Here is a 66,326-nt window from a genome sequence, read left to right on the forward strand (position 1 = left end):
TGGCAGAATTTCAAGGGTCTGAATCTGAGGTAAACAACTCAAGCTCTCTCGCACCAAAAAGACTTGGGGAAGGGGGATGCCATTGAAGCCTCAAACTTTGGGAGGGCAATTTTTTTTTTTTTTTTTTTTTTAATAACACGTCAATGACAGTGCCAGGCCTCTCCCAGTAGTGGGTGGGGGGAGGAAGTTAACCCCTCCTTCTCGGCCCCAGCTGCCCCAAAAACAGGAAACCGGCCGGCAGGCACCTCAGCCTGTGGGACTTTGCTAACTTCAGCCGGCCCTTTCCCTCACCCCCCACCCCCACCCCAGGGGGCTGCTCTCCCTCCCTCCCTATCAGGGGTTTCCCACTCGCCCACCTCTCCACCGCGGCCAAACGTGGGGAGAGAGGCGACAGGTGGAACTCTGGACCTCAGCCCCAGCGGAGGTGTGAACCCTAACTGTCCTTTCCCCCTTTCCTGGGGGGCGGTCGGAGGAGAGTTGTCGGAGGAAGGGTGGGGAGTCACAGTGGGGCGCCGGGGTCGCGGGCAGGAGGCTGCTGGGAGCTCAGCCCGAGTGGGGCTCCTCCGGACTGGCGCCATCAGCGGACCCCGACGGGTCCCCAGGGGTGGCAGAGGTGGCGTCCGGGCCCCCGCCCTCTATGGAGCTCTCGCTGCCAGTGCTCTCGCCCGACAGCAGGCGCGTCACACGCAAGTCGGCCTGCAGGCTGCGCACGTCGTTGCCGAAGCTGAGCTCTCCCAGGTCGCTAATGAGCTGCGACAGCTCGGCCTTCATGTCGGCAGCGCTGCCCAGCAGCAGAGGCGACGACCCGTCCCCCCGGCCCAGCGAGACCCCGTCGCTCCGCAGCGCCTCCTCGCGGCCGCTCTCCAGCGTGTCCAGCAAGTCCCCGCATTCGAAATGCATAGCCATAACCAGTGTCCGCTGCGCCTCGGTCTCCTCCTCCGCGTGGCCCCCCTCCACTGCACGGTCCTCCTCCTCCTCCGGGAAGCCCTCAGGGTGCTCCTCTTCCTCTTCCTCCTGTAGCTCCTGCTCCTGTTGCTCGCCGAGCAGGTCCTCGGTGATGGAGCCGAGCTTGGGCGCGCTGCGGCTGCGCTCCACCGGCGGCTTGTAGCAGCAAGGTCCGTGCAGGAGGAGCTTGCGCAGCGGCACTATAGGGATGGTGTGCTCGCCCAACAACTCCTGCTGCTGGTGACGCGCGTCGTCCCGCCGCTTGAGGCGTTTAAATTCTGCCAGCGCGTTGGCCGACGTCTGGTAGAGCAGCAGGGCCATGGCCTGCGCCTTCTCGGGCTTAGACACGAGCACCGCGTGGCAGCGCAGCATTACCGCCTTGTGTTTCAGCTCGTGACGGTAAACCCAGGCGAAGACTTTGGGCAGCCGCGCGTCCGCCACGCAGTAGGTGACGCGGTGCAGCAGGTAGAGGTGGCCCGGGCGGCGCAGCGCGCGCTCCTCGGCGTGCACCATGCGGATACCCTGCGCACTCACCGTCAGCTTCATCTTGGTGCCCTGACGGCCCGCCTCGCTCTTGCTCCAGATTTTGCCCACCGCTAAGTCCGTGCAGCCATCGCCGCGCGCCTGGATGGTGGTGGCATTGCCCAGGTAGAGCACGGTGTAGGTGGGGTCCTCGCTGGTGATGTGCAGTTTCTTACGCTTGGAGCGGAACATGCTGCCCACCCGGCTGAGCGCGCCTTCGGGACAAGCCCGCGCCAGCGAGCTGAGCGCCGAGTAGTGCAGGCTCACCGCGTAGCCCTTGGGCTTGGACGCCTGCCGCGGTGGCGCCTCGGCCAGCAGTTCGAACTTGTGCTTCTTCCACGGCAGCATCTCCGGAGGGCACCCCGACACAGCTAGGCTGCGGCGGCGGAGCGCCGGGTGCGAGCCGGGCTGAGCCACCCGCCCCGGTAGGGCTTGGCCCGGGCAAGACCAAGGGGGAAAAAAAAAAAAAACTCTGCTGGGAGCGGCCGAGTGGTGGAAGGATAAGGGGGGCGGGGGGAGGGGTAGTTCTGGAACCCCGCAGGGGGTGGAGATAGAATTATTAAAAGAAAATATTCAGACGCAAGTGCTCAAAAAAAATAAAATAATAGCACGCGTGCTCACAAAGAATTACTCTAGCCTGGGCAAGGGCGAAGGCAAAGACTCAAGCAAGCAAAACGAGAGAAAGACGGAATGAGAGTGGAGCAGAAAATGTCTCAGGAAAAGCTAGATGCGTGCTGCAAACAGAGGGAGCCCCAGCAAAAGCACCCGGGATGGTGCGAGAATACGCAGAAACTCCTCGGCAAACGTGTAAAGGGACCCCCTCACGCTCACCCACAACCCCGGGGCTCGGGCCAGAAACTGCGGGAACTCAGCAGCGAGTGCGCCAAAGAGCCGAGACTCCCCACCCCCAAGGGGTGCTGGAGACAGAGAGCCCCTCCGCTGGGCCGGTCCCAGAATCACTGCTGGCCCAAAGTGCGGTCAGGTGGCGGGTCCGGCTGGCCACGGGGGGCCCCGCGCACAGCCCCGCGGTGGCTCACTGCATCTTCGCTCCGGCCGGACGCCGGGGACGCGCTCGACCGGCTCACTGTCCCCGCTGGTTCCGCCAGGGCAGCACGGGGCTCCGAGGGCCGGGCGCGCCCATGATCGGCTCCGGGACGGCTGCTATCTCATTACTTCCCTCCCGGGGTCGTTCAGCTCTGCTCCCGGGATCCCGTCCGTCAGCGGCCCGCCTTTGCAGCGCGCCCTCTCAGTGCTGCGCGCGGTGGCCGGCTCGGCAGCCTCACATCCTTACGGCCCGGGAGGAAGATCTCGGGTAAATATAGGCCGGCGCGAACCATTCGCCGCGCGGGGCAGGGGAGGAGCAGAAAAGAAGATCCGCTTCGGCCACCGACGCCCGGCGGGCTCCTGGTCTCTTAAAGGGACCCGGTGGCAGCCATTGGTCGAGGGAGGGGCGAGACGGGTCCAATCTGGCGTTACATCGCAAATTTACCAACGTCTCTTTTATCTACAGAAATCATCGAGACTTGGGTTTGCCCCACAGCAAAGGGAACCTGAACTCAGACACCACCTCCAGGCTGAATTGCTACTCACTGAATAGATGTACGTCTAGATCGAAACTCTGGGGGAGGTGATGGAAGGTGGGATCGTAGACTGTAATTTCCTGTGCAAAAAGGTTGGGAAAATAGCGGTTCCCTCCTGTGTGGCAGCTCTCTGAGAAGAACTGGGTGTTGTGTAATATTATTTACAGAATTTGACTCTATTAAAGAAAACAAAGAGGGGCAAGGAAAATACCAAGACTTATCTTTGCTATTTTGAAGCCCTTTCTTCACACGTGAACAAGCATCAGATAGTGAGATGGGTGGTAATAAGGTCCAGGGAGTGAACAATTTAGTGTGTTTAAAAAAAAAAAAAACCAAACCCGTTGCCATCGACTGGATTCCGACTCATAGCGACTCTATAGGACAGAGTAGGATTGTCCCAAAAGGTTTCCAAGGAGTGCCTGGTGGATTCGAACTGCTAAGCACTGTGCCACCAGGGCTGCAGTATAGTATCACCAAAAAAACCAAACCCACTGCCATCGAGTCGATTCTACTCATAGCGACCCTACAGGACAGAGTATACAGAGTATACTGTACAGAGTATAGTATACAGTAGATAAAGTGGTTCTGGCTGCTACCCCCCAGCATGACCCCCTCCCACTGTCAGGCCTCAGAAGAGAACCGTTTTCTGAGATAGATAACCCTTTGTAAATAATGCTCGTGTAGGGTTAAAACTCGGTTTACTTTGACAAGCCAGCTATTCAGTTTTATTATACCATTAACACATTTTGGATGAGAATTCCTGGTAAAAATTCAAATGACATTTTTTGTTTGGTTGTCAAATTATTTCTCATGTGCCTCCTGGCAATGTAGTTTTAATCATCTGACTACCTTGACCCCTGGCTAGTAACTCATATATCTAGGCCCTTTAAATGACCTGCTTGGCTCTGTGATCTGCTCAAAGAAAAAAAAAAAAAAAAAAATCATGTGTGATAAATGTCCTGCAGAGCTTCATCAATTCCCAGGCCTACCCTGGAGAAGGACAGTGTACCACACCTCCACCCCACAGGCTCAGCCCCCTGGAGACCTTGGATGTCCCTGGTTTCTGTGCTGGTTCCTGATTTCAAAAACACTGTAGCCACTTCTGGAGCCCAGGTGGCACAGTGGTTAAGTGCTGGGCTGCTGACCAAAAGGTCGGCAGTTGGAATCCAACAGCCACTCCGTGGAAACCCTATGCAACAGTTCTACTCTGTCCTATAGGGTCACTATGAGTTTGAATTGACTCAATGGCAATGGGTTTTTGTGGCCCCTTCTAGAAATTTCCTGGCCCTCTACCTTTGCTAACTTTTAACCTTTCTTTTGAGTTCTAATCCAATTTTCTTAGTGTCGTCAGGGTAAATTTCAATTTAAGTAACTTTTCTGAGTACCTATTGGTGCCAGGCCCTGAACTAGGAGCAGCCAGGGGGACAGAGATGACAGAGACCCAATTCCCATCTCCAAGGAGCTCCCAGTCCCACGAAGGAAGTAAACCACCTAATTCTGGGCTTCCACCGAAACACAGGTTCTATGAAAACACCTTGTTTCCCCAGTGCCTGGTACAAACAAACAGGCACCCAATAAATGCTTTACTGAGTGAGACACACGTGTGAACCGAAAGGCAGAGTAGGCTAAAGGCCATGAGGAGGAGCCAAAGCGTTGTCAGAGGCTGGAAAAAGAAAACGTGCACAGTGACTAGGAAAACCAGGACAGGCTTAATGGAAGTGGTGATGTTTGGAGGATGAGCTGGACTTCTCCAGGCAGGAAAGGATGGAAGGACTTTCAGGGCATAAAGAACAGCAAATGTACAGACATGAAAATGCAGGCACGTGTGCAGATTAGGGTGGAGTTTAAAGACTAACAGTGAAGCAAGAAAGTCTCCTGATCATGCTTTTGGAGCCTGTCTAGTCTCTGAGGGGCAGGATGGTCTGTTCACAGCTGACTGGTCCCAGGATATCATCTGACCAGTGCCCTATTAAATATGTTATCCTGTGCCTTCGAGTCAATTCCAGCTCACAGCGACCCTATAGGACAGAGTAGAACCGTCCCCATAGGGTTTCCGAGGCTGTAATCTTTATGAAAGCAGACTGCCACATCTTTCTCCTGTGGAGCAGCTCGTGGGCTCCAACAACTGACCTTTCAGTTAGCAGCCGAGCGCTTTAACCGCTGCACCACCAGTCTCCTTTCCTGAAATGTACTGACGGGTTAATGGACAAAGACCAGGTATGGTGTTGGCATGAGCTAGTTAGGATTGTAATGAGTCACGTAAACCAGGACTAAATCCTCTTTTGCTCACATTTTTGGAATATCCTGTAGTAGCAACGGAGTAGATGGTGCATCTTCCCTTTGGGGTCAAGTGGCTTAGAGGAGGAGGCAGAAGGAGGGTGATGGGCGCTACTGAGGGAGCTAAGGCTGGTCTCAGCCTCTCCCAGGGGCACCGCCTTGCACATCACGTGTGGCAGGGAAACGAGTGGACCATAGTGGCAGGGAGAAGGATTCCACTGCTGAGCCAGGCTTTTCAATGGCAACCAGGGTGCCCAGCCCAGACACACAGGCCCACAGAGCCACTCTTGTTGCTTAGTCTGTCCCGCCTTGACTCTCTTCTTAATAAGCTTGTTTTCAGCTTCAGGAGAACACAGAGAGATTCTAGGAAAATGCAAACACCCTGGTGCGTGAGTCATGCTCTGTGCCTGGGCTCAAAGACCCAGGAGAAGGACCGGGCTGTCTCCTCATGGCTTGGGCCAGGGCCAGCCTCTGGGGCCCTCCTCACCTCAGGGAGATACTGGCCATTTCCTCGGAAAGCACACTGAGGTGGTGTTTCTTCAGCTGGGGAGGCTGGGGCATGGTTTGTGCGCCCACAACACAGACCTGAGACCCAGGGCAGTTCCAGAACGGAACATCCCAGAAGCTGGAGTAGAAACTCTGGCTGGACACTGCAGGCTGGACTTTTTTTAATGGCACCGCCCCATCTACTGGCGCCAGACAGAAGTGCTGCTATGTGGGATGGTTTCTTATAAAAAACCGGAAAAGCCAGTGGTGGAGTCAACACACAGCCAAGTCACAGCTGGAGAAAAAACACAGTGTGATCACGGAGTCCTACACCCACCCCTTCGTTTGACATCGGAGAGTCAGTCACCGACTCACAGAAGGCTTTACTGAGCCTTTCCCCCACTTTACTTCTTTAATGGAGCCCTGGTGGCACAGTGGTTAAGAGCTCAGGCTGCTAATGAAAAGGTCGGCAGTTCGAATCCACCAGCCGCTCCTTGGAAACAGTATGGGGAAGATCTATTCTGTCCCATTTGGTCGCTATGAGTCAGAATTGACTCCATGGCCACAGATCTGGTTTCTTTTTGGTTTACTTCTTTAATAATGCTTTTTCCTTCCCTACTTTCCCCTCCCCAACACCCCACTGAATTCCCCCAGCACCACTGAATGGACGTTGCTTCGGAGATGGCCGATGACAAACCTGGAATCTTTAAAGTCATTCAACAAACATTTATTGAAAGCCTGGTAGGGATGTGACATAGTTATCAGGACCATAGTGCTAAAGAAGACAGACAGGTCCTTGCCCTCATGGAATTGATATCCTATGGGGAGACAGATAATAAACAAATAACTAATAAAATATCAGGTAGGGATAAGTTTCAGAAGACAAAAAAGCAGTTAGAAGGTGGCCGGTTTAGACAGCATGGTCAGGGAAGAGGTCTGTCTGAGCAGAGACCCAAATGAGACAGAGGCAGCCTTGCAAAGATGGAGGAAGAACATTCTAGCCTGTTCTATCCAATAGCCACACATAGCTATTCAGCACTTGAAATATGCTTCATCCAAACTGAAAAATGTTGGGAGTATAAAATACATACTAGATTTTGAAGACTTAGTAAGGAAAAAAATGAACATAAACTATCTTAATATTTATTATATATTGAATGATAATACTGTGACTATGTTGGGGATCTCATAGCACCAAGAAAGTAGTGCCAGGAGCAGAACACATCCTTTGGACCCAGAGTCCCTGTGCTGAAAAGCTCCTAGACCAGGGGAAAATTGATGACAAGACTTTCCCTCACACATGTATCAGTTTGTCATACTGTGAGGGCTTTCGTGTTACTCTGATGATGGAAGCTATGCCACCAGTATTCAAATACCAGGGCCACGCATGGTGGACAGGTTTCAGCTGAGCTTCCAGACTAAGACACACTAGGAAGAAAGACCTGGTGGTCTAGTTCTGAAAAGGATTAGTCAGTGAAAGCCTTCTGAATGGCAGTGGAACATTGTCTCATGGAGTGCCAGAAGATGAGCCCCTCAGGTTGGAAGATGCTCAAAATACAACTGGAGAACAGCTGCCACCTCCAATTAGAGTCGACCTTAAAGACGTGGATGGAGTCAAGCTTTCAGGACCTTCATTTTCTGATGTGGTACAACTCAAAATGAGATCAGCTGCAAACATCTATTAATGATTGGAATGTGGGATGTACAAAGTATTAATCTAGGAAAATTGGAGATCATCAAAAATGAAATGGAACACATACACATTGATATTCTAGGCATTAGTGAGCTGAAGTGGATTGGCACTGGCCATTTGAATCAGACAATCATATGGTCTACTATGCTGGGAATAACAAATTGAAGATAAATAATGTTGCATTCATCATCAAAAAGAACATTTCAGATCTATCCTGAAGTACAGTGCTGTCAGTGATAGGATAATATCCATACGCCTACAAGGAAAACCAGTTAATATGACTATTACTCAAATTTATACACCAACCACTAAGGTCAAAGATGAAGAAATTGCAGATTTTTACCAACTTTTGCAGTCTGAAATTGATCAAACATGCAGTTATGATGCATTGATAATTACCGGTGATTGGAATGCTAAAGCTGGAAACAAGATCAGTAGTTGGAAAATAGGACCTTAGAGATAGAAACAATGCCAGAGATCACATGATAGAATTTTTTTTGGAAGGCCAATGAATTCTTCAGTGCAAATACCTTTTTTCAACAATGTAAACAGTGACTGTACATGTGGACCTTGCTGAACAGAATACACAGGAATCAAATTGAATCTATCTATGGAAAAAAGATGACGGAGAAGCTCAATATCATCAGTCAGAACAAGGCCAGGGGCCGACTGTGGAACAGACTATCAACTGCTCATGCGCAAGTTCAAATTGAAGCTGAAGAAAATTAGAACAAGTCCATGAGAGCCAACGTATGAACTTGCATATATCCCACCTGAATTTAGAGACCATCTCAAGAATAGATTTGACACGTTGAACAGTAACTAGTGACCAAAGACCAGACAGCTTGTGGAATGACATCAAGGACATCATACATGAACAAAGTAGGAGGTCATTAAAGAGACAGGAAAGAAAGAAAAGACCAAAATGGGTGTCAGAAGAGACTCTGAAACTTGTTCTTGGACGCCAAGTAGCTAAAGCAAAAAGAAGAAATGATGAAGAAAAAAGCTGACCAGAAGATTTCAAAGGGCAGCTCGAGAAGACAAAGTAAAGTATTATAGTGAAATGTGCAAAAACCTGAGTTAGAAAACCAAAAGGGAAGAACATGCTCAGCATTTCTCAAGCTGAAAGAACTGAAGAAAAAATTCAAGCCTCGAGTTGCAATAGTGAAGGATTCTATGGGCAAAATACTGAAAGATGTAGGAAGCATCAAAAGAAGATGGAAGGAATACACAGAGTCACTGTACCAAAAAGAATTGGTCAATATTCAGTCATTTCAGGAGGTAGCATATGATCAAGAACCAATGGTACCAAGGGAAGTCCAAGCTGCACTGAAGGCACTGGTGAACAAAAAGTCTCCAGGAATTGACAGAATATTGATTGAGATGTTTCGACAAACAGAGGCAGCATTAGAAGTGGTCACTCATCTATGCCACAAAGTTTGGGAGACAGCTACCTGGCCTATCAACTGGAGAGATCCATATTTATGCCTATTCCAAAGAAAAGTGATTGGAAATTATTGAACAATATCATTAATATCACACACAGGTAAAATTTTCCTAAGGATCATTCAAAAGCAATTGCAGTACTACGTCAACAGGGAGCTGCCAGAAATTTAAGCTGCCTTCAGAAGAGGACATAGAACCAGGGATATCATTGCTGATGTCAGATGGATCCTGGCTGAAAGCAGAGAATACCTGAAATATACTTACTTTTGTTTTATTGACTATGCAAAGGCATTCGACTCTATGGATCGTAACCAATTATGGATAACACTGGGAAGAATGGGAATTCCAGAATACTTAATTGTGCTCATGAGGAACCTGTACATAGATCAAGAGGCAGCCATTCAAACAGAACAAGGAGATACTGCCTGGATTAAAGTCAGGAAAGGTGTGTGTCAGGGGTGTATCCTTTTACCATACTTTTTCATTCTGTATGTTGAACAAATAATCCAAGAAGCTGGACTATATGAAGAAGAACGGGGCATTAGGATTGGAGAAAGACTTATCAACAACCTGCAAAATGCAGATGATACAACCTTGCTTGCTGAAAGTGAAGAGGAATTGAAGGACTGATGAAGATCAAAGACTACAGCCTTCAGTATGGATTACACCTCAACATAAAGAAAACAAAATCCTCGTAACTGGACCAATAAACAACATCATGATAAATGGAGAAAAGATTGAAGTTGTCAAGAATTTCTTTTTACTTGAATTCACAATCAACACCCATGAAAGCAGCAGTCAAGAAATCAAATGACATATTACATTGGGCAAACTTGCTGCAAAAGACCTCTTTAAAGTGTTAAAAAGCAAAGATGCTACCTTAAAGACTAAGGTGCACCTGACCCAAGCCATGGTGTTTTCAATCACCTCGTATGCATGTGAAAGCTGGACAATGAATAAGGAAGATCAAAGAAGAATTGATGCCTCTGAATTATGGTGTTGGTGAAGAATATTGAATATACCATGGACTGCCAAAAGAACGAACAAATCTGTCTTGGAAGAATGCTCCTTGGAGGCGAGGATGGAGAGACTTCATCTCACATACTTTGGACATGTTATCAGGAGGAACCAGTCTCTGGAGAAGGACATTAAAAAAAAAATAGAAGGTCAGCGAAAAAGATGAAGACCGTCAATGAGATTGATTGGCACAGTGGCTGCAACAATGGGCTCAAGCATAACAAGGATTGTTAGGATGGTGCATAACCAGGCAGTGTTTTGTCTGTGGTATTTAGGGTCACTATGGAAAACCAAAAGGGAAGAACACGGTCGGCGTTCCTCAAGCTGAAAAAACTGAAGAAAAAATTCAAGCCTCGAGTTGCAATAGTGAAGGATTCCATGGGGAAAATATTAAACGACGCAGGAAGCATCAAAAGAAGATGGAAGGAATACACAGAGTCATTATACCAAAAAGAATTAGTCGATATTCAACCATTTCAAGAGGTGGCATATGATCAGGAACCGATGGTACTGAAGGAAGAAGTCCAAGCGGCTCTGAAGGCATTGGCGAAAAACAAGGCTCCTGGAATTGATGGAATATCAATTGAGATGTTTCAACAAACAGGTACAGTGCTGGAGGTGCTCACTCGTCTATGCCAAGAAATATGGAAGACAGCTTCCTGGCCAACTGCCTGGAAGAGATCCACATTTATGCCTATTTCCAAGAAATGTGATCCAACCGAATGTGGAAATTATAGAACAATATCATCAATATCACATGCAAGAAAACTTTTGCTGAAGATCATTCAAAAAACGGCTGCAGCAGTATATCGACAGGGAACTGCCATAAATTCAGGCTGGTTTCAGAAGAGGACGTGGAACCAGGGATATCATTGCTGACGTCAGATGGATCCTGGCTGAAAGCAGAGAATACCAGAAGGATGTTTACCTGTGTTTTATTGACTGTGCAAAGGCATTCAACTGTATGGATCATGACAAACTATGGATAACACTGCGAAGAATGGGAATTCCAGAACACTTAATTGTGCTCATGGGGAAACTTTACATAGATCAAGAGGCAGTTGTTCGGACAGAACAAGGGGATACTGATTGGTTTAAAGTCTGGAAAGGTGTGCGTTAGGGTTGTATTCTTTCACCATACCTATTTAATCTGTATGCTGAACAAATAATACGAAAAACTGGACTATATGAAGAAGAACAGGGCATCAGGATTGGAGGAAGACTCATTAACAACCTGCGTTATGTAGATGACACAACCTTGCTTGCTGAAAGTGAAGAGGACTTGAAGCACTTACTAATGAAGATCAAAGACCACGGCCTTCAGTGTGGATTACACCTCAACATCAAGAAAACAAAAATCCTCACAACTGGACCAATGAGCAACATCATGATAAACAGAGAAAAGATTAAAGTTGTCAAGGATTTCATTTTACTTAGATCCACAATCAACAGCCATGGAAGCAGCAGAGAAGAAATCAAAAGACGCATTGCATTGGGCAAATCTGCTGCAAAGGACCTCTTCAAAGTGTTGAAGAGCAAAGATGTCACCCTGAAGACTAAGGTGCGCCTGACCCAGGCCATGGTATTTTCAATCACATCATACATATGTGAAAGCTGGACAATGAATAAGGAAGACCGAAGAAGAGTTGACGCCTTTGAATTGTGGTGTTGGCAAAGAATATCGAATATATCATGGACTGCCAAAAGAACGAACAAATCTGTCTTGGAAGAAGCGCGGCCAGAATGCTCCTTAGAGGCAAGGATGGCAAGACTGTGTCTTACATACTTTGGACATGTTGTCAGGAGGGATGAGTCCCTGGAGAAGGACATCATGCTTGGCAGAGTACAGGGTCAGCGGAAAAGAGGAAGACCCTCAACAAGGTGGATTGACACAGTGGCTGCAACAATGAGCTCAAGCATAACAGCAATTGTAAGGATGGCGCAGGACCAGGCAGTGTTTTGTTCTGTTGTGCATAGGGTTGCTATGAGTCGGAACCCACTCGACGACACCTAACAACAACAACAATGAGCTGGGACTGATTCAGTGGCATCTAACAACAACAGGTTGGGTTAGGTCCCTGGGTGGGACAAATGATTTGCACTCGACTACTAACTTAAAGGTTGGCAACTCAAACCTACCCAGCAGTGCTGTGAAGGAAAGGCCTAGAAATCTGCTTTTGTAAAGATTACAGCCAAGCAAATCCTATGGAACAGTTCTACTCTGTCACATATGGGTCTACATGAGTTGGAATCAACTCAATGGCAATGGGTTTACTCTGGTTTTTCTACGTTGATTTAAATAAAATTTGTTGTTAAAATTAATTGTGCCTCCAACCTGTACAAGGCAAGGTCATGGAAGCTCCATAGGCACATCCAAACTCCCTGAGGGACTGAATTGCTGGGCTGAGGGCTGTGGGGACCATGGTCTTAGGGAACATCTAGCTCAATTGGCATAACAATAAAGAAAATGTTCTACATTTTACTTTGGTGAGTAGCATCTGGGGTCCTAAAAGCCTGTGAGCAGCCATCTAGGATACTCCACTGGTCTCACCCCTTTGGAAGCAAGGAAAAATGAAGAAAACTAAAGATACAAGGGAAAGGTTAGTCCAAAGGACTAATGGACCACATCTTCCATGGCCTCCACCAGCCTGAGTCCAGTACAACTAGATGGTGCCTGGCTACCACCACTGACTGCTCTGACAGGGATCACAATAGAGGGTTCCGGACAGAGCTGGAGAAAAATGTAGAACAAAATTCTTGCTCAAAAAGAAAGACCAGGCTTGTTGGCCTGACAGAGACTGGAGAAACCCTGAGAATATGGCCCCGAGACGCCCCATCAGCTCAGTAATAAGGTCACTTCTGAGGTTCGCCCTTCAGCCAAAGATTGAACAGGCCCATAGAACAAAACAAGACTGAAGGGGTGCACCAACCCTGGGGCAGGGACTGGAAGGCAAGAGGGAACAGGAAAGTTGGTAATAGGGAACCCAGGTTTGAGAAGCGGGAGTGTTGACATGTCATGGGGTTGTTAACCAATGTCGTACAACAATGTGTGTACTGTTTGATGAGAAACTAGTTCGTTCTGTAAACTTTCATCTGAAGAACAATAAAAAAAAAAAAAAGAGAAAAAATTAATTGTGCCAATTTACTTTTTTAATGTGGTGACTAGTAAATTTTAAGTTACATATATGGACAGTGTTGTCCTAGACAAAGGGCACAGCTAACATACTGGCCCTAGGATGGTAATGAGATCAGCATGTGCAAGGACTCTCAAGCTTCAAACTCCCACTGTGTGATCACGGCCTCTTACCCTTCTATCCTGTTGCTATTGAGTCAATTCTGACTCACAGCAACCCTACAGGACAGAGTAGAACTGCCCCATAGGGCTTCCAAGGCTGTAATCTTTATGGAAGCAGACTGCCACATCTTTCTCCTGTGGAACAGCTGTTAGGTTCAAACCACCCACCTTCTGGTTAGCAGCCGAGCTCTTAACCACCACACCACCAGGACTCCAAGTATTAACTACACACATATAATTTCATTTGTAGTTTTTCATACCGTTTTCTGAGATAACAGGAACTTTTACAACTCCCATTGTTTTTGAAGTGAAAATCCCAGGTCCCAGAGAGGTCAAGCGTTACCTTGCAGAGCACAGGAACTCAGGTGGGCCACCAGGCTCTCGTGGACCTGAGAATGATCTTGTCTTAGGGAGACCAAAGTCTCACCGTGTGTACTCCTGTGACAGTCATCCTTGACGGCAGCCTCTTTGGTGGCAGTGACAGCCATTAACACATGGAATTTTCTTTAGTGAGCATAATGAGGGGCAGCTGAGTCAGTCCACGGGGAGATGTATTCTTGGCTGAGGAAGCTGCTCCTACCCAGTTCACTCAATCAACCCATGAGCCTCCAAGACATAGCCCTTCTCAGAGGGGGAGCAAAGGTAGCAATTTGAAGACGTCATCTTCCCAACTGAAAACATGGGCTCTACAAATATATGTGTTCAGAATCCTCTGGCTTTATGTTTAGCAGAAGGAAAGTACCCCAGATCGAAATTCAGGCCACATGAGTCTTGGTCCTGGCTTGGCCATTATATCATTGTATGGCCACACATAAGCCCGTCCTCTCTCAGGGTCTCCGTTTCCTTATCTGGAAAACCAGGGAAGGGAATGTTTGGCTAGATTACCTTGAAGGGCCCTTCTAGTTCTCACACTCTGGGCTTCTAAGATTGCTGTGAAAATAAACACCTGGTTAACACTCATTCCACAGGCATTTATTGTCCAATGACTTTGTGGCTGGGGGCCCAAAGATGAACTAAATACAATAGCCACTCTCAAGAAGCTCACAGTCTAGTGGGGGAGGCAGAGAGTTAAAGATGATAATATTATAACAAGGCAAGTATATATAGAGAGATAGACCCAAGAGAGTGTGGAGAAGAAGTTAGGAAGGCCCAGGATGATTTCTTGAACATGGTACCTGAGCTGACTCTTTAAAAATGATCAGGCATCAGCCAGGGGAGGTGGCAGGATGAGGTCATTCCAGCCAGATGGAACCACGTAAGCATGATAGGAAGACAAGGAACAGTTTCATGAATATAGGGAGAACTATTTTTTTTATAGGCTATTCTCTATGGCTGGAGCGTAAATTATGAGGCCAGAGAAGGTAAAGAATGAGGCTGGAGAGGTAGGTAGGTGCCAGACCTGAAGACTGTTGGATGTTATACTGAGGAGCTGGGACTATACCCTGTGGTTGGTGGAAAGCCACTGAAGGGTTATGATGAGAAGAGGAACAGGGTCATGTTTGTGGTTTGGTAACAGTGTGGACCACCCACCACCCGTCGGTCAATTTGTCACATTGTGTGGCTTGCCTGTTGCTATGATGCTGGAAGCTACCCCACTGGTATTTCAAATACCAGCAGGGTCACCCATGGTGGACAGGTTTCAGCAGAGCATCCAGACTAAGACAGACTAGAAAGAAAAGCCTGCAAACTGCTTCTGAAAATCAGCCAGTGAAAACCCTGTGGGTCACAACAGAATATCTTCCAATATAGTGCTGGAAGAAGAGCCTCCTAGGTTGGAAGACACTCAAAATACACAGTGACCACAATAATAGGCTTTTGAAGACGGCACAGGACCGAGCAACGTTTTGTTTTGTTGTGCCCGGAATCATGAGTCAGAGCTGCTCCTATGGCAGCTATCGACAACAGTGTGGAAAATGGATTTGAGAGGGACAGGTTAAAAAAGAAAAAAAAAGAGCCTTTTGAACCTGGAGGAAAGAGGAGGTTGGGTGTGGCTGTGGCTAAATTTGTAGGTTGGTTGCCAGGTAACAACTTAATGTTGATTTAACTGCTTCAGTTTTCTTGAGGGAGCTCCAGGCCATTTTCTTGGCTCTGGGAAGAGGATCTAGAGTACTCACTGAGGAGAGTGGGAGAGAGAACTGAGTCAGGATAAGGGAAAAGATGGCCCCATGGAAGATGTATTAGTTTCCTGTGGTGGCTGTAACAAATGACCACAAATTTAGTGGTTAAGTCAACACAGATTTATAATCCTGTAGGCCAGAAGGTCAACATGAGTCTCACTGGGCTAAAATCAAGATGTCTTCAGGGCTGAGTTCCTTTCTGGAAGCTTTAGGAGAAAAGCTGTTTCCTTGCCTTTTTCAGATTCAGGGGCTGCCCACATTCTTGGACATGTGGCCCCCTTCCTCCATCTTCAAAGCCAGCAATGGTCGAGTGAGTCCCTCTCACATTACATCACTCTGACTCTCTCTTCTGCCTCCTTCTTCCACTTTTAAGAACCTTTATGATTACACTGGGCCCACCTGGACAGTTCAGGAGGCTCTCCCTGGTTTAAGGTCACGTGGTTAGCAACCTAAATTCCACCTGCAACCTGGTGGGGCAGGTGGAAACCCTATGGGGCAGTTTTCCTCTGTCCTATAGATTTTCAAATTGAAGGTAGAGAAGGTATTCTCTAAGCCTGTGTCTTAGTTTGGCTCTTGGTTTTGAACTCCTCTCTGGATGTGTGGACTTGGCACACCTTGAGTTAAGCTATGCACTTGAACTGGCAGAGCCGTGGTTATTTAATCACAAGTATTAATTGAACTGGCTTCTCCAAATGAGGGGCTGGTGGAGGTACACATGTCCCCACCCTTGAGGAGTTTGCAATCTAGTATTCATTGTTTCAGAGAGGACTTCAAGAGGTAGATTTTGCTGTGCTATAGGGGATGAGGAGCCCTGGTGGCACAGTGGTTAAGAGCTCGGCTGCTCCTTGGAAACCTTACCCTGTCCTCTAGGGCCACTATGACTTGGAATTGACTCCATGGCAATGGGTTTGGGTTTTATAGGGGATGAAACACAGGCAAAAGTAAGTTTGAACTGAAATAGTGAAAGCTGAGCATGAGGTAAAGCACTGGGTGGGGGGTGGGGGAACTCACAGGGAAGAAGAACTTCCAGCCTAAGCTGGAACAGACCAGGGCTCGCTTTATGGGCGGAGGGGTTGGGGAATGGGCTTTATGCTAAGCTTTGAAGGATGGGCAGATTATTGTTGGCAGAGACAGGGAGGGCAGTTGAGAGGGAAAAAATGGCCTGGCAGAAGGTGGCTAGAGAAGGACGCTAAGGTGCTGGGCAAAGGCAGGGAACTCAGGTGTACTGAGCATCTACTAGGTGTCAGGTACTGTGCTGAGGGCTTCAGACCCACCCTGACATTTCATTCTCATGAGAGTGCTGTGAGGTCCATGGTATTCTCTTCATGTCACAGAGGGAAAGGCCTAAGGCTTGGAGGAGTTAAAAAACTTGGCCAAGAAGCCCAACGCCTACACTCTTTGTGTTGGAGTCAGGCTGGAGCCTGACTGCTGAGGGCCTTGAATGGCAGGTGGAGGTATCTCCTAAGCTATGTTGAGTCACCGGAGGTGTTGGTGCAAGGAAGAGCCATGATCCAAGTCATGATCCCAGAGACAGCAGGCAAGAGTCCAGACACCCATGTCCCAGCCCCAACTCACAGAGGGACCCAAGCCAAGATGCTGTCCCTCTCACTGGGCCTTTGCCTCCCTGTTTGTGAGCTGAGCAAATTTCATTCCAGCTCCAAGATCCTAGGAGGCCATGCATGGCAGGAAGCGGCAGGGTGAGGGAGGGACAATAGACAATGGCAGAGGTTTGCAGACTCTGGAGGTCACCCTGTGGCCCAAGCCCTGCAAAAGTGTTCTCTCCATGCGTCTTGCCACGGAGCCCCCTCTTTCACAGCCTGCTTGCTGGGAATGTTTGCTACCTCTACAAAGTAAAAGAAGGAAGTCGAGAGAAGTCAAACCATGAACCTTCCAACTGAGCCGTTCTCATCTGTGCCACCAAATGGAGACAGGCACCAGTAAAGAAGGACCAGCTGGTTTGTCTTCTCTGAAGGTGGAGGAAGGAGAAATCACTCATTACCCGTGCCTGCATGGTCAACTTTAAAGCAGAAACCCTGGCTCTAAAACAAACAAACAAAAAAAGTGGTCATTTTTAACATTTCCACTTATGATAATAGTATTCATAACTAATGATGACTGAATTTTCCAAATGGTGGTCCACTGCCTTCACACGAGGAAGGGAACAGGATGCGGGCATCTCCTGAGTCACACGGTGGTGTCAGCCTAGGTACCCTTTCTGAGACCACCATTGTTCCCCTGGTAGCTACTATATCCAATCCTGGGGTAAAACGAAAGGTAATTGAAGAGGAAGAGGACATATGGGGGTAAGGAGTCTGTAAAGTACCTAGGCAGTGGTCTAGTCCAACACCCATGCATCTGCTTTGGAAAAACCCGACAATTGGTTATACAGCCTCTGCTTCAACACCTCTGGTGGCAGGGAGCTCACTATCTTTCAAATCTGTCCATTGCATTTTGAACCACTCTGACTATAAGAAGTTTCAAACAAATTGAACCTAAAATCATGACTCTGCGATTTCTACCCATTTTTTCCAGGTCTTCTTGCCTTGTGTCTACTCAGAGCGATCTTTGTTCTCTTCCCCATGACAGTCCTTCGCATATATGGAGATAGCCCTGGCATATTCTTGGAATCTTCTTTCCTCAAACTAAAAAGTCACACCTCCATCACTTTTTCTCATGCAACATAATTTTGCATTCCCTGACCATCAGGTTGTCATGCTAGAAGGTATTAGTGTCTTTATTAGAGTGATTTAAAAGGAAGGGGTCACATTGAAAGGCAGAAAATAAAATCCCAGTGGTCATAAGGCCCACTTGTTGGAGTAGGATCTCCTTCGTGGTATAGTTCATGGCTCCATTGCTGACCTAAGCTATTGAACCTGGTTGAGTCCAAGCTTACAATGTAAACTTGCGAAAGCAGGAAATTTGTTCACTGCTGAATCTCTAGAGCCTAGTGTTGGATGGATGGATGGATGGATGGATGGATGGATGGATGGATGGATGGATGGATGGATGGATGGATGGATGAGAGAAACCTGGTGATTTCTATCTGTGGATTGTAGACCCGATGATTATTAATTCTATTTCTCGCCTCCTTGACTTTGCTTAACTTATTGGGTCTCAATTTCTATATCTATATAAAAATAACAGTACCCTTTCTCCCTTGACTGTGGTGAGAATAAAGTAATGGCAAAGTCATCTGTGAATAAAGGAATCAAAAAACCCATTGTGGTCAAGTCAGTTCCAACTCATAGCAAACCTATAGGACAGAGTAGAACTACCCCACAGGGTTTCCAATGAGATTCGAACTGCCAACGTTTTCGTTAGCAGCCGAACACTTAACCACTGTGCCACCAGGGCTCCTCTGTGAATAAGACTCTAGCTAGCCCACATATAACTACAAGATTTGGGGAGAAATACATGGGTTCAAACACAGTGTACATGGGGTCCTATAGCCTGTGTCACCGTAGCAAGAGGCCTTTTACACTTCTCCTTGCACATATAATGGCTGGAACAAACAGGCAGTCAGTGTTTGGTTGCAGTGACTCCAATTAAACCAATCATTTACAATAACTTTTTTTCACAAGTAAATGCCTGCTGACTTTTTGAAACTCACTCACGTGTGAGAGTCCACCCATTTTTCAGCAGGGATAAGCTAAGAATGGCAGATAATTGAAGGGAGTTTCCTAACTGATTTGGTGACACTGTAGAGACTGCTAGACTTACTTTCTCAACTCCCAGCTGTAGGCAAACTGCTTTGATGTCCTTGTGGAAGAGGGTAGTGTGGAGAGCGGGGAGAGAGAGGGAGGGACAGGCTGTGAGCTTGCCTTGGAACCATTTTTCTATTCCTGACACATTTTTGGCCAAGGCGAGAAAGGAAAAACAAAACAGGAACCCACCCACTCTCCACTCTCCCTCCCCAAACAGATGTGGGGCTACCCGGAGGTACAGCAGCACGAAGTTGGACAGGGAAAGATACCCCAAGGAGTTTGTTCCTGGGTGTGGGTTTCAGGGCTTGTCAATACATTTGTTTAGCCACAGTAAATCACAGATTGTGCCTGAATGAGGGACACTCCCTGTGTCGCTATTTGGAGGCTGGATGCGAGGTTTCCAATCCCAGAATCCACACAGCCTTCTTCCGGGGCCAGCTGTTTAGAGAATCCTGGCTTCCACGGAAGGGTTCAGCTATTTGGGGAATTGGGAGGATCTGATCTCTCTTCCAGACACAAGCCTGGTGGATAAGCATTTCCACTGGCATGACAAAGCCAACCGGGGAGTTTGGCTGGATAGTGCTGTTCCCTGATGCCCATGGGTGAAATGGCTTCTGCAGTTAGAGGGCAAGGAGTAGGGCTTATTCATCTTTGCAACCCCCTCACTTGGGCAGCAGCCAGCACCTGGCTCCACCTGTCACCTTCACCATCCTCATTCCCCTCCCTGTCTTACTTCTTCTCCCTGGATCTGGACCCCACTATCTTGCCTCCTTCACACCCTCAATTCCCTTCCCTTTTGCTCTTCTTAAGAAGCCCTGGTGGTGCAATGGTTAAGAGCTCTCAGCTGCTAACCAAAAGGTACAAGGTTTGAACATACCCAGCAGCTCCATGGGAGAAAGGCCTGGCAATCTGCTCCCATAAAGATTACATTATATAGAGGATCCTGGACAGAGCTGGAGAAAAATGTAGAACAAAATTCTAACTCAAAAAGAAAGACCAGACTTGCTGGCCTGACAGGCTGGAGAAACCCTGAGAGTATGGCCCCCAGACACCGTTTCAGCTGAGTAATGAGGTCACTCCTGTGGTTCACCCTTCAGCCAAATATTGAAGAGGCCCATGGAACAAAACAAGACTAAAGGGGTGCACCAGCCCTGGGGCAGGGACTGGAAGGCAGGAGGGAACAGGAAAGCTGGTAATAGGGAATCCAGGGTTGAGAAGGGAGAGTGTTGACGCGTCGTGGGGCTGTTAACTAATGTCATACAACAACGTGTGTACTAACTGTTTGAAGAGAAACTAGTTTGGTCTGTAAACCTTCATCTAAAGTTCAATAAAGAAAATTAAAAAAAAAAAAAAGATTACAGCCCAGAAAACCGTATGGGACAGTTCTACTCTATCATACAGAGTCGCTATGAGTCGGAATCGACTCAAGGGCACCTAATGACAACAACACGTCCTTCTCACTGAACTAGCTTCATAATCACCCAACGTGGATCACTTCTGCAGCTGGGTTCTTACCAGTTGTTAACCAATTAACCAGTTGTTGGGAAAAAAAAATTGTTCTGCTGGGCAAATTGGTCTCCCATAAACTACTAGGCGATTATCTTGCAGCATTATCTCATTTGCTATCTCTGCAGGACAGGGATTATTTTTATCCCCGTTCATCAGATAAGAAAACAGGCTCAGTTAATTCTTTGTCACTGGTAGATTTGAGTAACATCTTGGCGGGGGGGCGTGGGGGAGTTAAAGTTATCTGTGCTGTGCTTATGTCTCAGCTAGAAATGGCTGCTGCTATTTTAATCTTATACTGCTAATCTCTATCTCCCCACCAGCCCTGATTATCACTTTGATGTATTTGGTCTAGATTTTTTGGAGCCCTTAGAAGACAATAGCAACCCAAATAGTTTGCTTTCCCTAAATCCCTGGAGGTGAAATAGTCTGGAAAAGGAAACCAGTGTAAAGTCCCAAGGTTCTGCTGAGTTCTAGGAATGAGATCGGGGGTTTCTCCTATATCATCCATGATGGTGATGATGATCAATCTTTGAAATCTTACTTCATGAGTTCATTTTTTTCTTTAACCACTCAGCTCTGGAGAGAATACTAGGAGCTCTCAGCTAATTTTATTCCAGAGATCTGCTCCATATTTCACTTCCCGGAATTATGTTCAGTGTTTTTTGTTTGTTTGTTTTAAAATATACTGTTTCTAAATTGGAAAAACCATTTGATGCATTCCCAAACACCTCACCAACTAAAGCCTCTTCCCAAAGGGCACAGGAAATACAGGGTAGAAAGGAGTGTGCTGTCACATTATAGCGAGAGCAAGAAGTGTCACATAACAATGTGTGTATAAATTTTTGTATGAGAAACTAACTTGAACTGTAAACGTTCACTTAAAGCACAATAAGAAAAAAGAAAAGAAATACAGAGTCCCAGGCCCCATCTTGGAACTTCTGATTCAGAATCTACATTTTAATGAGATCCCCTGAGGATTCATATGCACATTAAAGTTTGAGAAGCACTGAGCTAGACAGCTTTTTGAGTCTATGATTTCTAAAATATATGCCAACAACTGGGACCTCCCTTTCCCTGCTTCCCTCCCTCCCCCAGGGATATATAGGATAGTAGGGAGACTTAGGTTTGAACCCTGGCACCCAACGTATTATTAGCTCTATGACTTGGACAAGCTGCTTCGTCTATGTGAGCATCAAAACAGTGAGGTGGTTCCCCAGATTAATGAAAATGTAGGTAAAATGCCCAGCACGCACACAACTCTAAATCGACTTTTCAAAGTCCCGTTACAAGGGAAATCTAAAGTGAGAAGCAAAAGCCCAGATGGCTAAGAGTGGAATCAGGTGTTTCACTTCAGCTTAATTATAGGAAAACACTAATACACTTTTTTTTAAAACAATATTTTATTGTGTTTTCACTGAAGGTTTACACAGCAGTTTAGGTATCCATTCAACAATTTCTACACAAGTTGTTCAGTGACATTGGTTATATTCTTCATAATACACAAACATTCTCATTATTTCCGTTCTGGTTATTCTATTTCCATTGATCTAGTTTCCCTGTCCCCTTACATTCTCATCTTTGTTTTAAAGTAATTGTTGACCCTTTGGCTCATATAGGTGATTTTTTAAGGGAGCACAGTACTTATGGGTGATATTCTTTTTTTTTTTTAGCAATTTGTTACTTAGCTACAAGGTGACCTCAGGGGTTAGTTTTGGTTCAAGGTTTGAAGAGAGAATCTCAGGGTAATAGTTCTGGAGATTTTTCGTTTTTGTTTTTTTTTGGCGGGGGGGGAATTTGATTCTATCCCGGTCCATCCATTGAGGCCCTGATTAGTAAGGGTCAGTGGTAGTAGTCAAGCATCATTTTAACACTTTAAAAAAAAAAAAAATTGTGCATTAGGAAAGATTTACAGAGCAAATTAGTTTCCAGGCGATAGTTTGTACATAAAGTGTTTCATGGCCTTGGTTTCATTCCCCACAATGTGTCCAATCTCTCCCCATTTCTGCCCTGGGTTCCCTGTTTCTTTTCATCCTGATTTTCTACACTTTACTGCCTTCTCATCTTTGATTTTGAGCAAATGTTGCCCTTCCAATCTCGAATAGATTGTTCTAAGGAACATGGTCCTCTGCGGTGTTGTTTATTTTATGGGCCTGTCTACGGTTTGGCTGAAAGGTGGTCCCTGGGAATGGCTTCAGTTCCCGCTGAGAAGGGTGTCTTAGGGCCATTGTGTCAGGGGTTTCTCCAGTCTCTGTCAACTCAGTTAAGTCTGGTCTTTTTTGTGAATCTGACTTTTGGTTCTGCAATTTTTCTCCGCACTATCCAGGACTCTCTGCTGTGATCCCAGTCAGAGCGGTTGGTTTAATACACTTTTAACCTGAATTCCTAAAGCATTTTTTTATTTGAAACAAAGCAGAAGTCAGATCTTGTTGGCGTTCCTTACAACCTTTCCAAGCTCTGGAAATATTCATCCTCCCAATTCCAAACTTTCCTCCCCAGTTCGCAGCTGGGAAAATAGGTAAACAAAAGCTGTTTAGCTGCTGGGCTTCAGCGCACACCACCACGCGTCCGGGGTCCGACTGACAGCAAAGCCAGGAAGCTCTCCCCACCTCGCGTCACACAAACGCCCTTGGCAGGAGTCTCCACCTGCTTCTGGCAAAAACAAGCGGGAGGCGTGGTTCAAACCAAAAAAAACAAACCCATTACTGTCCAGTCCATTCCGACTCATAGCGACCCTACGAGACAGAGTACAACTGCCGCATAGCGTTTCCAAAGAGCGGCTGGTGGATTCAAACTGCCGACCTTCTGGTTAGCAGCCCAGCTCTTAACCACTGTGCCACCAGAGCTCCGGGAGGCGTGGTTAAAAGTGGTTAGTACAATGAAAATGAGCGGCCATTTTATTCTAGGTGTCTCCGTTCCTCGCCGGAAACTGAAGATCAGTGCACAAATCTGGACGGTACCATTCTTTTGACTCGCTCACACTATCCAAATTTGAGACATTCGTAGGGACACTTATAGTCAATTAAGCCCCCAGAACCATTTTTATATTTATACTATATAGTACTGGCAAAACTTGAGATACATAAAGTGGAATTCGAAGCAAGTTATTTCGTTTTTCCGACCCCACTTCGGGCTTTCACTACTCAGGCTCGTTTACGTCACTTCCGGGAGCCGAGCGCCGGGTACCGGAAGGCGCACGCGCTCGTCCCCGAAGGCTTGTGCGACGGCTGTGTTGCTATGGGCCGGAGGAAGGTGACGGGCGCTGGGTCTCTGGGTCGGGCCATTATCCGCCATCAGGCTCAGCGGAGCCGTAACCACCGTCACACCGACTCCTGGGTAAGACAGGCGCTGTCTTGTTTCTCATCCATCCTTTTGGTCTAGTTATGAGCCTCGGGGCTGCAAAGTTTGGGATCAGAGGTCACTGGGAACTTTTCCAAAGAAAGTGATACCAAGCTGGGTATCGAAGATGAGTAGGGGTTTCTGCCATACAGATCCATACGGAACTTGCAGTTGTATTACATGGAATAAGTTAAGTTTTGTTTCAGGATTCCTTTTTTTTTTAACTATATAATTGGTACACTAGCATTTATATCGTGTATCACACACACTTGGGTCACTGTGTAAACCATATTGCTTACTGTTTACACAAACAGTAAAAAAAAGCAACTAATGCTGGCTCTTGGGAGTCAGGCAGTCCGGATTCAAATTCTACCTCTGCCTCTATCACTTATTATTTTGTGACAATAGGCAAGTTATTTTTTTTTTATCTATTTAAGCTTCAATTTCCTCGTTAGTATAAAAAACAGAGATATAATAACCAAAGATTTTGAAAGTGCAATCAGATGATGAATTAATGAGGTAATGAACCTGCTTACCTCACATGAGGTAAACAGGTGCTCGTTTAAATGTTAACTATGTTAGCATAGACTCTAAAAGGCTATCATCACCCTTATCATTTAATAGTTATGTGGAATTTTGTAGCTTGTTGGATGTCAAGAGTGTAAGAGAGCAGCTGTGTTTATTACCTGTGTTCTGTTCACAGTTGCACACAACTGAACTCAATGATGGCTATGATTGGGGTCGTCTTAATCTTCAGTCAGTGACTGAACAAAGCTCCCTGGATGACTTCCTTGCAGTTGCAGAACTTGCAGGAACAGAGTTTGTGGCTGGTAAGTTGTTTGCTACTGAGTGCATATACATTGCCATCTTTGCTGACTAGATACAAACAACTCTGCTTGGAAGTGTTTTGAGGCCCCTACTAAACTCATCAATGGATTGTCATTAACACAAAGACATGTCCTAAAAGCAGTATAGAAAGGTCCAGTTGCACCATAGTTTTAAAATTCAGCCCCAGAAGCACTTCACATTATTACTGCATCATATCAAGTTCAAGAAACTGACTCTATCATAGAAAAAAGATTGGTCAGCATTATGATGGACATGACCAGCGTTTTCCAGAAAATATTTCCTGATAACCATTGTTAAAGACAGACTCTTGAGCTACCTACTGTTTCTTAGGCAACTGGAATTGTATTTTGAAGCACTAATCAACATATCGGAGCCCTGGTGGCACAGTGGTTAAGAGCTCGGCAGCTAATCAAAAGGTCGGCCATTCAAATCCACCAGCCGCTCTTTGGAAACCCAATGGGGCAGTTCTACTCTGTCCTATAGGGTCACTATTAGTTGAAATTGACTTGACGGCAGTGGGTTTTAATCAGCATATTTTGGGGAATTTTCCATGCATATGATTTTTTTTAATCACTGGTGTCCCTGTTTTTTTTTATATTTGTCTTCTAAGCACTTTAAACAGTACCTGGCACAGAGATAGCATTGCTGACTGTATTGCTATCGTAGACTTATTACTATTCTACTGTTCTTACCATTTTTATAAACGTCATTATTACATTCTTTAGCAAAACATTCATTTATTCGTTCAAAATGTTTTTATTGAACACCAACTAATCTCAGGCCAAAAAGAAAAAAAAAAAAAAAAACAAAAAACCCAGTTGCTGTTAAGCTGATTCTGATTCATGGTGACCCCATGTGTGTCAGAGTAGAACTGTGCTCCATAGGGTTTTCATTGGCTGATTTTTCAGAAGTAGGTCACCAGGCCTTTCTTCCAACATGCCTCTGGGTGAACTCGAATCTCCTACCTTTTGGTTAGTAGCTGAATGCTTTAGCCGTTTGCATCTCTGAAAGACTCCACTCTTGGACGTTGTATTGAGCATTGAAAGTATGGTGAGGAATAAGACAGTTTCTATAACTTTTGGTTTCAGGTGCTATGAAAGAAGTCTGTAGCCTACGATGGGGTCATAAAGATGGAGTTAGCATTCATGTCTATCTAAAGAATGGGCTGCTCAAGAGACAGTAGTGGTTGCCTAGGGATGAGGGCTGGGGAGAGGAGTGGGTAGTGACTGCTGAGGGGTCCGAGGTTTCTTTTTGGAGTAATGTTTTAAAATTGCTCATGGTGATGGCTGCACAACTTTGCGAGTACACTAAAAGCCATTGAATTGTACACTTTAGTTGGGTGAATCATATGGTATGTGATTTATATCTCGAGAAAGCTTTTTAAATGACATCAGTAATCTTTGCCAAAACAGTTTTAGTAGGGGGTGGAGCCACAGTTGTAGGACGTTAAATAGGGAGGTGGGGTGAGGAGATTGAGTCAGTGGGCATGTTGTATCTTTAGAGACATTTGATTGTAGCGGGGGAAGAGAGAGAAGGGGTATGTGTGGTTGTGTGTGTGCGTGCACGCGTGTACGTACACAGGAGAAGGATCCGGGTTAACATTAGCGTGTTCATAGGTTTTGGGTGAGAGCCAGTAGAGAGGGAGAGGCTGAAAATACAGCATGGCAGTAGCTGTTAACAATTTAAAACACATATCCTGTGACCCAGCATTTCCACTTCTCAGTATCCACCCCAGAGCAGCAGTTCTCAGGCCTCAGTGAGCTTGAGAACTACCTGGAGAATGTGTTAATACGTGGATTGCTGAATCCGTCTTCTAGAGATTCTGATTCAGTAACTCTGGGAAGGAGCCTGGGAATTTGCATTTCTAACAAGTTCCCAGCTGCTGCTGCTGCTGTTGGCTTAAGGACTGCACTTCCCCTCGAGGAACACGTATGCACATTGGAAGGTATACCAGAATAATTTACACCAAAACCCATTTTTGTCTAATTGATTCCAATTCATAGCAGCCCTATAGGATAGAGTAGAACTGCCCCATAGAGACTCCAAGGAGCGCCTGGTGGATTTGAACTGCCAACCTTTTGGTTAGCAGCCCAGCTCTTAACCACTGTGCCACCAGGGCTCCTGATAATGTATACAGCACAGTTTTAACAAGGAAAACTTGGAAAGAACCTAAATGTTCTAAAGATGGAAAATGGCTAAATAAACTGCATTATAGATACACAATGAGATGATAAAAACCAAAAACCAAACCCGGTGCCATCGAGTCGATTCTGACTCATAGCGACCCTATAGGACAGAGTAGAACTGCCCCATAGAGTTTCTAAGGAGCACCTGGGGGATTTGAGTTGCTGACCCTTTGGTTAGCAGCTGTAGCACTTAACCACTACGCCACCAGGGTTTCCGATGAGATGATATGCCACAGTTAAAAAGAATGAGGTGAATCTCTGTGTACTAAGATGAAGACTCTCCAAGACCTATTACCAAATGAAGAGACGAAGTTGCCGAATGGTGCATCTAGAATGGTGTCGTTTGCATTAGAAAAAGTCTGACCGATCCATATGCCATAAAACCTGTGTAAGGCAGAAATGTGTCAAAGAAAATGCAAATATTTTCCACTAAAACAGCCAATAGAAAAGTGGTAGGACTGCACCCTGTCAAAGGTGGAAACTTGTGAGACCCAGAAAAACAAGACAGTCCCCTCGAGCTCCAGCTCTCACAGGTTTCGCTGTATGTGACTATTGGAAAAAAGACCTGGGAGGCTGCCCACTTAGTAAATAACCTCAAGGGAGGGAACTAGAATTCTTTCTTTTTGGGGGAGGAAGGGATGGTGAGGGGAATGAGGGGATGGAAAGCTTCATTTGGGAATTATAATTTATTCAGGGCAAGAGGAATCTAAATCAGGAAAGCTTAAATTCTATTTTAGGCTCTCATACTTAGTTTTTCAAGTTTATCAAAATGACTAGCAGTTAGTATCTGTTTTGCCTCTGAAGTAATTGTGCTTTTTTTTTTTTTTTTTTCCCCTACAAACAGAAAAGCTTAATATTACGTTTGTGCCTCGTGAGGCTAGGACTGGACTGCTATCTTTTGAGGAGAGCCAAAGAATTAAGAAACTCCATGAAGAAAACAAACAGTTCTTGAGTATACCAAGGAGGTGAGCTGAATGACAGTTTAGAATATTACAAGACATAACAAGGCTGCTGAGTATAAACTTCTTAAGTTGGTGTTTCCTTTTTTCCTGCTTCATCTTCTCAGCTGCCGTTATTATATATGAATCCTCTATTTTATTTTGGTGACCCATATGTGGAATTTTTTTCCCCTCTACAATCATTTCAGACCAAAGTGGGACAAACAAACTAGTCCTGAAGAACTCAAACAGGCAGAGAAAGATAACTTTCTAGAATGGAGACGTCAGCTTGTCCGGTGAGTGTTGGACTATATGATGATTTACCTTGAAATCCTGAATTCAGGCATTTTGGTATGTTGGCATTGCCGTTTGCATTTTGAAATCTGTATTCTTTTAAAAGGGAAATGGTAGCTTCTTATTGGTGCAGAGTGGTATGTGTGCACACATAGCATTGTGGGTCCATGTGCATACTTGTCCACAAGTGGTGAGCTGGTTACTGTGTTCACTTCTGGCCTTTTCTCTTTTCAGTCCTTTCTCCAGCTGCTGGGCACCCTGGAGTTTGTCACTGCTCTCCTGAGCATTCCTCTAGGGAGAGAAATGGGAGTTGGTGTGGTAGATAAACTCAGGGCTTAAATAGCTCAGGAGACAATTTGAATTTGGTGTATTATGGTGTGAAATAAATTGTATTTTCATGTTGACTTAACAGATGGTATATAAAAATAACTTGACAGTTAATATTTGTGTACTTTTTTTTTAATGCAATGAATTTGAGCATTTGTCCTGCTGGAACCTTCTATTATAATCTGGTAAAGGTACAAACTTTCCATTCTAAAGCCAGGCTGGAAGAGGAACAGAAGCTGATATTGACTCCGTTTGAGAGAAATTTGGACTTTTGGCGCCAGCTCTGGAGGGTCATTGAGAGAAGGTATGTTACCATTTTCTTTTTGTGTAATGAGAACAACATAGTTATGTTATATTTGATTTGGATGTTAACGTATGCTTATAGGCCCACATTTTGGGGGAAAAATTGAGCTGTGCAATAGGCCATTGAAAATTATAAAACCAAATATAATGTTATGTTTCTGTTTTTAAGAGCCCTGGTGTCACAGTCGTTAAGTGCTTAGCAGCTAACCAAAAGGTCAGCAGTTCAAACCCACCAGTGGCTCTGCAGGAGAAAAGACCTGGCCATCTGCTCTTGTAAAGATGACAGTCTAGGAAACCCTATGGGGCAGTTTTCCTATGTCCTCAGGGCTGCTATCAGAATCAACTCGACAGCACACAACAACAATTGCTTTTTTAAATGTAGGTTTTTTTTGTTGTTGTTATTAGACAAAGTCATTGATGAGTGTGTGAGAATGGTGAATGTTTTCTGTAAAATGAGTTCTGAAGCACATATACTTCATCGAATGCGTATCGAGTTCCTACTAGTAATAGGGGAAATATGAGAATGAAAAAGGGTGGTTCCTACCTGCAAAGAGCACGTAAGTTACAGGTGTTCAGTTCAGCAGACCTTTATGGACTTCAGCTAAGTGCCAAGCATAGCCTGGGCACCAGAGGCCCACAGTGAGTGAGACGCAGCCCTCGCACTCAGAGAGCTGGATGTCTGGTGAGATACAGAGCACAGTGTGATTCCTGCTGTGTCGGGAATAGAAAGGCAGCATGCCCTGTCAGAGCAGAGGAAGGAGCAGTGTGATAAGGCTTGGCGAGAACCAAGGGGAGGTTGTTTTTTTTTTTCCTTTTTAACTGGGCTTTGAGAGGAAGAGAATGATGTGGACAATTGAGGATGGGAGACTCGTCTGTTTCCTGTACGTAACACTAATGAGAATTTCAGATTGTTAGAAGAGTGTTATCGTTGAATCAACTTTCTCTTTAATCTCACCCCCTTTCTTCAAAGATTTTCTGAATTGTTTTCAGGAACACCATAAATGAACCTTATAGTTGAAATGTTTTTTAAGAGGGAACCTTCAGTCAGTGTTGTTCTGAAATCCGTAATATGTACCCAATAAGGACATTACAAGCAGGATGCTTTAATTGGGATTCACAGAAAGAATATTACTCTACTTGGCATTGTTACTGAGAAAGCCAGACTTGGATTACCCTTGTAAAAGTCACTTATGTTCCTTTTTAGGATAAGGAAAATGTTCTGGAATTAGAGTTGTGATGGTTGCACTACTTTGTGAATATACTAAAAACCACTGAGTTGTACACTTCAGAAGGGTAGATTTTATGGTATGTGAATTCTGTCGCAATTTTTTAGAAAGTCACTTACATGATCTCCCTACCCCCCAAACCTGCTTCCTCAGGGACAGAGAAAAGGCTATTGGGCTGGGACGTGGAGAGGCCAGAAGAGCAAGGCAAATTTCTAAGCCTAAGAGGGTGAGAAGCTTGCAGCCGATTACCAGCCTCTGTGTCCACCCCTTTTATTCTCAGTCACTCCTGCATGGGGCTTGGGAGGAGCTGGTATGGTACTCCTGTGGAATGTCTGTGGAGCAGAGCAGAACTCCCTTCAGCAGTTGAGGGTGTGTTCAGCCGAGAAAGCCTGTTTTCTTCTCTCCAAAGACATGGGTAACAAGCTCCGAAATACTGCTTCTCAGCCTTGAGGGAACGTCCCCATTTACAGGCCTAATTCTCATTTTTGTTTGGGTTTTAGATTTCCTTCTACTTCCTACTCCTTTCTCTTTGCTCTGTGTCCGTTTTCTTTGCTATTTTGGTTTCTGACTTTTATGTAAGAGGTCTTTCAGACGTCTGGTGTGATTTGTTGTCTGTTCATATTTAAGAATGATGCGTTACAGAGCTGATTGGCAGGTCTGCATGGTTAGGTGGGGCTTGCCGACTGGTAGGCTTCACTGTAGGGGGACTGGCGGGGATCAGTTTTATTGGGAAACCCTGAGATAGTAGTATTTATAAGTCTTTCCTAGAGCCAGTCAGTCCCTTAAGAAGAAGAATCTGCCAGGAGTAGGGCTGAAGGAGGTGGTACAATGCCACGGGGCTAGGTGTTCTCTTGCTCAGTGTGTGGCCTTACCTTTAATCCTCCTTTTGTCAATATGGCACCTCTTTTATACCTTCTTCCGTGCTTCATGTGTCCAACTCTCCAAAATAGACCTTAGCCTTCTGCTGTTAGGGTGGGGGAGGAAGGCTGTGGGGTATAGTTGCCTGGCTGCATGGAACTGGGGAGGGGACTAATGCCTACTGAGACTTTCCCCCAAATATCCCTGACTTCAGTCCTATGCCTCACCCTTACCTTCAGAGCTATCTGATGCTTCTAATCCTGAGTCTTCTGGCTCATTTGGGGGCATAAACGGGCTTGCTTCTCTTGGTATCCCCGTCTGCACATACTTGGTATTCAGCTTTCTTGGTTCTGCTGAGTCTTCCATCTGGTTTCCATCTTTCAAAAGTGGGTTCACGTTTTTTATTCGCTATTCTCCCTTTCTCTTTGTCCTGATGGGTTTCAGCCCTTACTTTCATTTAGCAGGTTTTGAGGAGGAGCAGAGATAACCTGTGTTCAGTCTTCCATGTAAAACAGGAAAGCCCCTTGCACGTTTTTTATGCTCCTGTGTAGGCGTCGGTTTCATCAGAACGAGCGTGTACTTGTTGAAAGTTCCAGCTCCTGTTGTAGTATTTGCTCGCTCTGTTATTTGTGTTACGTGATATTTCCCTCTTTTCTGACTGAATATGTTTCTTACTCAAAGAATATTGTTCATATCGCACAGAAGTGAATCTGAGTACACAGAAATGTTATTAATCAGGTGACTGCTGCCACGGCTTGCACCAGAAATATGTATCGGTGTCTTCTGTAGGGCAGATGTCTGCTGCTCGGTAACAGGCTAACTAAACCATCTGCCTCTTTAATTTCAGTAGGAGTTCTCAGAGAAGATTTCGTGTGCAGTATGTCATTGAAATGCAGGAAACTGCCAAGGCACTGAGGGCATTACACTGTATTCCAGGAAGAAAAGGCACTTCCATTGTATTGCACAAAGCCTTCCTGGTACACAGTTGGCACCTGGCGCTGCATCCCAATTCAGCACATAAAGCAAGCTGTTTTGAAATGTCTTTTCTTACGGGTGTTTCTAAGTTAATTCTTTCTGCATGTTTGCTACGCAGATGTAATGTCGGGACCTTGTGGCTTTGGTTGATTATTATTAGGCTTTCTCTACATTTACTCTTGAATCTTCACAGGTTGAAAGTGGCAGATACCACCTTAAAGAAGGAAATATTGGGGCCCACTTAATTAGAGGACTTAAAAAAAACTAGCAAGTCCGTGAGTTCATTTGAATGACGAGATGATGCTGAAAATTTAACTATTCTGAAAAGAAAATATACTTTGTCAAAAGCCCTGCCCTAAGCGGTAGCTTTGATTTAATCATTTCCTTGATGTTCAGCATAGTCGCAGAGGTACCCCAGAAAAAGCTGGTTAACCACATGTGGGTTTTTGGAAGACTCTGCTGTTAGGCGATCGTACGTCTGCATCTTTTTTCCTTCCGGTGTCAGTCCCATGGGCCCTCCTGACATCCTCCCTAGCCTTCCCAGACGCTGAAGGAAGGGAAGTGAAAGCCTTACTCTCCATGCCATGCTGGGCTGCTGCTGTGTCCCCACTACATTTGTGGGGGATTCAGGAGCTTGCCATCAGCTGCAGGAGGTTTTGTTGCCACATCTTAGATGGGATGGAAGAAGCTGCACTCGTCATTCCTCCTTCAGCTTAAGTTGGTATTTTGCTGTTTTGTATTTTTTTGCCATTTAAACACATTATTGAAACCATGGATGATGGTTTGCCAGGTACGTGCTTTCTCCTTTGTCAGCCCTGGGTTTAAGTAAGATACTGGCTTCCGTAGCGGCAGCTGTCAGCAAGCAGTTGTTTTCTTTTGAGACCTTAACGAGCGTATAGATGAGAGACTGAGTGTTCAGTTGACCTCCCCTTGGGTTGCTGCGTTTGGAATCCTTTTGTCTCACCAGGAGGATTGTATAGAAGTTCCAGCAATGAAACATCATCTGAGCCCTTCTAGGCCATGGCCTCTGGTCCACGCTGCCTAGACTCACTTCTAGATCTGTCACTAAGTAGCTAGTGGGCCAGTTACTTAGCTGTCCTAAGTCTCGGTTTCCTCATGTAAACCAGGGATAATTCTACCTAAAAAAGCAAACATATGGAAAGTACGCAGTATATGGAGTGTTTGTCACTATTACTATCGTTATATGGTCAGCCCCTTTCACTTTGAGTACAGAAAATCCAGTGATTGGTCCTGAGCTTTCTTCTACTATCTCACATTTGTTTTTCAGTGATATTGTGGTCCAGATAGTAGATGCTCGAAACCCACTGCTGTTTAGATGTGAGGATTTGGTAAGTAAAGTTTGACAAGATCCACACTTAAGTCCTTTGAGCAGAAGTGAGAGGACATCACTCACAGAAGTAACTCTAGGCAGCAGTCTGCCCTGTCCTCTAGCTTGTTCTATCAGGCCCCCACCCCCACCTCAGTCGGGAGCTTGCGTGACACCACCGTTCAGACAGGTGTTTGCTCTCCTCAGACAATTGTTCCCACCTGCAGGAAGGCTCAAACACATGAATTTTCTGACTTTTAGTTTAGAAGTTTAGTTTGCTAATAGACATCTGCCAATGTTTCCCGTTTTTCAAGAGACAACAATCAAAATAGCATTGTGCTTGTTGTAGCATATCCCTAGTCCACTTTTTATCCACCCCAGTAAGTTCTCTTTTCACACCTTAGTTACCTTAGTTACACCTTGTAGTGTCTTACAAGCCAGCTAAGTTTGTAGAACACCACAGGGAGCAATAACCAAGGTGTGAGGATCACGTGAAATTTCTGCTTGAGAAATACAGATTATTTTTAAATCCACTGGTGAATCACTAAAATTTTAATGGTGAAACTGATGAAGTCAGCTTTTACACCCCTGCTTTTTAACGAAGAGCTGTAATTGGAAATTAATTTCAATTTCTGAGTCTTGCGTTCCTTTTATGCTTCAGAAATGCTTTCAGCCTTTCAAGATGAGATTATTATTGGCTGTCCTCACTTGACCGAAAAACAGTCCCTGCTGCCTGTCAGGTCTCCAGGTTATGCAGTTCTTTAACTTGCTGTAAAGAGAGTACACTGTTTAAAGAAAAATGGAGCTGTTAAACTTCAGCAGGGCAGGAAAACATTTCTTTTTACACTTTTCAGTTTCTTATGTTGAGAGTATCTATTTGTGACATGACTCTGTTTCAAAGCTTAATGAAAGGACTAATAGAGTGTACCGTGATTACAAGCCTTTGAAATTAGGAAATGATTAAAGCTGGGAGCAGTAAAAACTTTTAGTCATAGCTGGAGATCTTCAATAAAGTAACCTAATTTTTAATTGTTTGAAGAGATCTTTCTAAATCTCTCTGTCTTGCCTAGGAATGTTACGTGAAAGAACTGGATGCCAATAAGGAGAATGTTATTTTAATAAATAAGGCAGATTTGTTGACTGCAGAGCAGCGGAGTGCCTGGGCCTCCTACTTCGAAAAAGAAGACGTGAAGGTTATTTTCTGGTCAGCTTTGGCTGAAGCGGTTCAGCTGAATGGCACCCCGAAGGTAACCTGGGGACTTCCTGGATTTCAGGGAGGAGAATTCGGTTTCTGATTGGTGTGCTTTGTGTTTTTTTTCTTATTGGAGACTTACTGGGGTTAGCTTTTTTTTTTTCCTAAGTGTCGTAATAGGGCGACCTACAGAGAAGTGAGTCATAAAGTTACCTTCTCTGTGGTTGTTAATCTGACATCCCCAGTGTGGTGCCAGACACTGATGTTGGCTATATTTTTTATTTTATCTGAGACAGGAAGCGGTATAGGAAATTTCATAATGACCTTGTAATTGCATTTAAGAGAAGTCAGAACAAAAGGGTACAGTTTGTCAGGATTTGGTCAGAATCACTTTTGGCTTTATTTTGAAAAGAAAGAAAAAGAAGTAACTCTAAATTAAGATATACCAAGTGATTTTCTGTATTTTAAACGAAACTTTACAAAAACCGTTGGGGAGTTTATTTTTATTTTCTAATTTTAAAAAATGATAACTATGAACAGAAATTAGGGACAGACTCTTCGAGCTGGAAGAGACCTCAGAAGCAATATCTGTTTTCCCGTCCTCTTCCTCTCCTTTTATCTCCATTTGTTAAACATCTGCTGTCGGGGTGCTGTGCACTGAGCTGGGTGCTGTGTAACCGCCACCCCTGCACAGTTCAATGAGCTCCAACCTCTGCCTCTGTGAAGGATTCCTTCCCCCGCCTCACTGGCCAACGGTCATCTCGTCGCTCTGTGACTACTCTTCATGACAGGGCTCTGACAACCAAGCGAACTCGTTCTTTTTATCTCTAAATTTAGGAGGTTCTTCCATTCAGCGTCTAAGTTCTGCTCTGTGAGGCGGTAATGAATGAGTCGTTGCCCTTGTAGATAAACAGCCATTTAACATTGAGGAACTCTGCCCATGTCCCCTTAGCTCTCCCTTCTGCAGACTATCCCTTCTCTGCTCTCATGTTCGTCATAGATCAGTCTCTGGGTCAACATTGTGGTTTATGGAAGCTATTCTTTCTTCCTTTTGAAAAGTTAGCCACCATTTGCTCCTCTCAAGTCTTTTGGCATCTCAGGTCTTCTGAAGTCTCTGCTTTTCTCCATGATGTCTCAGAAAAAACACCAGCTGAGGTCGTGACATCATATCTGTAATCCCATCTATAATTTGGGTATCAAATTTGAACTTCCTTTAAAATATTTTAATACTTCTTTGTTTTCTTACCTTAGCATTTAATTTTTCCTCTACAGTTGTTCAACCCCTTCTTATTTTAAAAAATGTAACTTTTTTTTTTTAGTTGAGTGCCTCTGCTTTCTACTGGCCATTCTATTAAATTGCATCCTGTTCCTCAAAGAATTGAGACCTTGCCCTTTTTATTTTTAGCGTGACTACTGCAGTCCTTTTGGTGACTTTAGCCTTATTCCTGAGCCTGCCTCTAAGCCTTCATTTTTCTAAAACGTACCCATGTTCAGTTCACATTCTTGTTTTTATGCTTCTTTTGTATTTTAAAATCTGATCCAGCCGAGCTCTTAGGGAACACTGATTTCTTTACATTCTTTGGTCATCATAAAATTTGTTTCCCACTCTGAGGTTCTGTCATAAGCCATGTGTCTTCATGGAGTTGCCAGGCATCGTCATGAAACCATACTGATTCATCGTGACATTTCGTTTTACCTTTACTCCCCTAAAATTTAGGATACATGTTTGACCGAGTTCATCGTGTTCTCCTATTACTCATTCTAACCCTGAAGTGTTTGGAAATAAGGCAGTGTGTATCATTTCCAAATCCCAGCCAATTCACTTTGCTGTTGGTAGAGATCGAGAAGAATTAGCACGTACATGAATAGCGAATGGCTATAACTTTTCTCTTTCCTCACGGCGGGGACTTGAGTTTTGTTGTTCTTGCATTTCACACAGGAAGCCATGTTCAGCAATGCTTCATTTACTAAAGGCAATTACCAAAGATTAGCCATTTCCTTTAAACTTGCAAAATGCAAATGTAAATTCAAGCTCAAATGACAAGCATGCCCTTCCTGCTGTGTGCAGAGAGGAGAATGTTAAGTGGTTTATGTTGATGAGAAATGCTTTGTTTTGTTCTACACCTCATCCTAAAGTAATGGACTGCCAAAGAATTCAGCTGCACCTGGACTTTTCCCCTTGTTTTCTTGAAAGATTTATTTTAAATTTAAAAAAGCAATATGATATTCAAATAATAGAGAAATGTATAAAGAGTGTAGGTCCACCCCTCATCCCTTCCCCAGAGGGCGCAGCTGTTGGATAGTTGGTTGTGTATCCTTGCACCAAAAGGCTTCACAGCGTCTCCTCCCTGTATTCACCTTTTCCACTTTTCCTCATAACTTTTTGGGTCCTCTGTTCATCCTAAATAATCAACTCACTGAGAATTTTCACTGGAGTGGCCAGTATAGTTGTTATACACATCTGAACTTCTGTGATTTCTCTTATCTCGTTAGGAACAAGTAAATAGAGCTGCTGGAGAAACCAACACAGCTGAGTCTGAAAGCTCTGATTTCGAAGAGGCTGAAATTCCAAACAGTGAGACTGAACATCTCCCAGGCAGGGATTCTCCCTCACTTAGTGAAGGTGCCTCCCGTGATGAAGATGACAGCGAGTATGAGGACTGTCAGGAAGAGGAGGAAGAAGATTGGCAGACATGTTCGGAAGAAGACAGCAACCTTGAAGAAGAGTCCTGTGGCCAGGACGGGAAGAAGAGCGCTCAGGACAGGAGAGCCCCACAGAAGAGGCAAACACACAATTTTAGCCATCTGGTGTCGAAACAGGAATTACTGGAGATCTTTAAGCAGCTACACACTGGGAAGACGGTGAAAGATGGACAACTTACTGTTGGACTGGTAAGACAAAATATGTCATAAAATGCTGGCCACTGTGATGATCCTCATTCCCCATTCTTTGGCAGCTACACTGTCACCCCAGAGACCACTTGGGTTTCTGGCATCATAGGGAACATTATTGTTCTCTTGTTGCCCAATGGCATCTTGGGAGTAGGCGGTGTGACATCAGAACCCAATCAAAAGATGAACTTTCTAAAGGGTTATATTGGTTACACTGCTGTTCACATTAAGTATTTTCGCTAGTCTTCTTTAGTTCTGCGTTCCCATCCTGCACGTTATCATGAGAGACTAGAACGAGGGAGCTTTTAATGTCATCTTCAGACTTCCAGCCCATTGGTCTTACCTTCTTTTGTAGGGGTCCCCTCCTCTGTCCTGTGTCATCTCACCATCAACTATAGTCTAGCCACACTTTACATCCTGGCCCATTGTTTTCTTCTGTAGGCTTTTGGTATCCTGTGACCCTGTGTACCTGCCAGCTTATTATCTAAATCCGCGTATGGGTGCATCCCAGCATCTTGGTCCCAGGCAAAACATGCAGATACTTTAATTGCATAAACACTAAGCAGCGAGTAGGGGGAGGGTAGTCCCATCCCTAGCCCCAGAGACCCTAATTGTACAGGTGGCTATCAAAGTGCCCTAAACTCCGAGGGCATACAGCGTGACTCCAGATGGCTTCATCCCTAGCTAAAGGAGTGTAAGATGTTGGAGAAGGTGTTTATTGTAAAGATCTTCTGTCTAAGAGAACAAGACACGGTGAAGGAATGGAGATCCTGGCAGGTTTAAAGTCTTCCAGCTCTTAAGTTACATGCCAAGGAGAGCTAATTCCAATTCTTTTTAAGCTCCTCCCCACTTCCCCAAAAAAGCCTTCTCAAAATGACTGTGGTTGATGGACTTAGTGTACGAGTTAAAAGAGAAGACTCTGGAGTCAGACAGACGTACATGTAATTCCCAGTCCGCAATGAAACTCACTCACTTGCACCAGCCTAGGGGAAATTACTGTGCTTCTCTGAATTTCAAGGCTTAATTTGGTAAATATTTTTGCTAAAAATTCGTTTTCAACATGCCTCGGAAAACCCAGCTATCCTACACGTTAATTCATTTCTTTCTCACATTTTTGGACATGCTAAGTAAGCAGCGTCCCTCACTTTCTGAATTTCTTACTCTAGAAATCCTAAGAATAGGTTAATTTGCTCATTGTACAAACATTTATTGAGCACCCGCCATATGGCAGACATTCTGCAGGGCCCTAGCAGAATATCAGTAGGCAAGACAGATACAGAGCTTGCAGCCTGCAGGGAGGCAGACATCGAACAAGTAATTCCAAACGTGATGAGTGTAAAGAGGGGGAAGTTGAACACCTTACAGGAATGTATGATGTGGTAACCTGATTCAGGTGGGAGTCGGGAGAGTGGCAGCAAAGCTTCCCCCCACAAAAGAAACAACGTTTAAAACCAAACAAGCAAACAAACCCCTTGCTGTCGAGTGGGTTCCAACTCATACCAACCCCTTAGGATAGAGTAGAACTGCCCCACATGGTTTCCAAGGGAGCGGCTAGTAGCTTTGAACTGTCTGCCTTTTGGTTAGCAGCCAAACTCTAAAACCACGGCGCCAGCAGGGCTCCAATCCACTGTAAAGAGGATACAGAAATAAATCACGATCCCTTAGTTAAAGGGGAATACTTAAAGGGCATGAGACATGCCCACAAATAATGACAACATATCGTGTATTCAAGATATCAACACGAAACACCGTAAGAACATTCCAGTTAGTTGACAGTTGTCAGTTGCCTGAAATCTCTCTGGAGGAGGCTGTGCCTTGAAGTATAGTGTGAGATTTGGACACGTGATAGGAAGCAAGGGCATTCCAGATAAACAAAATGCAGCCATTTAAACAAAGCCCCAGGAATCTTCAAAGTGTTTCGCATTTATTGGGAACATTGGGAGAAGAGGTGGCAGGAAGAGGGAAGGATGGGTATTGTCTTATCCTGAAACCAAGAATAACTAAAGAGCTTAGTAGCTTATGAAGTCATTGTGCCATATTAATATTTAGCCAGCAAGACAGAAACTTGCTAATAAGTTACTAAAAATTAAAACCAGTTGTATGTTATGATTATTAGAATGTGTCTACAAACAGAGCATCTGCTTCTGAAGTGATCAAATGTTTAGGCCAGTGTTGCTGCCATTTACTTAATATCTTTGGATCTTTGGTAGATACGCTGTTTGACTGTTAACTTCTGAGTCTCTTCTAGGTGGGGTACCCAAACGTTGGTAAGAGTTCAACAATCAACACCGTTATGGGCAACAAGAAAGTGTCTGTGTCTGCCACACCTGGTCACACCAAGCATTTTCAGGTATTTTTGCAGCCTTAGCCTCTGTATTTCCCTCTCAGCTAATTACTTCTGGGTATTTTCTGCAGTTCCCCGTCGGTCGTATGCTGCCCTTTTTTCCCCTGCATCTGCTGTATGTGCACACAGATGTCTTCCTTGTCTTTCAGACTCTGTATGTGGAACCTGGCCTCTGCCTGTGTGACTGCCCAGGCCTGGTGATGCCATCCTTTGTCTCCACCAAGGCGGAGATGACTTGCAGTGGAATCCTCCCCATAGACCAGATGAGAGATCACATCCCACCCATATCACTAATATCCTTTCTGCTTCAAAAAGAATCTGGTTGTTATGTGGCTACTAGGGCTTCTTTGGAAGCACAGGTGTTAAGTATTTTGTGCTTTTTTGTATGTTTAAGTTTCTTTGTAAATTAATAAGCAAAAATGTATTGAGCACTTGGTGCACACCACGTGCTGGGTTAAGTACTGTGGGGGATGCAGGCACCAGTCAGCCACAGATCCTGCCCCTAAGGAGCGTCGTTCTTTGGGCAACATGCGGCATGTACATAGGTAACCGTGATACAAGGTAGAATGCTCTAAGTGGCTTAAGAAAAAGTACGGAGAGATGCTGATGAGACAAGAAAGGAAAAGATAATCTCTCCTTGGGTAGTTGTAGGGATTAGAAATAAAGACTGTCTCTGAATTAGGGTCATGTAAGAATTTAGAGCTGACTTAGAATCTTACTTTCCAAGGTAAATTATCTTCGAGCTCTATTTCAGAGGTTATTTTGATTACTATTTTACAAGGATTTATTTGGAAGTGATTATTTGTTCATAAGACCTTGGTTTAAATGAAAACGAAACGCTTTTTAACTTAATAATCACTCTTCCTTTAGGGAGGAGGAAGAGTGTGCATAATAGACAAACTATGTTCTGAGACGTGTGTCTCAGATACCATGGGGAGGAGGTAGTCAATTCAAAGGAATGGATGGATTCCTTGACGAGCTTATGTTTGCCAGAATATTCCAAGACATGTTTTAGAAGCTACCTATGGAATTACTATCATAAAGCCCAGAGAGGATGAAGACCCTCATCGACCTCCAACCTCAGAAGAGCTGTTGACGGCTTATGGATGTGAGTTACGATTTATTTTAAAACGTGATCAACATGAATACCACTGCAAAGACACAAATTCAGAATTTTTCTCTAGCATTTCTCATGTCATCTTACAGGGTTGATGTTTTTGTTGCTTTCTGCTGACCTTGCTTACAGAGTGGTCACCAAGTAGCTAACTTGGTGATGGTTTTAGGATTCAGCATTAATGGTGGAGAACTGACTGCTGTCTGAGTGGTGTTTTACTTCAGTGTGTTAAGTGCTTTTTAGCTCTGTCTGTATCCCTTGCCTCTTCCCCAGATCTGTTCTTTCCTAACCTTCACAGTAGACATCAGATCCTGAGGAGCCATGTGTCTTTCCCTGTAGGAGGCCTAGATGGGGGAGCTCAGGGCTCAGGGCAGCTGCCACAAGCTTCTAAAGAAAAAGCCTTTAGGACATTCGCCCTTCTGAGGGTACACAAGTGCAGGCACAGGGGTTCTGATCTGAGGCTACTGTTGGCTTTTTCTGGGCTCTTCTTCCAGATAGAGAAGAAAAGGGACATTGGAAAGAAAACGAATAGATTTATCAGAGGAGGGTAAGGGAACATTAGATGGTAAGCCCTCAGAAATTGGGACAGAGTGGAGCTTGGTTATGTTAAGGACATAAAGCATCCCCTTTCCCCCCTGCCATCTGTGCCTTGTAAACCTTGTTTGACATTAAAATGAGGCCATAGCTGTCCCATCTCCAGGTTTTACCCTAGTTTCTCATGGGAGTTCTTTTGCCTGGGTAGACATTTGTGGTATGACTGGTGTAATCACAGAATCAGAACTGGAAGGCCTCTTAAAGATCACTCACCCCACTGTCCATCCCTCCTTTGTAAGACAAGTAATCTGAAATCAGAGCATGAAGTAACTTGCCCAAGGTGATGTAGCTGGCCAGTGGCAGAGCCTGGATAAGAATCTGTATTTCCTGGTCCACGCTTCTTATGGTATGGTAGCCAAAAAGACCGGGAAAAGTGGGCTTCCACACTGGCTTTTCTTTCTATTCCTTCTTTTTAAATAAAACTTTTAATTTGATTGGAATTACAGATAAAACTAATATTTTCACCTAATGCAATCGGATAAAATCAGAGGAAGGAAAAGGGTGAAACACAGTGTCTAAGATCACCATGCAGAATAAAGTCTCTGACAATTAAGTTCAAGAGAAATTTTGTAGAATAGACCCTTTGAGATAGGTTTACTGTACTGTAGGTTGAATGTATTTTAATAGCAAAAGACATGGCCAAATTACTCATTTTAATTTGCATTTCTTTGATTACTCACTGGAAAGACCTGGCGGTGCACTTCCAAAAGTCAGCCGTCGAAAACCCTGTGGAGCACAGTCCCACTCTGCCATATATGGGGTTGCCATGAGTCCGAGTTGACTCGAGGCCAGCCGCTTTTTGGTTTTTTAATTGCAGGGAAGTTGAGCATCTTTACATATGTTTGTTGGCCGTTTATATTTCTTCTAGGCATCACGTGTTTTGATGAATGGTTTGTCTCTCTGTTTAATGATTTGTGTAAAAGTCCTTTGTTATATGTGCTGCAAAAGTTTTCCTATTTGTGTTCATTCAGGGCTTCTTTATTCCTACAGAAGTGGACAATTCTAGTACGTAGACTGGTTTTTTTCTTTTTGGTTTGTCTGGGTTCGGTGTTTTACTTGGAAAGGGCATCCCTATCTTAAAAGGATAAAACAATTTTCCTGTAATTGTTTTTTTTTAACCTTTTCAGTTTTTAATGTCTAAATTTATTTTGTGCACACACAGCTAGTACGTGAGAGAGCTGCGTTTTGAACCCAGGCTGTTTGCCCAAGCCCAGGGTCTTAACCACTATACCCTGCTGTTTTCTTCTAATTGAGTTCGTTTTAAAAGAGTCTTTGTCTTATAGTCGATATATACAAATTAGGTATATCATTAAGTAAGGAAACTTGCTCTAATACTTTGGGTTTTTTAGTAATGTTGATGACGTAGCAGTCTTCTACCACTGGATTCCGTGAGTAAATTTTACAGTCAAGGGGCAGAAGAAGTGACTGAAGTAAAGAGAAATCGAATGTGTCTATCACAGCCAGTGGTCCTGGGTGGTGGTTCTCTTGGATTAGCCAGTGTTTTTAGTGCTAATCAAAGTATTTTCAACAATAAGTACTTTTTCAAAAGATAGAGAGTAAGGACGCATAGTGGAACAGAAAGGACCCGATTTCCATCTCTTGTCTTTGTTGTGATAGTCTGTCTTTGCACTTAGCTTTTGCAAAATTCATCTTTCCTCCCAGATATGCGAGGATTCATGACAGCTCACGGGCAGCCAGACCAACCGCGATCTGCACGGTATATCCTGAAAGATTATGTCAACGTAAGTGAGCCCTCCTCCTTATTGCTCCTGAATAATCAGGTCTCTTTTTGTCTTCATATTGTGCTTTTAAGATATTGGCAACTTGTAGGTTATAAAGGAGATATTTCCTTATCGAGATTGTGTTATAACTGAGGTTGTACTCTTGATCCAAGGGAGGTAGAATCACATAAATTATGAAACTGACATACAACATATCACGAGGGCTATCTCCTATAGCCCTTTGCTTGTTCCTGTCATCTGTTAATAGACGATTGTCACAGTCTTCTCGTACTATAGCTGTTTACATGCCTAGCTCCCTACACTTAGGTAGTAATGGGAGGAATATTAGCTAACATCAAAACCTTACTCTGCTAGGAATAGATCTAAGTGTCTTATACGTATTGTCACTGAAAACATGTAACAAGTCTGTGAGGTTATTAGTCCTGTTTTACAAAAAAGAATATCGTTTCGGGTTTTTCTCATCAGTAAAATGAGAATAATAACAGTATCTACCTCATGGGATTATTATGGGGAATAAATAAGAAGGGTGCATATGTATAAAGCACTAAGCTCAGTGCCTGGCTTATAATACGCCCCCAGTAATTGTTAGCTGTTAACAGTGAGCTTAATCTTTCCATAAACAAGCATTACAGGGCCCTATTAATATCTAGTTGTGAGGTTTTGGCCTTATTCCCTCTTCAAGACCGTGGCAGTGGTGTTCTTGGAGGATAGAAATAAAAGTGGGCAGCCGTATTTATTCTCTTATCTTCAAATCAGGAAGAAAGTAGTTGATGGGCTATTTGTATGGAAAAATTACTTCTTCTTTTACCACTGAAGATACTGAACCGTGCAGAGATGAGTTAAAACCAGTTACAGCTTTTAGAGCCTTTATGGTGGAGAGGAGGAAGCAGACTTGCGCCCAGTGAACAGCTGCAACCCTGCCTTGCAGGGACCCAGGAATGATGCTGATTTCTGTGTCCCTGCCCGACATCCCCGGTAGGGCATTCGTTAACTGTCAGGTTGTGTTGTGATTTTTGATTCACAGAATACCATCATTATAATCATGTGGTACACTAAAAACTATGAAAGGCAAACAGAGTTAAAGGGAGCACAAAGAAGAGAGAGATCCACTCTGGCCTGGAAGGCTATGGAAGGTTTTGTGGTGGAAATGGCATTTGAACTAGGCCTTTTTTTTTTTTTTTTGGAAATGGGTTGGCTTTAGACAGGAGAAATGTGGGACGGGCAGGGAGTGGCGGGGACACCGTTTTTAGCTGGAAGGAACAATGTAAACAAAGGCAAGAGCTGCAGAAGTGCCAGCCACAGCCACAGGGTGTTAAGTGTGGGCAGGGTCCAGGATCAAAAGAAAGGTTTGCCAGTGAAGTTGGACTCCCTTTTCTGAAGGTGTCAAGAACTGATTGGAGAGCTCTGGGCAAGGCAGTGTTCTTTGGGAAGGTAGTTCTGCCTAGACAGGTGACAAGGGAGAGGCGCTGATTTATAAATATGGTTTAATTTTGGAGGCTGCTGGTTATGTTGTTGAGGACCAGAATGTGCTAGTGAGAATAGAATATCATCGGTTATATGGGCTGCCAATTTTGTAGAAAGTAAAATGCCATAAAATAAATGTATAAAATAATAATAAAATGTGATAATCTTTGACAATTCAGGAAATAATTTAAGGATTGTGTATTAGTTGTTGTTAGGTGCGGCCGAGTTGGTTCCAACTCATAGTGACCCTACGTATGACAGAACAAAACACTGCCCGATCCAGTGCCGTCCTCACAGTCCTTGCTATGGTTGAGCCCATTGTTGCAGCCACTGTGTCAGTCCATCTCATCGAGGGTCTTCCTCTTTTTCTCTGACCCTCTACGAAGATTACAGCCTTAGAAACTCTATGGGGCAGTTCTGTTCTGTCCTATAGGATAGCTATGAGTTGTAATCAAACTCATCAGCAGTAGTTATTATTTTTGGTGGGGGTGGGGCTAGGGGACTCACGGTGCCCACCCCGGACCAAACAGCTGTGGCAAGCAGGGCAGTTCTGAGAGAGAGTTACTGGGTGCGCATTTCCCTGGGTGCCTGATGCAGCTGTCAGTTCCAGTGATCAGTCTATAGAACTGTTCAAATGCTTAGAATTTTCATTTATATTCTGAGTGAATGGGACTTTGTGGCAAAATATAATTTCCTCGTTTGTATCTGATACATAAACCAAAACCCAAACCCGTTGCCATCAAGTTGATTCTGACTGATAGTGACCCTATAGTACAGAGTAGAGCTGCCCCATAGAGTTTCCAAGGAGTACCTGGTGGATTCGAACTGCCGACCTTTTGGTTAGCAGCCATAGCACTTAACCACTACGCCACCACTATGTATCCTCTGATGCATAAAGCACCAGGATAACAGTTCTTTGGCCTTATTAATTGGAGATAAATTTTAAAAGTATGTTTATGCTGTGAAGTTGAAAAATCTATAGCTGTCTTTTCTACAGATGCTAGCCATTGTACCCGCTGCTGTCAAATCGTTCCCAGGCTGTAATCTTTACGGAAGCAGCAGACTGCTACATCTGCTTCCCACATAGCAGCTGGTGGCTTCGAACCGCTGACCTTTCAGGTAGTAGCCGAGCACTTAACCAGGCCTCCTGTGCAGATGCTAGTGCCGAACAAGTGGAAAAGAAACCACCGTTGTAATGAGCTGAAGGTGAAGCTTCTGTTCCACGTGCATCTGCCCAGTGAGCAGGGGTAAGAGCTAGCAGAGCAGCACGAGGGACAGGCCTGGACCTGCTCTGGAGGCTCAGCACATGAGGGAACATTTCAGTCACGGAGGCTAAGACGGCCTTTTTTAAGGAAGCTGCACCACAGTGTGCGGGGTTGGAGACATCTCCCCTGGGGGAGTAGAGACAGGGCTCCTGATCCACTGTTGTCACTCTTGTCTCTGTAGGGTAAGCTGCTGTACTGTCATCCTCCCCCTGGAACCGATCCTGTGCTCTTTCAGCATCAACACCGGCGGCTCTTAGAGGACAAAACGAGTAGCTATGAAGTGAGAATGCTGCCAGGCAGAAATCAAAAGGCAAAGCAGATTGAAAACATAGTTGACAAAACTTTTTTTCATCAAGTAAGTTTTAAAGTTTGTCTTTAACTTCTGATCCAACACATTTTTTCTTATATCAGTTCTATTAAGATTCACATACCATGCAGTTTACCCTTCTAAAGTAGAAATTCAGTGGTTTTTAGATAACTCACTGAGTTGTGCACCCATCCTCATTCTCGAACTTCAGACCATTTTCATCTCCCCCTAAAAGAAACCCCATACCCATCAGTAGTCACTCCCTTCCGCCCAGGGTCAGGCCACCACTTACCCACTTTCTGTCTCTCTAGATTTGCCTATTCTGGTCATGTATATGGAATCAGAGGATATGCAGTCTTCTGCGACTGACTTCTTTCCCTAAACACAGTGTTTTTGAGGTTAATGTATGTCATGCCATGTTTTACTGCTGCATTCCTTTAGGGGGCAGAATAGTATTCTGTTATATGGGTGTGGAGCCCCAGTGGTTAAGAGTTACTGCTGCTAACCAAAAAGTTGGCCATTCAAATCCACCAGCTGCTCCTTGGAAACCCTATGGGGCAGTTCTACTCTGTCCCTTAGGGGGTCGCTATGAGTCAAAACTCGATAGCAATGGGCTTGGTTTTGGTTATTTTTATGTGGGTATACCACATTGTGTTTATCCATTGATGGACATTTGGGTCGTTTCTGCTTTTTGGCTGTTATGAGTAGTGCCACTCTGAAGATTCACGTACAGATTTTTGTGTGAACTGATGCTTTCTTTTGGGTATAGACCTAGGAGTGGAATTGCTGAGTCACATGCTAACTCTCTTTTACCTTTTGAGGACTTGCCATTCTGTTTTTCAAAGTGGCTGCACCATTTTACATTCCCACCTGCAGTGCCTGAAGGTTCCAATTTCTCCACATCCTTGTCAACACTTATTATTGTCTGTCTTTTTTATTATAACCATTCTAGTGGATGTGAAATATATCATTGTGGGTTTGATTGGTATTTCCCTAGTGACTAATGATGTTGAGAGCCTTTTCATGTGCTTGTTTTATTGGCACATGTATATCTTCTCTGGAGAAATATCTATTGTTGAATTGTAAGAGTTTATAAATATTCTCTGCACTTCAAAATATAACTTTGGTTATTTATGTCACAGCTACATCATACAGTTTGTACATGGTATATGCTTTACTTTTATAACAAAAAAGTCAGCTGTACCTAGAGAATGATTCTTGATCTGGGTGCTCCACACAACAAGCCTATGAGGCAGGCCAAGCAGATACTGAGGACCTCGAAGCTTAAGGAGGCTAAGTGGCAAAGCTAGGATAGAACTTAGATGTTTGTGGCTCCTAGTTTATTTCCAAGTCTGTGCCAATACTTAGAAGAAAACTTACCATCAATATCAGAAAGATTATAAATTCTTTCTTGGGTCTAAACTGTCATACAGGACATTTACATTGAAATTTTAAATGTTTACAGTTTCTGAAAGACCATGTACAAGGAAGCTGAAAACTTAACAGTTAATTATAATAATTCATGTGTCTGAACTTTAGCCGGTAGAATACTGTTTAACTAGTATAAAAAGATCATAAAATACTGCTTTACACTTGAAAATCATGTTGGATTAAAGTTCTTTTACTAAGTAAACTTAAAACTTGCTTTGTTTTTCATTTTGTTTTACTTTAAATAAATCTCAAGTTTACAAAAACTTTTCTGAGCACTTCCTACGTGCCAGCTATTGTAGGACCTGGGATAGAAAAATGAATAAGGTACCGTTTTTGCTTTCAAGGGGTTCACATTTTAGCACAGGGGAGCCAGGTTAACAAATAAATAGCATGACAGGTAAGCCTGGGACAGAGGTGTAACTTGAGTCATTTGTGAACCCAGATAAGGGAACAGTTAATCTTGGGACTGGGGGCAGAGTGGACAATTGAAAGCTGCAGAGAGGAAGTGATATTTAAGCTGGACTTGAAGCGTGAATAAAAATATGCCAGTTGGAAGGAGAGTGGTGAGGGCCAGAATTCCAAGTGGAAGAAGTAGCATCAACAAAGGCATACGGGACCAAATGTGGGTTTCATCAATAAAGAACCCATGTTTGGAGGTGGCCTTGGGCGCCATACTGGGGAGTGCGAACTTGATTCTCCAGGCTGTGGGGAGCCATCAGAGATTTGCAAGAGACACAGGACTAGTTAACTCTGGAAGAGCGTACGCTCCTGGGCAGAGCTACTTTCTGAGGGAGACAAACTTGGTTTCAGGTAGGTTGAGTTTGGATATCAAGGTAGACATTTCCAGAAGACAGCTGGAATTAGGAGTCTAGGTATCAATGGTTAGAGATGGCATTTGAAGCTATGGGACTGAAGAAAGTTGAGGAGGGAACATGTGAGGCAGGTGAAGAGAATGAACTGAGGACAGAATGCTGAGAAATCTCATTTAAAGGATCAGGAGAACAAGAAGAGCAGCAAAAGGGCTGGAAATCCGCTTTTGTAAATCTGAGTGATTCACTTCTTTTTATCTTGGAGTTGTCCATGAACAGTACTGTGCGTATTTCCTGAAGGAAACAGCCGCCTGGCATCTCACATAATGCTTTCTTTCCTAGGAGAATGTGAGAGCTTTGACCAAAGGCATCCAGGCTATGACGGGCTACAAGCCTGGGAGTGGCCTGGTGACTGCAGCTACTCTGAGCTCCGAGATTGCAGCTGGAAAGCCCTGGAAAAAACATGGCAACAGAAATAAAAAAGAGAAAAGTCGTAGACTCTACAAGCACCTCGATATGTGACCTTGGGCTGCAACAGAAATGGCATCTGCATTATCCAGATGGAAAAGGGCCGAAGCTGCTTGTTGCCTGTGGAACTTTTTCAGGACACCGGCGCTGCAGAATGGACCCTGCAGTTGTGGAGCACAGCCGAGCCCAGCAGTCCTGATACCAAGACTGAAAGGCTGCTGGAGATGCCCACTCTGACAGAAGGAGTCATCTTGGAGCCCCAGACACCTACTCCTAGAAAAGACTGGACTGAAGATGGGTGAATGAAGGATGAAAGGATGTCTGTGTGTAAATACATATAGAAAGGCATGCTAATTTGTAAGGGGTATTTTTTTTTTTAAGATTAAAATCAAATTGCTACTAACATGTTTAAGTAAACATGTATACTACCATTTGTATGTACCATGTTCTTTTAATAGTTTTAATTTGCTAAAGCATGGCTGGGGTTTTAGATAGATTCTTCGGAGTAAATCATTTAGATCAGTGTTCCTCAACCTGACACACACACCCCTGTACACCTGATATGGCAGAGGACATATCAGATCTTGGCATAAGGCGGTAACATACAGTTTTAAGAAGCTCCTGGGGAGACTTCTGTACTGAAAATCACTGTCACCATGAGCTGCTACTACAGATGGAAGCATTCATAGCTAACCGATTTGTAGGGAGACCCGCCTAGTTTTGATTTTAGGCATGTTGTTGTTAGATGCCGTCAAGTCAATTCTGACTCACAGCCACCCTGTGTACAACAGAACGGAGTACTGCCTGGTCCTGCACCATCCTCCCAGTCGTTGCTCTGTTTGAGCCCATCGTTTCAGCCACTGTGTCAGCCCATCTCATTGAAGGTCTTCCTCTTTTTTGCTGACCCTCTACTTGACTGAGCATGATGTCCTTCTCCAGGGACTGACCCCTCCTGACAACATGTCCAGAGCACATGAGTCTTGCCATCCTTGCTTCTTAAGAGCATTCTGGCTGTACGTCTTCCAAGACTTGTTCATTTTTCTGGCAGTCCAGGTATATTCAGTATTCTTTGCCAACACCGTAATTCAAAGGCATCAATTCTTCGGTCTTTATTCATGGTCCAGCTCTCACATGCATATGAGGTGACTGATAATACCTTGGCTTGGGTCAGGCACACCTTAGTCCTCAAACTGACATCTTTGCTTTTCAACACTTTAAAGAGGTCTTTTGCAGCAGATTTGCCCAATGTAATAACATCATTTAATTTCTTGACTCTCTTTCCATGGGCGTTGATTGTGGATCCAAGTAAAATGAAATCCTTGAGAACGTCAGTCGTCTCCATTTATCATGATGTTGCTTATTGGTCCAGTTGTGAGGATTTTTGTTTTCTTTATGTTGACACATAACTGAATACTGTAGCCTGATCTCATCAGTAAGTGCCTCGAGTCTTCTCTTGAGCCTTTTTTTTTTTTTTTTTTTTAGGGATCCCTAATGTTCCTAGTATTTCGGACTACCAAAGCTAAGACAAGGGCAGTTTACCTTCCATAGTCACATCCTGTAGTGCACTGTGGCTCTTTCCGCCTCTCATTTCACTTCTGTCTCCCATTCTCTCTGATCCTCATCACTCTCTTAACTCAGGCCTTTCACATCATTCTGTGTCATGGATGTTTTGGGGCCGTGATGCAAGTTATGGATGCGCTCTCCAGAAATATGCACATTCCCATGCGTACACATTTTTGCAAATTATATCAGAAGAGTTCATAGACCCTGGGGTTATTTCATGAAGTCAGTTAAGAAGCCCTACATTTAACTGACCATAATATATTTAAGATACATTTTTAAATGTACTATATTAAAGAACGGAAACCCTGGTGGCATAGTGGTTAAGAGCTACATCTGCTAACCAAATGGTCGGTAATTCGAATCCACCAGGCGCTTCTTGGAAACTCTATGGGGCAGTTCGGCTCTGTCCTATAGGTCACTCTGAGTCAGAATCAACAGCAACAGGTTTGGTTTTTAGTATATTAAACAAAAACCCACTGCCATCAAGTCAATTCCGACTCATAGTGACCCTATAGGACAGAGTAGAACTGCCCCATAGAGTTTCCAAGGAGTGCCTGGTGGATTTGAACTGCCGTATATTAAGGAATTAAAAAAAAAAAATTGTTCATTTGACAAGGATTTATTGACCAGCTACCTGTGGCAAGGAGAACAGCAGCATGGATAAGGTCCTGAGACAGGAGGGAGCATTGCAGGATGAAGTCAGCAAGGGCCAGATCACAGGGGCTCTTGGAACCTGTTAAGGGATTCTGTATATTTTCTCAAAAGCGGTGAGTAAGCCAATGAGTTCACTATCAGGGGGAGGGTTAGTCCAGATCAGGACCTTGGCTGAGATGAACTTAGAGGAGACAAAGCTGAAGATGTGCTAACATCTTGCTTCTAGTCGTCGTTTTTATCCTGGAGAAGCTGGAGAGCATACAAATCTCACAGAAAAGGAACAAGTATTAGCATGTAAAAACACATCTCTCCGTTAAATGAAGAACAGGCACAGACACATGGCAAAAACGTTTCTTACCGCATAGATAGTGTACTTATTTAGAATAAATTTTGCTTAAATGATAGTAATAACAGCTAAAACATGAGACTTTTTAGAAAGTCTTTTATATATATATATATATATAGTGCTTTCATGCTTTTGATTATTTCTTGTAATAGTTTTAAGACAAAATCCACATACCATACAGTTCACCTGTTTAAAAGTGTATAATTCAGTGGTTTTTAGTATACTCATTCAACCATAAGGGCTATCTAATTTTAGAACATTTCATTACCCCTAAAAGAAGCCCCTTACACTTTTGTCGTCAACCTCCAACCTTCTCATCTTTCCCCCCAAAAGATCGAAGTGGGTTCAGTGTGGAGGAGATAGTCTATCAAATGGTGCTGACAAAACTGGCCATCATTTGCAGAAAAATGAAACAGGAGCCATACCTCACACCATACGCAAAAACTAACTCAGAATGATCAAAGACCAAAAGGTTAAACATAATAAAGTTCCTGGAAGAAAACATAGGGACAAAGCCAGGGGTCCTAATTTATGGCATAAATACATTACCGAACATAACTAAAAATGTGCAAACAACAGAAGATAAACTAGGTAACTGAGATACCATTATTAAGTACTTATGCTCGTCAAAAGACTTTACCAAAAGAGTAAAAAGACTGGGAAAAAATCTTGGGCAATGACATATCTGACCAGTGTCTAATCTGTAAAATATATAGAAAACTTCAATACCTCAGCAAACAAAAAGATAAACAATCCAAACAAAAAATGGGCAAAGGACATGAACAGACACTTCACCAAAGAAGACATTCCGGCAGCTAAAAAAACACACAGAGATGCCCATAATCATTAGACATTAAACAAACAAAAAAAAAAAACCCCAAGCCCATTGCCATCGAGTCGATTCTGACTCATTAGCCATTAGACAGATGCAAATCAAAACTACAATGAAATATCTCACGCCTGCAAAAATGACACTGATCAAAAAAGCAAGAAATGTTCATGAGGTTGTGGGGAGATTGGAACTTTTATACACTGCTGGTGGGATTGTAAAATGGTATAACCACTATGGAAAATGATATGACACTTTCTCAAAAAGCTAGAAATAGAAATACCATCCCCCAACCCCAGCATAGAAATACTATATGATCCAGCAATCCCACTCCTAGGTAAATATCCTAGAGAAATAAGAACAGTGACACAAATAGACATATGTACACCCAAGTTCATAGTACCATTATTCACAATAGTAAAAAGATGAAAACAAGCTAAGTATCCATCAACAGATGAATGGATAAACAAAATGTACATACAACAGGATACTGTGCAACAAATAATGATGAGTCTGCAAAAAAACATGGGTGAATCTGGAGGACGTTATGCTGAGTGAAATAAGTCAATCACAAAAAGACAAATTAAATGAGACCACTTTTATAAAAATAAGTTTACACACAGCAACATTCTTTGATGTTTACCAGGGATGGAAGGGAGAGGTACAGGGAGTCACTTTCTAGATAGTAGATGTATGTTAATTCTGGTGAAGGGAAAGGCAATACACGATATGGGGGAAGTTAGCATGTGGCCAAGGTAAATGAAGACACCAAGAGGTACACAAGAATGAAGGACAACTACGGTAAATGCTATAACATATACGATTCTGCAATAACAGTAATAACCAAAAATTTGTTATTGGTTACACAGGTAGATGTGTATGCTATATAGGTGTGGGAGGGTGTATGAGAGTACATGCACAATGCATATATAGGTATAGGTACAGTTCTGGGTATATACATACAGGTGTGTGCAGAGCCCTAGTGGTACAGTGGTTAAGAGCTCAGCTGCTGTAACTAAAATGTTGGCAGTTCAAATCCACCAGCCACTCCTTGGCCACCAGCCGCTCCTTGGAAACCCTATGGGGCAGTTCTACTCTGTTCTATACGGTCACTACAAGTCGGAATCAACTTGACAGCAACGGGTTGGGCTTTTTGGTATATGTATGTGTTGCATATATATCCATATATATGATAGAGCACATGGGGGCATAGTTACGGAAACTTCTTCGACACGTCCAAACATCTTGTGGGACTGAGTTACTGGGCTTTAAGGCTAAGGACTGTAGTCTCAGGGACATCTAGGTCAATTGGCATTACATAGTTCATAAAGACAATGTTCTATATCCTAGTGTGGTGAGTAGAGTCTGGGGTTTTAAAAGCTTGTGAGTGGCTATCTAAGATACAACTATTCGTCTCTTTTTTCCCATCCAGAGCAAAGGAGAGTGAAGGAAACCAAAGACTCAAGGAAGCAATTAGTTCACAGGACTAATGGCCCACATCAACCACAGCCTCCTCTAGCCTGAGACCAGACCTAGATGGTGCATGGCTACCACTACCTACTGCTCTGACCAGGGACACAACAGAAAGTCCTGGTTAGAATGGAAGAAAAACGTAGAACAAAACTCAAATTCATAAAAAAAAAAGACCAGACTTACTGGACTGATAGAGACTGGAGGAACCCCTGAGACTATCGCCATAAGACGGACACCCTTTTAACAGGGAACAGAAGCCATTGCTGGAGGTCACCTTTCAACCAAATAATAGATTGGCCTACAAAATAAACACTAACACCTGTGAGGAATGTGCTCCTTAAAACAATCAACTGCATGAAAGCAAACAGGCAACATTGGCCCAAAAGCAAAGATGAGAAGGCAAGGAAGGGCAGGGAAACTGGAGGGATAGAAACGGGGAAGGCAGGGTAGAAATGGAGAGAGTGCTGACACATTGCAGGGATAGCAACCAATGTCACAGAGCAACTTGCGTATGAATTATTGAATGGGAAACTAATTTGCTGCATAAACTTTCCCCTAAAAATAAAAGGTTGAGGAAAAAAGTATGCTAGACTTGCAAATTGCACTCACTATCATTATCACTTTATTGTTTGGCATTTTTTTCCAACATTCATTACAAAGAATTCACTGCCCTTTTAAGAATACCCTGGAGGCAGGGCCAAGATGGTAGAGTAGCTAGATGCTTCCAGCGATCCCTCTTACAACAAAGGCCTGAAAAATCAAGTGAAACAATTATATTTATGACAAGCTAGGAGCCCTGAACATCAAAGGCAAAGTCAGAAAATGGATTGAGTGGCAGGGGGAGGAAGGGACCGTTCAGAAGCAGAGAGGAGTTACCGGACCTGAATCGCCAGGCGCCCTTGGGTGCCGTTCCCAGGTGCGGCTGCAGCAGGCTGGTACTAGCTTTCAGCCGCAGTTTCCTCAGGGAGAAGTAGCTAGCCACACAGCCTACTCACACTTCCAGAACCAGAGAAGAATGGCGCTCCTGGGAAAAGCTAAGGACTTGGTATATTTTACCACGCCACCCCTGCTCCCAAGCTGGCTTCAGTGGCTGATTCCCCTGGGCCTAAGATAGGCCCTGTTGAGCACTTGGAGCCATCCTCCTGGCCTTGGAGAAGGAAAAAATTCAAAATTGGGAGAAAAGATAATTTGCCAGTTCCACTCACCGGGGGAGCTCAGGACAGAAGTGGCTCCTGTCCAGGGATAAACGGTCCGTGGACTTTGAGTACTTTTCCCCTCTGCATAGACTCACGTGGGCCTATTTCAGGAGAATAGGCCCTTGTTGGCAGGCTACAACTGTTTCAGCTGTGTGGTAGAGAGGTGGGTGTTTGATGTTTGACACTGCTTTGCCTATTAAACTGCTTTGCCTATTAAACAGGGTCCTCACCTACCCACATCAGGGGCCTAACGATGGGTGGCTTCACTCAGGTCACCCAGCCACCTGAGACAGGGGTCCAAGGATAACTGGTACCTCCCAGTCCTTACAACCAAAAACACTGGGTGCCCATGGTCCGCCTGAAGAACCCACCCACCTATTCACTCTAGGGAAGAGGGACACGCTTTCCTCAGAGACACTTGGGGGAGGATTCTCAGCTCCCTGCCTTGTTCACAGCGTGACCCCCTGCTGCAACCAGATACCAGAACCTACACCAATCACCCTTTCCCCTCTAAGACTGTAGGACCGAGCCTGTACCACACACTTGATGATTAGCTACCTGGACACCTGAGCTGAATTCATACAAGAAAAGTGAATGGACTCCTAGACTGATATACCTGATAACAGCTCTAGCCATCTGGGGACAGGATGTCAGAGCTCCAAAGGCAAAAATAATCAAGCTAGCTCACTCAAGCAACCCATAGGGGGATACAAAAACAAAACAAAGCAAGCAGCTATGATACAGTAAATAAGCATAAACTAATACAATAACTTATAGATGGCTCAGAGACAATAGTCAATATCAAGTCACATAAAGAAACAGACCATGATCACCTCAACAAGCTCTCAAAACAAAGAATCAAGGGATCTTCTAGATGAAAGTGACTTCCTGGAATTACTGGAGGCAGAATACAAAAAATTAATATACAGAGCCCTTGAAGACATCAGGAAGGAAATAAGGCAATACACAGAACAAGCCAAGGAACACACTGATAAAGCAGTTGAAGAAATTAAAAAGGTTATTTAGGAATATAATGAAAAATTTAATAACCTGGAAAAATCCATAGGCTGACAGCAATCAAAAATTCAGAAGATTAACAATAAAATTACAGAATTACACAACTCAATACAAAGTCAGAGGGGCAGAATTGAGCAAGTAGAATTTGTGAACTTGAAGATAAAGCACTTGACACCAATACATTTGAAGAAAAATCAGATAAAAGAATTTAAAAAAATGAAGAAACCTTAAGAACCATGTGGGACTCTATCAAGGGAAGTAACCTATGAGTGATTGGAGTACCAGAACAGGGAGGGATAACAGAAAATACAGAGGGAATTGCTGAAGATTTTGTTGGCAGAAAACTTCCCTGATATCATCAAAGATGAGAAGATATCTATCCAAGATGCTCATCAAACTTCACATAAGGTAGATTTTAAAAGGAAGTCACCAAGACATATTATAACCAAACTTGCCAAAACCAAAGATAAAGAAAGAATTTTAAGAGCAGCTAGGAATAAACAGTCACCTACAAAGGAGAGCCAATAAGAATAAGCTTGGACTACTAGAGATAAACCATGCAGGCAAGAAGGCAATGGGATGACATATTTAAAAAACTGAAGGAAAAAAAATTGCCAGCCAAGAATCATATATCCAGCAAAACTGTCTCTCAAATATGAAGGTGAAATTAGGACATTTCCAGATAAACAGAAGTTTAGGGAATTCGTAAAAACCAAACCAAAACTAAAATACTAAACGGAGTTCTTTGGTTAGAAAATCAATAATATCAAGTGTCAACCCAAGACTAGAACACTGGGCAGAGCAATCAGATGTCAACCCAGAAAGGGAAATCACAAAAATAAATCAAGATAAAAAAACGCTCAAAACAGGGAAACAGCAATGTTATTATGTAAAAGAAGACAACATTAATAACAATAAAGAGGGACTAAGAAATGTAGTCATAGATGTTTCATATGAAGAAGATGACAAGGTGATACAAACAAATAAAAGGTATAAATTTAGAAAAATAGGGGTAAGTACTAAGGTAACCACAAAGGAGACAAACTATCCTACTCATCAAAATAAAATACAAGAAAAAATAGAGACTCAGCAGAAACAAAACCAACAACAACAAATATGAGGAAAGGATAATATATAACGATAATCTCAGCACATAAAATTGAGTGGGAAAAAGAAACTGTCAACAACACACAAAAGAAGACATCAAAACAATAGCACTAAATTCATACCCATCCATAATTACCCTGAATGTAAATGGACTAAATGCACCAATAAAGAGACAGTGGCAGAATGGATTAAAAAACACAATCTGCCTATATGCTGCCTACAAGAGACACAACTTAGACTTAGAGACACAAACAAACTAAAACTCAAAGGATGGAAAAAATATATCAAGCAAACAACAATCAAAAAAGAGCACGAGTGGCAATATTAATTTCTGACAAAATAGACTTTAAAGTTAAATCCATCATAAAGGATAAGGAAGGACACTATGTAATGATTAAAGACACAATATACCAGGAGGATATAACCATATTAAATATTTATGCACCCAATGATAGTGGTGCAAGATACATAAAACAAAGTCTATCAGCACTGAAAAGTGAGATAGACAGCTCCACAATAATGGTAGGGCACTTCAACACACCATTTTCAGTGAAGGAGAGGACATCCAGAAAGAAACTCAGTAAAGACACAGAAGATCTAAATGCCACAATAGACCAACTTGACCTCATAGACATATACAGAACACTCCACCCAAAAGCAGCCAAGTATACTTTCTTTTCTAGTTCACATGAAACATTCTCCAGAATAGACCACATATTAGGTCATAAAGCAAGCCTTATCAGAATCCAAAACATTGAAATATTACAAAGCATCTTCTCTGACCATAAGGCCACGAAAGTAGAAATCAATAACAGAAAAAACAGGGGAAAGAAATCAAACACTTGGAAACTGAACAATACCATGCTCAAAAAGGACTGGATTATAGAAGACATTAAGGATGGAATAAAGAAGTTCATAAAATCCTTTATTTTATGAAATGAAATAACCTTCTATCAGAACCTTTGGGACACAGCAAAAGCAGTGCTCGGAGGTCATTTAATATCAGTAAATGCACACATACAAACAGAAGGGCCAAAATCAAAAAATTAGCCCTACAACCTGAACAAACAGAAAGAGAGCAATAAAAGAAACCCTCAGGCACCAGAAGAAAACATATAATAAAAATTAGAGCAAAACTAAACAAAACAGAAAAATTGAAAGAATTAACAAGACCAAAAGCTGGTTCTTTGAAAAAAATCAACAAAATTGATAAACCATTGGCCAAGCTGACAAAAGAAAAACAGGAGAGGAAGCAAATAACCCAAATAAGAAATGAGATGGGCAATATTATAACAGACCCAACTAAAATTAAAAGAATCATATCAGATTACTATGAAAAATTGTACTCTAACAAATTTGAAAACCTGCAAGAAATGGATGATTCCTAGAAACATACTACGTGCCTAAACTAACAAAAACAGAGGTAGAACAACTAAATAGACCCATAACAAAAGAAGAGATTGAAGAGGTAATCGAAAAACTCTGAACAAAAAAACAGCCCTGGCCCGGATGGCTTCACTGCGGAGTTGTACAAAACTTTCAGAGAAGAGTTAACACCACTACTACTAAAGGTATTTCAGAGCATAGAAAAGGACAGAATACACCCAAACTCATTCTATGAAGCCAGCACATCCCTGATACCAAAACCAGGTAAAGACACCACAAAAAAAGATTACAGACCTACATCCTTCATGAACTTAGATGCAAAAATCCTCAACAAAACTCTAGCCAATAGAATTCAACAACATATCAAAAAAATAATTCACCATGATCAAGTATGCAGGGATGGTTCAACATTAGAAAAACAATGTAATCTATCATATAAATAAAAGACAAGAATGACATAATTTTATCAATCGATGCAGAAAAGGCATTTGACAAAGTTCAACACTGATTCATGATAAAAACTCTCAGCAAAATAGGAATAGAAGGAAAATTCCTCAACATAATAAAGGGCATTTATACAAAGCCAACAGCCAACATCATCCTAAATGGAGAAAGCCTGAAAGCATTCCCCTTGAGATCGGGAACCAGACAAGGATGGCCTTTATCACCACTTTTATTCAACCTTGGGCTGGAGGTCCTAGCCAGAGCAATTAGGCAAGATAAAGAAATAAAGGGCATCCAGATTGGCAAAGAAGAAGTCAAAGTATCTCTATTTGCAGATGATATGATCTTATGCACAGAAAACCCTAAAGAATCCTCAAGAAAACTACTGAAACTAATAGAAGACTTCAGCAGAGCATCAGGATACAAGGTAAACATTCAAAAATCAGTTGGATTCCTCTACGCCAACAAAAAGAACATCGAAGAGGAAATCACCAAATCAATACCATTTACAGTAGCCCCTAAGAAGATACAATACTTAGGAATAAATCTTACCAGAGATGTAAAAGACTTATACAAAGAAAAGTACAAAACACTTCTGCAAGAAACCAAAAGAGACCTCCATAAATAGAAAAACATACCTTGCTCATGCATAGGAAGACTTAACACTGTAAAAATGTCTATTCTACCAATAGCCATCTATAGATACAATGCAATTCCGATCCAAATTCCAAAGACATCTTTTAATGCGATGGAGAAATGAATCACCAACTTCATATGGAAGGGCAAGAGGCCCTGGATAAGTAAAGCATTACTGAAAAAGAAGAACAAAGTGAGAGGCCTCATTCTACCTGATTTTAGAACCTATTATACTGTCACAGTAGCCAAAACAGCCTGGTAGTGGTACAGCAACAGACACATAGGCCAATGGAACAGAACTGAGGATCCAGACATAAATCCACCCACATATGAGCAGCTGACATTTGACAAAAGCCCCAAAGCAGTTAAATGGTGAAAAGACGGCCTTTTTAACAAATGGTGCTGCTATAACTGGATATCCATCTGCAAAAAAATGAAACAAGACCCACACCTCACACCATGCACAAAAACTAACTCAAAGTGGATCAAAGATCTAAATATAAAATCTAAAACGATAAAGATCATGGAAGAAAAAATATGGACAATGCTAGCAGCCCTAATACATGGCATAAACAGTATACAAAACATTACTAACGATGCGGAAGAAAAACTAGATAACTGGGAGCTCCTAAAAATCAAACACCTATGCTCATCCAAAGACTTCACCAAAACAGTAAAAAGACTACTTACAGACTGGGAAGAAGTTTTTAACTATGACATTTCCAATCAGCGCCTGATCTCTAAAATCTACATGATACAAAAGACAAACAACCCAATAACAAAATGGGCAAAAGATATGAACAGACGCTTCACTAAAGAAGACATTCAGGTAGTTGACAGATACATGAGGAAATGCTCACGATCATTAGCCATTAGAGAAATGCACATCAAAACTACAATGAGATTCCATCTCACTCCAACAAGGCTGGCATTAATCCAAAAAACAAAATAATAAATGTTGGAGAGGTTGTAGAGAGACTGGAACACTTATACACTGCTGGTGGGAATGTAAAATGGTACAACCACTTTGGAAATCGATTTGGCGCTTCCTTAAAAAGCTAGAAATAGATAGAACTACCATAGGATCCAGCAGTCCTACTCCTTGGAATATATCCTAGAGAAATAAGAGCCTTTACACGAACAGATATATGCACACCCATGTTCACTGCAGCACCGTTTACAATAGCAAAAAGATGGAAGCAACCAAGGTGCCCATCAACAGATGAATGGATAAATAAATAATGGTATATTCATACAATGGAATACTACACCTCGATAAAGAACAGTGATGAATCTGCAAAACATTTCATAACGTGGAGGAATCTGGAAGGCATTATGGTGAGTGAAATTAGTCAGTTGCAAAAGGACAAATATTGTATAAGACCACTACTGTAAGAACTCGAGAAGTAGTTTAAATAGAGAAGAAAATACTCTTTGATGGTTACGAGAGGGGGAGCGATGGAGGGAAGGAGAGGGGTTTTCACTAATTAGTAGTTAAGAACTACTTTAGGTGAAGGGAAAGACAACACACTATACAGAAGAGGTCAGCACAACTGGACTAAGCCAAAAGCAAAGAAGTTTCCTGAATAAACTGTGCTTCAAAGGCCACTGTAGCAGGGATGGGGGTTTGGAGACCATGGTTTCAGGGGACATCTAAGTCAGTTGGCATAATGAACTCTATTTAGAAAACATTCTGCATCCCACTTTGGAAAGCGGCGTCTGGAGTCTTAAACGCTAGCAAGCAGCCATCTAAACCAAAAACCCAAACCAAACCCACTGCCATCAAGTCAATTCCAACTCATATCAACCCTAAGATGCATCAATTGGTCTCAACCCACCTGGATCAAAGGAGAATGAAGAACACCAAAGACACAAGGTAATTAGGAGCCCAAGAAACAGAAAGGGCCACATAAACCAGAGACTACATCAGCCTGAGACTAGAAGAACTAGATGGTGCCCAGCTACAGCCGATGACTGCCCTGGCAGGGAACACAACAGAGAACCCCTGAGGGAGCAGGAAAGCAGTGGGATGCAGATCCCAAATTCTCATAAAAAGACCTGGTGGTCATGGCCCCCAGACCTTCCGTTAGCCCAAGACAGGAACCATTCCCAAAGCCAACTCTTCAGACAGGGATTGGACTGGACAATGGGATAGAAAAAATGCTGGTGAAGAATGAATGAGCTTCTTGGATCAAGTAGACACTTGAGACTATGTTGGCATCCCCTGTCTGGAGGGCAGATGAGAGGGCAGAGGGGGTTAGAAGCTGGTGGAATAGACACGAAAACAGAGAGTAGAGGGAAGGAGCCAGCTGTCTCATAAGGGGGAGAGCAATTAGGAGTATATAGCAAGGCATATATAAATTTTTGTATGAGAGGCTGACTTGATTTGTAAACTTTCACTTAAAGCACAATAAAAAGTTAAAAAAAAAAAAAAAACCAAACCAATTTCCGTTTAGTCGATTCCTACTCATGGCGACCCTATAGGATACAGTAGAACGGACCCATAGGATTTCCAGGGCTATAATCTTTATGGAAGGAGACTGCCACAGCTTTCTCTCACATAGCAGCTGGTGAGTTCAAACAGCTGACCTTTCTGTTAGCAGCTGAGTGCTTAACCACTGTGCCACCACGGCATCTTAACCACAGATATAGGGGTTAGGATTTACAACACATATTTTGGGGGCACACAATTCAATCCATAACAAATTCCTTCCAAAACAGAACCAAAACCAAATAATTTGGCTTGTATATTCAAAATAAATCGTTGGAGTTGCCATGGCTGTTACTGGATAAATTTGGAAGCAATAGAAAAGGGAAATATTTTAAAGAACCATTTTGGAAAATGCTTTTCAATGAAGAGCTTTCAAGGCTTATTTTGGGTGCTTGCTGCTATGTCTCAGATTGAAAAGGGGTTTCAAGTTTTGTTTTCTTGGTTATCAGAGAATGGTGAAGTGGAACGATAATATAGATCATTTCAGGAAAGTAAAATCTTTTCTTGGAATTGTTTCCAGGAGACAAGATGGCAGACATGTGCTTGTCTGTTGCTGCTGAAGCCTTTACACAGCACTTGGCAGCTACTTGTACTTACACTCTTTAAGACTCAGTCTCCAGAGATCGCGCCCAGCACGTTTTAAGTGTCTTCTAGAGACCAGTGCTACTCAGACTTCAGCATGCGTCAGATCAGCTGTGGTTCCTGTTAAAATGCAGATTCTGACTCAGTAGTTCCGGTGGCTCCCGAGATGCTGCATTTTTCTCTATGTCAGGTAAATCAGACTCATATGAATTTATTTATTTTTTTTAATGTTACTGTTTGAGTAATAGCTTCAAGTCCTTCCTCCAAATAATGTGTTTTACAAGAACATGGGCAGGAAGCAAAGCTGTTCAGCTGCTGGCCTGTCTTCCCTAGCATGGGGCTGGGATTTATGTACGCATGTTATCAGGAGGGACCAGTCGCTGGGGGACATCATGCTTGGTAAAGTAGAGGGTCAGTGAAAAAAGAGGAAGACCTTCCAGTGAGATGGATTGACACAGTGGCTACAACAATGGGCTCAAGCATAACAATTATCATGAGGATGGCGCAGGACCAGGGGGTGTTTCATTCTATTGTATGTAAGGTCACTATGAGTCAGAACTGACTGGACAGCACCTAACAACAACAACAATTCGCTGTTCCCTCCTGCAGGACTTCCCAGCTTGCTGCAGCCCTTCCTTCAGAAGTCCAGTGCCCTAGGGCATGGTGCCTCTGCCAACAGGAAATGCCTGTGAGCAATGACTTGACGCGCTGTCTGCCAGGACATGGGCTATGTCCTCTGGTTAGTTCTTCTTATCAGCAAACTGTGAACCATGAAAAAAAACATTATCTTTAGCTCCTGGGCAGCTGTCAGGCAAGTAAAATGAGGCGAATGTGTTATGTACTGGTATGCAAAGATCTCCAAGATATATAATTCAGTGGAAAACACAACAAAGTTGGAGGACTTACACTGCCTGGTTCCAAAATTGATTATAAAAAAAAAAACCAAAAACCCATTGCTGTCAAGTCAATTCTGACTCATAGCCACCCTCCAATAATCAAGACAACATGGTACTGGCATCAAGACAGACAAGTACATTAGTGGAACACTAACTTGAGTCAAGAAATAGATCCAGTTGTTCCACACTCTTGGCAACACTTGGAATATTCAATCTTTTTTAATTTTTGACATTCTTAGGTATGTAGTAGTGTCTCACTGCAGCTTTATTTTGCATTTCCGTAGGTTTAGTGGTCTAGCGACTCATGGGAGCCCTGGTGGCACAGTGGTTAAGAGCTCAGCTGCTAACCAAAAGGTCGGCAGTTTGAATCCACCAGTCATCCCTTGGAAACCCTATGAGGCAGTTCTGCTCTGTTCTATAGGGTCATTATGAGTTGGAATTGACTCGAGAGCAATGGGTTTATTTTGGTTTGGTACTGACACCTGTATACCTTCTTTGGTGAAGTATCTGTTCAGATCTATTACCCATTTTAAAAATTTTGGTTTTGGGAATGTAAAATGGTACAACCACATTGGTAAACAGTTTGACAATTTCTTAAATAGTTAAACGTTCACTTAACCTGTCATTCCACTCAAGGTATTTACCCAAGATAAATGAAAGCATGTGGTCACACAAAGACAAACACAGATGTTCATAGGAGCTGTCTTTGTAAGAGCCCCAAACGGGAAACAACCCAAATGTTCATCAGCAGGCGAATGGATAAACAAATTATGGCATAGTCACACAATGGAAGACTATTCTGCTTAAAAAGGAATAAACTATTGATACATACCACAACAAGGGTGAACCTGAAAATAATTATGCTGAGCAAAAGAAGCCAGACCAAAAAGAAGAGTACATACTGTATTATTTCACTTATATAATATTATACAATATGCAGACTAATCTATAGAGACAAAGCGGATCAGTGGGTGGTTGCCTGGGGGAGGGAGGGAGAAACAGGAGGGATTGATTTACGGAAAGGAGGAAATTTTGAGGGGTGAAGGACAAGTTCATTATCTTGATTGTGCTGAGGTTTCACAGATATATAAACATATCAAAACTTAGCAGATTATATACTTTAAATATATATTGCCCATTGCTGGCAGACAATGGTGCTTAATGGTTAGAATACTTTAAATATATAGAGTGTATTGTATGTTAATTATACGTCAATCCAAAACCACTGCCATTGAGTTGATTCTGACTGATAGTGACGCCAAGGGGTTTCCAAGGCTGTAAATCTTTATGGCAGCAGACTGTCGCATCTGTCTCCCACGGAGCCGCTGGTGGTGACCTTTTGGTTGGCAGTCGATTGCTCTACACAGTGTACCACCAGGGCTCCTTTATATGTTAATAAAGCTGGTCAAAAAAAGAGAAAGCAAGGTGTGAGCAGTGTCAATAATATTGCTATTTGTATACTCAAAAGATATAAATACACATCTGTGTATATGTGAGTATGAAACCTCTTGCTGTTAAGGCGATTTCAACTCATAGCGACCCTATACAACAGAGTAGAACTGCCCAACAGGGTTTCCAAGGAGCGGCTGACGGATTCAAACTGCTGACTTTTGGTTAGCAGCCGAGCTCTTAACCACTGTACCACCAGGACTCCACATATATCTATGTGTGTGTATATATATATATATGCAGAGAAACCCTGGTGGTGTGGTGATTAAGAGCTATGGCTGCTAACCAAAAAATCAGCAGTTCATGCAGAGTTCTACCAAACTTTCAGAGAAGAATTAACACCACTACTACTAAAGGTATTTCAGCACATAGAAAAGGACGGAATACTTCCAAACTTATTCTGTGAAGCCAGCATATCCCTCATACCAAACCCAGGTAAAGACACCACAAAAAAAGAAAATTACAGCCCTATATCCCTTATGAAATTAGATGCAAAAATCCTCAACAAAACTCTAGCCAATAGAATTCAACAACACTTCAAAAAAAAATAATTCACCATGACCAAGTGGGATTCATACCAGTTATGCAGGGATGGTTCAACATTAGAAAACTAATTAATATAATCATATAAATAAAACAAAAGACAAGAACCACATGATTTTATCAATTGATGCAGAAAAGGCATTTGACAAAGTTCAATACCCATTCATGATAAAAACTCTCAGCAAAATAGAAATAGAAGGAAAATTCCTCAGCATAATAAAGGGCATTTATACAAAGCCAACAGCCAGCATCATCCTAAATGGAGTCTGAAAGCATTCCCCTTGAGATCGGGAACCAGACAAGGATGGCCTTTATCACCACTCTTATTCAACCTTGGGCTGGAAGTCCTAGCCAGAGTAATTAGGCAAGATAAAGAAATAAAGGGCATCCAGATTGGCAAGGAAGAAGTCAAAGTATCTCTATTTGCAGATGACATGATCTTATACACAGAAAACCCTAAAGAATCCTCAAGAAAGCTACTGAAACTAATAGAAGACTTCAGCAGAGCATCAGGATACAAGGTAAACATTCAAAAATCAGTTGGATTCCTCTACGCCAACAAAAAAAACATCGAAGAGGAAATCACCAAATCAATACCATTTACAGTAGCCTCCAAGAAGATAAAATACTTAGGAATAAATCTTACCAGAGATGTAAAAGACGTATACATAGAAAACTACAAGACACTACTGCAAGAAACCAAAAGATACCTACGTAAGTGGAAAAATATACCTTACTTATGGATAGGAAGACTGAACATTGTGAAAACGTCTATTCTACCAAAAGTGATCTGTAGATACAATGCAATTCCGATCCATATTCCAACGACATTTTTTAATGAGATGGAGAAACAAATCACCAACTTCATATGGAAGGGCAAGA

The 66,326-nt window shown here is 43.3% G+C and overlaps 2 protein-coding genes across 3 annotated transcripts; one reads left to right on the plus strand and one right to left on the minus strand.

The window, feature by feature from the left end:
- Positions 1 to 109: 109 nt before the first annotated feature.
- FAM43A (family with sequence similarity 43 member A) lies at positions 110 to 3,013 on the minus strand. Its single transcript, XM_023551645.2, has one exon. It carries the CDS (start codon positions 1,813 to 1,815, stop codon positions 544 to 546), a length of 1,272 nt encoding a protein of 423 aa, XP_023407413.2. The 5' UTR covers positions 1,816 to 3,013; the 3' UTR covers positions 110 to 543.
- Positions 3,014 to 23,776: 20,763 nt separating this feature from the next.
- Positions 23,777 to 49,263, plus strand: LSG1 (large 60S subunit nuclear export GTPase 1). Of its 2 annotated transcripts, XM_023551644.2 has the most exons (14): positions 23,778 to 23,924; positions 24,631 to 24,757; positions 27,807 to 27,927; positions 28,110 to 28,196; positions 28,739 to 28,825; positions 33,172 to 33,232; positions 34,281 to 34,457; positions 36,896 to 37,294; positions 39,543 to 39,644; positions 39,788 to 39,931; positions 40,623 to 40,746; positions 43,009 to 43,088; positions 45,999 to 46,172; positions 48,707 to 49,263. In XM_023551644.2, exons 1-14 carry the CDS (start codon positions 23,826 to 23,828, stop codon positions 48,884 to 48,886), a joined length of 1,962 nt encoding a protein of 653 aa, XP_023407412.1. In that variant the 5' UTR covers positions 23,778 to 23,825; the 3' UTR covers positions 48,887 to 49,263. The 2 variants fall into 2 exon arrangements, with proteins under 2 accessions (XP_064126321.1, XP_023407412.1); XM_064270251.1 differs by lacking the exon at positions 45,999 to 46,172 and having other exon boundaries at positions 23,777 to 23,924.
- Positions 49,264 to 66,326: the final 17,063 nt, after the last annotated feature.

Source organism: Loxodonta africana, chromosome 1, assembly GCF_030014295.1.
Source record: "Loxodonta africana isolate mLoxAfr1 chromosome 1, mLoxAfr1.hap2, whole genome shotgun sequence".
NCBI lineage: Eukaryota > Metazoa > Chordata > Mammalia > Proboscidea > Elephantidae > Loxodonta > Loxodonta africana.

What these genes read in the sequence shown, in the direction of transcription:
- LSG1 (XM_023551644.2), top strand. Translation starts at nt 23,826, where the DNA reads ATGGGCCGGAGGAAGGTGACGGGCGCTGGGTCTCTGGGTCGGGCCATT. An exon ending in TGGAGGGTCATTGAGAGAAG is followed by an intron (nt 28,826 to 33,171) that starts GTATGTTACCAT and finishes TTTGTTTTTCAG; the next exon opens with TGATATTGTGGTCCAGATAG. An exon ending in GACAACTTACTGTTGGACTG is followed by an intron (nt 37,295 to 39,542) that starts GTAAGACAAAAT and finishes AGTCTCTTCTAG; the next exon opens with GTGGGGTACCCAAACGTTGG.
- FAM43A (XM_023551645.2), bottom strand. Translation starts at nt 1,815, where the DNA reads ATGCTGCCGTGGAAGAAGCACAAGTTCGAACTGCTGGCCGAGGCGCCA.